The sequence below is a fragment of the Cibotium barometz genome, chromosome 19, assembly GCF_041138505.1.
Source record: "Cibotium barometz isolate CiBa-2024 chromosome 19, ASM4113850v1, whole genome shotgun sequence".
Classification (NCBI taxonomy): Eukaryota; Viridiplantae; Streptophyta; class Polypodiopsida; order Cyatheales; family Cibotiaceae; genus Cibotium; species Cibotium barometz.
This window is the reverse complement of record NC_141064.1, coordinates 1,947,456-2,019,544: the sequence shown is the minus strand read 5'-3', so window position 1 is coordinate 2,019,544 and position 72,089 is coordinate 1,947,456. Positions and strand designations below refer to the sequence as shown.

At 40.8% G+C, this 72,089-nt stretch overlaps 2 protein-coding genes across 4 annotated transcripts in view; both read right to left on the bottom strand.

The window, feature by feature from the left end:
• The window catches only part of LOC147628099 (amino acid transporter AVT1I-like), a 16,209-nt gene extending 15,048 nt beyond the window's left edge, over nucleotides 1-1,161 (bottom strand). For both annotated transcript variants that reach the window (XM_086813117.1, XM_086813118.1), the window contains exons 1-2: nucleotides 893-1,161; nucleotides 374-699 (exon numbers count right to left, since the gene is read on the bottom strand). In XM_086813117.1, the coding sequence (XP_086669243.1) occupies nucleotides 374-699; nucleotides 893-1,050 (484 nt within the window). In that variant the 5' untranslated portion in view covers nucleotides 1,051-1,161. The remainder of the gene's footprint in view (nucleotides 1-373; nucleotides 700-892) is intronic.
• A 33,012-nt stretch (nucleotides 1,162-34,173) lies between these two features.
• ATE1 (ATPase E1) lies at nucleotides 34,174-50,107 on the bottom strand. Of its 2 annotated transcripts, XM_086813116.1 has the most exons (4): nucleotides 50,017-50,107; nucleotides 49,771-49,833; nucleotides 34,839-35,102; nucleotides 34,174-34,744 (listed from the first exon to the last, which is right to left on the bottom strand). In XM_086813116.1, exons 2-4 carry the CDS (start codon nucleotides 49,802-49,804, stop codon nucleotides 34,527-34,529), a joined length of 516 nt encoding a protein of 171 aa, XP_086669242.1. In that variant the 5' UTR covers nucleotides 49,805-49,833; nucleotides 50,017-50,107; the 3' UTR covers nucleotides 34,174-34,526. The 2 variants fall into 2 exon arrangements, with proteins under 2 accessions (XP_086669242.1, XP_086669241.1); XM_086813115.1 differs by having other exon boundaries at nucleotides 49,771-50,090.
• Nucleotides 50,108-72,089: the final 21,982 nt, after the last annotated feature.

Below are 72,089 nucleotides of genomic sequence, written 5' to 3'. Positions count from 1 at the left end.
CCACGATGGAGCTCTCCGCTCCATGCGCTCTGCACTCCTGTGCTCCATCCATCGGTGTGTGTCCAACTGGTACCCCTCCCCCGAATAAATAGGGAAGGAATGCCTAAAAAGCACACGCTATCAATAGCGGACCAAAAAGCACATGTCCGTCCACAACATATCACACTCTAGCTCGCCAATCTGCCTGCCCCTAGCGTGCACATGACACATTCCCCACACATTCTCCGCATTAAATGGCTCCTTTATTTTATTCATCGAGATATATATTGAACGGTCCATCAGACATCTGTATATATATATGGATTGAAAGCATTCTAATTTTCTTAGTTAGAATCATAATAACATAGGACTAGAATGATTTGAGTTGTTTTACCATTGAACACCGCTTGCATTAGCGTTGAGTCTCCGGCGCCGGAGGCTGTTGTTGTTGCCGCTAATGTTGCTCCTCCTCCCCGATCTTGTTCATCTTCTTTTATGGATGGAAGGCGAGGGGACAGCGGCTCATGATTGCTGTCGACGAGCAAGGGAGTGGACAAGGATTGCCTACCATCATCCTTAAAATTAGACGCACGCTCTAAATCTAATGATGCACACGGCCTTCTCCTCTTCTTTAAGGTGCTGCCCCATGAAGAAGTAGAGGGTGGGCTAAAAAAACCTGCTTTTGGTGACGCCCCCAGGCTGTAAGCATCCATCGATTGCCTGCAAACCCACCAAATCGATCACATTTAAGCCTTAATACAGCAACCAGATATTGCACCTACCATGAACATGCATGCATGAACACACTAATAAGTCTTGGGAAAGCCAGCATCATAGGAAGCCACCTAACATCGTGAAAAAAAAAAACCATTAATAATAAGTAATTAGAAAGGCTGACAAAATACGTGCATGCCTGTAGCTCCGAGGCCAGAGTTGAGGGGACGAGCGATGGCGGGATGGGCGGCTGCGGGGGGTGGTGTCCAAGCCAGGCAGGGCTCTCTCAATGTCCTCATCGCTGTCATCAGATGAAGAAGACGACGATGCAGACAACAAAGCCTTCTCCTGCTCCATCTCCACCTCTCTTGCACTCTCTCTCACTCGCTTCTCCTCCTCTCTTGTTTGTTTTGCGGTAGAAGAAGCGAGGGTGTCGCCACCTCTTCGTGGGTGATAAATATAGGTAGTATAACCTTCGTGGGTGATAAATACGGATAGTATAACCTTAGGCAAAATAAAAAACTTAGCTAAGGGGATAGTTTTGTGAAGCAAACCTATTTTTTTCAAAAAACCGGCTGCTTATATTAAGAGGTTAGAAAGAGACAGGTTACAACATGTTGAGAACTCTAATGAGACCAATGTACATACAGTTTCGCAGGCCCTGAGCTTTTGCCTTTGACTTTATTGAGAAGTTTCTCTAGCTGTGAAACCAGCTTTTCCCTCTTTTCGTAGTGACTTTCAAAAGGCATAGAGTGCTTTGATGAACACATCCTTGGAGATGACGGCCTCTCTCATCTTCCACAGTTCCTGAATTTGCTGTGTTATCTGATCCACTTGCTTTCTTTTAGCTTTTTCCTACAGCCGATGAAGCTTGGTGTCCAGGTCTTTCAACCGTCTTTGTATGCATCTTTCACCTACATGAATCAAGTTCTCTTTCGGCCTGAAACTGTTAGTATGCATACTATTAAAAATGAAATCAAGTCTATTTAACCACAAGCGCCATAACATTTCAAGACAACCCATAGTTCCAAGGTGCACCCGATGCCTTCTCCAAGTAACAAGTTTTTCCATCCAAGGGTGTAGCCATTCCATAGCTAAATGCACTTGGCCAATGACTCGAAACATTTCTTTGCAATAGGGCAGTGCATGAAAATGTGCAGGTCATCCTCCACCTCCTTGCATCTGTGGCACTTCCCATCCCCTATGTTGAAGGCTTTAAGCTGGGTCCAAATAGCTTTGAACATGACCAACCAAGCTTAAAGTTTGAAGGCTTTAAGCTTGGTCCAAATAGCTTTGAACATGACCAACCAAGCTTGGTCCAAATAGCTTTGAACATGACCAACCAAGCTAGGCACACTTTTTTTGGTTCCACATACTTATGCCATAGCTTATCAAACAGAAAATACCATTGTGCTCTGTCCAGAAGGATTCCCCATCTCTTGTTTAGTGTGCAATGGATAGGATCAGTCCTCTGTTTGGGGGGAATAGGGAGAAGTCCTTTTTGATTCTTCCATTGGAAAGCTTTGTGCACTTGCATATCTTTAATCGAAAGCAGCCAAGTGTCCGATTGGTGCCATAATCTGATTCTTACCCCAATAAGGTCTAATTCTGCATATGAGACATTATAATCTCTGATCAGATCAGCTCTGGACATCCAAGGCACGCTTTTTTTGGTTCCACATACTTATTCCATAGCTTATCAAATAGAAAATACCATTACGCTCTGTCCCAGAAGGATTCCCTCCCATATCTTGTTTAGTGTGCAATGGATAGGATCAGTCCTCTGTTTGGGGGGAATAGAGAGAAGTCCTTTTTGATTCTTCCATTGGAAAACTTTGTGCGCTGGCATATCTTTAATCGAAAGCAGCCAAGTGTCCGATTGGTGCCATAATCTAATTCTTACCCCAATAAGGTCTAATTATTTACTAGCCATAATAATAATTGTGTGAGTGGGGGGAGCTTCTTCCACTTGGGGAATTGTTTGAGCTGGAATTGTTCCAGATTTCTAGTGATCAACCAGGCCCAGTCTTCAAAGGGGTAGAGAAAGCTTCTCAGCACCCACTTGGCAGAGCCATTCTATTAGCTAGATTGGACATGTCTTTGATTCCAAGGCCCCCTTTACCTGTTTCCAAACAACACCATTCCCACCTGCCTTTAGGGATTTTCCTAATCCAGGGGTCCCCTCCCCATAGATAGTTCCTGCATAGCCTTATGAACTGCAATAGATCAGAGTCTGGCGGTCTCCAGCAGCTAAGAAAGTAGATGATAGAAGGGATAATGAAGTGGTTAATTATCATCTTTCTACCCCCCAGGTTTAGATGCATTTTTTGCCATCTGGTAAGTTTCTCTTCCACCTTGTTTAGCACCCACATCCATCTGTGCTTAAGGGTGACCTTGAATCCCATGGGAATGCCCAATAATCTGAAAATTACTCCCTCTTCCAGGACTTTGCAGCCAGTCAGGAGGCTTGTCAATAAGGGTGTCCTGATACCTATTTTTTTATGGTTAATGACTGAGCCAGAAGCCCTGCAGTAAATGTCCAAGCACTCCCAAAAGCACTTAATGCTTAGCTCAGTATTGGCAACCATGGCATTAGTATCATCAGCAAACATTTGGGTGCATAGCTGTTTATTGTTGGGAAGAGAGATACCATTCATTTCCCCTTTGTCCATCCTATCTTTAATCAGCCAGTTCAGACCATCTATAGCAATAGCATAGAGGAGGGGTGCTAGAGGGTAGCCTTGTCTGATAGATTTGGTCAGGGAGAAAGCGTCAGAGAGCACACCATTGACGTTCACCCTAGCCATCGCATTCCTAAAAAGAGTACTCACCATCTGGATGAAGTGTTGACCTGCACCCATGTTTTTAAGGGATTCTAGAACATAATGCCAACCGAGCCTATCATAGGCTTTATCAAAGTCAATTTTGAAGAAGATGTAGTCCTGTTCAGATTCTTCTGCATACTCCATACCCTCCCACAATGTGATAATGGCATCCAAAATGTACCTTCCTTTGATGAATCCCTTCTGCTCTCCTGTCTGATCCAATTCGTTAGATGACTGGACAGTCTCAGCACAAGGGCCTTGGCAAATATTTTGTAGGCATAGTTTAACATGGTAATCGGTCTCCAATTGCTCAAGTCATTCTTCTCCCCTTTCTTATGGATAAGTTTTATCCACCCTTCATTGATCGGGCGAGGCAACGCCCCAAAAGAGATAGCCTCCTGCCACACCGCCAGTAAGGGAGACAGCAAGAGATCCTTGAACGTCTTGTAGAATTCAACGGGCATGCCATCAATCCCTGGGCTTTTCCTCACCTTTAGGCAGTCGATGGCCTTGCCAATCTCTTCTTTGGAGATATTGTTTTCTAGCTCTTTAGCAAGTGTGTCAGGTATGGTTGGCTTCCTGGCCTGCCCTATAAGAGCAATGCATTTGAGTTGGTCATTGGTCACCCCTCCCCCTTTACTAAATATGTTGTTAAAGTACTGTGGAAGACTCTTGATCTTTTCCCTTCCTCAGAGGCATTATCCAGATAGTTAGGATCATGCAATGTAGGGATTGCATCCTTACATTGTTTGACTTTTAGCATTTTGCACATCTCAGGAGTGGGAAGGTCAGCTTTCCCAGCCCACCAATCTCTAAAGAAAGAAGGGCCAACTTCTGGGTTACCTCCTCTTCTCTCCTAATTTCAGCCCTAGTACCAAGAACAGCTTCTTGAACGCCGCATCTTCCTTATTGGCTGCGATTTCCAATTCTTTTAGTTTTTGATATAGCAGATCTCTTCTGTTTTTCCTGATTCTAGTTACCTCTTTCCTAATGCAAATCAAAAGAGCTTGGGTAGATTTGATGGCCAGACTCCAAGCCCTCGCCGGGGTAATGCCACAGCTGAAGAATTCAGTCCAGATTCTTTTGACTTCCTCTTGAATAATAGGCCTTTTGAACATGGCAGGATCCGTGTGGAACCATTGATTAGAGACCTTTTTGTCATGGTTGTCCAACACTAATATCACGGGGTAATGATCAGAGAGGCAAGTAGAGATGTAAGTTCTGCATTCACATCTGATGTAGGAGTTACCAAGGGTTTTGCTAATGTATCCTCTGTCCAATCTTGCCTTTCCTGGTCAATTCCCCATGGGCATAGTTCTGCCACGTGAAGTCTCCCATATTCCCCACGTCACATAGCTCAAAGTGATCAGCAGTGCACTGCCATGCTAGGAGCTCTGCCCCTTTAATGACTTGTCCCAGCCCTCTTAATCTGTCATTTTTGGATTCCACCATATTGAAGTCTCCCATTAGAATGATAGGATCAGGGACGCTTCTCAGGGTACCGCCCTAGGTTCTGATTCTGATCGCCTGAGGACCTCCAGCATAAATCCCAATGAAGGAGAAGGTTGTCATTTCAAATGCAGCCCATTGATCAAACGTATCAATGGGACGCTTCTTAGGGAACCCCCCTAGAATGATAGGATCAGGGATGCTTCTCAGGGTACCCCCCTAGGTTCTGATTCTGATCGCCTGAGGACCTCCAGTATAAATCCCAATGAAGGAGAAGGTTGTCATTTCAAATGCAGCCCATTGATCAAACGTATCGATCCTCACGTCTTTGAGTTCATTCTGATGGTCCACATGCATACCCACAGCCACTCCTCCAGATCCCTGACAGTGGGCTATGTAGATCCAGATGTGCTCTTTAGAGATGTTGAGCAACCTTTTTTCAAGCTCATCCCGCTAACTTTGACTTCCGTTAGAGCTATAAAGTCAAATCTTCCTTATTTCCTTAGCCATTGTTTCACTAGTTAGAGTTTTGAAAGGTCAGTCAACCCCTTGACATTCAAAGTGGTGCATCTCATTTGCCCTTTTTCTGGGAGTTGACCTTTTTAGGTCCCACTTTGGATGCAGCTTGAGGTGTGGTGGATCCAACCTGAGCATGCATTCTTTTCAATTCCTTGACTATCTCCATTTCTTTGGGCAAGCAATTTTCTGTATTAGACAGAGACTGCTCAACCCTGTCTTGCTCATCTCCCAACAACGGGCCAGCCGTCATTGCGTGGGGCAAGAGCACTTGGTCATCGTCCATTTGATTAGTTTCGGCCAGAATTCTAGATCTATCCAACGGCGTGGATTGACTAATCTCTTGGGAGTCAATCGAATCATCAGGGTTAGAGATGCTGTCTAATAAGGTGAAGGAGTTAGCAAATGCCCTCTGGTTTCTCGCCCTATTCTATCTAAAGGTCTTCTTCCTATTGGGTACTGTAAACTTTTCTCCCTTTTCTTTTGAGGTAGAGGGAACAAGGGGAGAAGGCACATCATATTCTTATTCACTCCAGTAGGCTGAGCTTGGTTGATGGTGGCTAGGGGAAGATTAGGGGCACTAGTGGCACTCAAATTGGGGTATTTTGAAGGACTCTCTGATAACATGCCCTTGCTTTCCACAATGGAAGCATGCTTTGGGGGTAGGTGTTTAGAATGCTTTGTTGGATGTTATACTCACCGCAATTGATTTCAATCTCATCAATAAGGGGCCTATCTAGATCCACTTCCACAAGGACCTGAGGATGCCAAGCCGGGTTGTAGTCATTCTTGGGTCTCATGCCTAACACTTTCCCTATAGGGAAGACAATTTTTTTTAGCCAGTAGATAGAAGGGCAGGTTAGGAAGCTCAACCCACACCGGGCAAGCTGTGAGGGTTTTGGACCTTGAGGGTGAAAGTTCTTGGACCAACTGAAGAAACAGAATGGGATGTTCCTGTACATCCATTGCCCTGAACCTAGGACCTTAAGGGCCATATTTGGGTCCTTGAATAGAAAGAGGTAGTACCCATTTGGGAGGGCTTGGATGATCTCTACCTCGATACCTATGGAAATCCAGTTGTCTTTGACCCATGTCTTTGACCCACCCCCTTAGGAAATCTACTGGTGGTCTTGGCCCAAACATTAACCCAACTAAACAACGGGCTGTGTAATCAGTTTCCAACGAATGAACCAGCTCAGGTGGAAGACAAACCACAAGATTAATGGAAGAGGGTTTACCTGATGTGTCCATTACCTTAGCTGGAGCTTGCTTGTTGATTTGATCCTCTTCTTCGACTTGTTTTTGCAGCAACATCAGATTTAGCTCTTCCACTCGGGCTCTGGAATCTTCCAACTGTTTTTTGGTGTCCATGAAGTCTTCTAACACTTGCTCATACTTCAGCATGGTTTCTCTGTTGCCATCTATGGCCGGGGGCCATTGTAGGAACTGCTGAAAGGCAGCTTGTGTGTTCTTAGTAGGCTGAGATGACTTATTCCCAGAGTAGGTTCCCTGTTCTGTGAGCAGGTTCCTTGTTCTTTGAGCAGAGTAGGAGTTCCCCTCCACTCGGTGCTTTGAGCAGAGTAGGGGTTCCCCTCCACTTGGTGCCCATGCACCTGAGGGGGGGGGTGCTGTGGAAAGTAAGGAAGTACACAGAGGGCTTCAAGCCTCTGGGCAGGGCAACAGTTGTAGAGGGGAGAGAGCGAGAGAGAAGGTGTCGTAGGCACTCAGGCGCAGCACTCATGCGCAGCACTCTCAATCGCACTCCTTTACTGTCTTGTTTGAGGTTCAAGCACACGACAATAAGCAATTAATTAAAAAATTGACTGAAGCAAACCTATTATTATTCACCTTTTGTGTTGCATTAATTAATTCTCGCTACTCGCTACTCACGGGCATTAATTAATGCTAATCCTAAGGTGAAAAGGTACATGTCAACACATCTGCCAGGTCTCTTTCCACTAGCCGCATCTCTCTCCACCTATGAAAGCACCCCCCACCACCGTCTCTGTATCACTCTCCCTCTTCTTCCTCCCTGCCCACGTCCATGCACTCCTTCAGACTTCTTCTCTCCCCTACTCCTCCTCCACATCCTGTAACCCTCAATTGACAAAGAGAGAGAGAGGGAGCACTGCCTTCGTATCACTCTCCCTTGTGTCCTTCCCTGCCCACCTCCACGCCCTTCTCCCTTGCTCCTCCTCCACAGCCTGTAACCCTCAATCGAGAGAGAGAGAGAGAGAGAGAGAGAGAGAGAGAGAGAGAGAGAGGCAGAGGTGTTACGTGTTTAGCTTCATGATTAGGGATTGTCGTGGTACTGCTAGCCAGAGAGGGATCAACACACACGCTCAAGGCAAGATTGCAAGGCCTCCTTGTGCGAGAGAGAGAGAGAGAGAGAGAGAGAGAGAGAGAGAGAGAGAGAGAGAGAGAGAGAGGAAATTTTCCACATCAAAATCTTGCATACTCATTCAGTATGTCCTCAAATCCCAAATTGAGAATCAAAGAGAAAGGCATTCCTAGTCATCCAAATATGCCAAAGACCTGACCATCTGAAAATATGAAAACAGTAAAACAAAACCCTAAAATAGAAAAAATAAAATAAAACAAAACCCTAATTTAGCACAAAACAATAAAATAAAACCCTAATTCAGTAGAAAATAACAAAATGAAACAACTCTCTCTCTCTCTCTCTCTCTCTCTCACACACACACACACACACCCACACACACACACACACAACACACACACACACACACACACACACACAACACACACACACACACACACACACACCCAAGGTATGCTCTCTCTCCCTTTCTCTCTCGCATGACACAAAGGGCTCTCTCACATATTAAATTGAAGCCAAGCACACACAATGGGATCTCTCTATTGAATCGAATTGAAGCTAAGCACATAAGTAGATGAAAATCACACAAACATGTAGGATTATGCATCTGCGTAAGTAGTACTAAATATATTATATTTCAACACATTATATTTCATTGTTGCGACCACATATTCCACTATGGTCTTGAGCAAATAGGCACCATGTTTCCCTAGTTTCGTCCACAATTCATTGTGCTTGGTCAAGGTCGAGCCCTCCTCTCATTGTTGCGACCACATATTCCACTATGGTCTTGAGCAAATAGGCACCATGTTTCCCTAGTTTCGTCCACAATTCATTGTGCTTGGTCAAGGTCGAGCCCTCCTCTCATTGGTGAGCTCATGTATCCCTAGAGGAGCCAGCTTGGCTAAGGCCCACAAGTCTCACCATTTCCTGATGCCTTTAGCAATTAGACTTGCACTCATTCTTTATTTCCTAGGCCCCTCCACCTTGATAGGTCATACTGAGCTATGCCACACAGAGGTTCGTCAAGCGAGGTGTCCCCCCACGACCTCGTAAGTCCTAGCTTCCACTCCAACTGGTCAATCCCTTCGCGCCATTTTCTAACACATGCTGCCATGAGCACCGATTTGTGTAATTCAAACTTCAAAATCAAAAACCATTTGTGCACGATGTTGAAAAAAAATAAATGCTCGCGAATATATATGTAAGTGTACAGTACAAAAGTAGACGTGATCATGAGTATATACTATAAATAGTACAATGTGAGTGACAGCAACCAAAAGGTATACAATGTAGCTAGGGCTATACAAAAGCTGTGGGTAATATAAACCGATACAAAACCCACATAAACATATACAAAATGGGGCTAAAACAAAATGGCAAGGAGAATAAGGCTCTAGAGAAACTTAGGACAAGGATCTAGTCGTGATCATCCTCGTTGTATCATGATCCTACTCCTGATCAATGTGCTCTGATCCCCTCTAATCTCTAGCCCAACCCAGCAGTAGCAATCTATCAAGCTACCTCCTCGATGTCCTCCTCGTCATGTAATTCTTATGTTTTACACAAATTAGTCAATGTTTGAATAATGTAATTAGAACTAAAAAGTTGCTTAATTGAGACTAATAAAAGTAGCCGCTGGAGGTAGCTAGCTCTTCAGATGCCTATAGCCATGGTATGTGGTCGTCTCTATCTAGGTGATTAGAGTTGTAGGGATTTAGAGTGTAACCACATTTGGCATTGTTGAACACCATTACTGTTACAATGATTCTATGAGATAATGGATTGGAAAAGTGTCAACAAAGCATTGCTAACTCAACACCAACCACCCTATTAGCAAGCCATCACAAGAAAAGTGGCTAAGAGAAGCTCCACAAGGGCCAAAAGGTTTGTAAACATATATGCCAAAGGCATGCTGCAACCACATGATGTTCCACCATGCATCACCTTTTATATGGCAAGGTTAGTAAAAACATCATGTAGTTGCTGAGGAACAATGAGGTTCCACAACTCCAAGGTTTCAATGGTAAAGTCTTCAGAGCATGAGGAAATTTGCATCCAACATGCTACTTGGGATCAATTATGCTAACTCCAATGAGATCCTTGAAGTTTATATTTTAAAGCTCTTTTAGAGGATGAGAAGGCTCATTTACTTGGGATCAGTTATGCTAACTCCAATGAGATCCTTGAAGTTTATATTTTATCCGTGGCCGCTGTTAATCTATCATTAGTTGTTAACGCAATGCTAATCCTCTTCTAGATTAATGTACTAAGATGCCAATTAATCTTTAACCAAAATGTTGTTCCAACCGATCTTAATTACCAATAATTATAAAGTGTCAATTAACTACCTTGATTGAGTCGATAATTCCACTCAAAAGGTTTTTGATCAGATTGTTGTTGCCTCATTATTGTAAATCACTTTTCTTGATCAATAAATTGTCCAACTCTTTTTTATTTGTCAAGTTTCATCAAGATTACTTACTAATCATAAGATTAGTACTAATCTTTGTTATTAAGCATGTTCTTGATCAAAAAATTAGTTAATAGCATTTAATAAATAAATTGTTAGTAAAAACTTGCATTGTTCTCATTAAGATTCAATAATCTTGGTTTCTTGCATAAACTTTCAGCAATATCCATTGTTTTCTTGAAGTTTGTAAGAATTTTCTCTTAAAGGAAACCAGAATCTTGCAAGAAATAACCAAGATTAATGAATGGTTGATTAAGAATCACTCATTGTCACCACCAAGATTTGATTCTACACAATAATCTTCGTAAACTTTAAAAATTTTACACCAAGATTCATGAATTTTGGCTCTGCACAGTAAGCTTTGTGTATAAATCTACAATTAAACTGTAAATTGCACAGTAATCTCAAACGTTGCACAGCTCTATTTGCAAACTCTTCTTGAATCTGTAAACTGTAATACTCTGCACCAGTAATTCTACACAGAATTGTATTTTGCACACTTTCTTGAAAACTGTACCAAGATTTTGCACAATAACCAACAAGTTTTTCCGAATTGCCAAGATTCCCTTGATCTAAGCGAGTGATAAAGAAAACTAGGATTTATGTGTAGGTTGATTGAAGAAAGGCTCTTTAAATCAAGACTATTTGGCAAAAGATTTCAAGGAAATTCATGCTAAAAATGACTATAAATTTGAACTCAAAAATTGAACTCAAAAATTAAGAAAATCAAGATTCTCTCAAATCTGTGCAAGAATTAGGGTCTTTGAAATCTATGATTAGAAAATATTTTTAAATGATCATTACTAATTCCATTGCTAATCCACTAAAAATAGAAAATCTAAAAACTGTATAATAGCACTAATTCAAAAATAGATTAAGTAGCACTAATCACTCCCTAATCAAAACATCAAGATCTATGCCAGGAGCTCTGATACTAATGTAATGAAGGGGACTTAGGGGTTGCACTCATTAGCATGGAGTGGGCATAGAGTAAGTGCACATGTCCCACTCATCTTAGGGAGTAACACCTAAACATGGAAAGACTACCATGAATCAGCCATGAAATCTTGGGCATAGGCTCCAAGAAGATGTAATAGATATATGTCAAAAGATGATTAAAGGGCACAATATTCATAAGCCCTATGCCTAGTATAGCCCAAGGCCCCCAAAAGTACACATGTGAATGACCCTAAGCCCCAAGTGCCTAAGCCTCATCCCTATGTGCATGTGCATGTGCATACAAAATCTACTTCATTACACCATGTGATTAGTCTTAATCCTTTTTTGCTTAGCTTAATGTTACCTCCTTTATCATGAGCTTCATCATCATGTTTGATCTACCATGAAAGTCAACATGGTATTAGAGCTTGGAGTACTCTCTTTTAGCTTGATTAGTTTCATCTTGTCATTCACACTAATTATGATTAGTGGTTAATACTTTTTCTTCCATTTTTCATATTTAGGTCATCTTCTCCACTATCGATAGCCATTGGAGCCTTGATTCCTCCTCATAGAACCAACCATTTATCAAGCGAATCATTGGAGGCTCTTCCCAACTCATAGACGAAGGCTCTCAATATCTCAATGCTTCTCTTTAGTGTGCACAACAGCCACCATTGTGGGATTGACAAAACGCTGCATTTTTGGGGAAAATATCTCTACCGCATCAACGAAGCGAAATCAGACGTAGTACATCATCCTCCGGGGGTTTTGGGGCATTACAAGTCTACCTGCAGCGTCAGATTTGGAAATAAACAACTATACAAGCCACCTTCAGCGTATGTATGCCTTAGAGACCTACTTTGGTAAACCTATGATTAATCCATGCTTAAAAAGGTTAATAACTTGATTAATAGATTTATACCATTCTTTATAGTGCAAACATTTAATTACCTCTTCTAATCAAGTGATTAATGCTCATCATTGAGGTGATTTTGGACCTTTGAGAGTTCAATCCTACCATTAGGGACTTGCCATAGCCTCCCAAAGATTCATCTTGAGAAAGTCCCTTAATTTGCCCCTGCGATGTGCTCTATAAATCAAGGTATTTTTATTTTTTGCATGCTTAACAAAAAATTTCTTTCACTATTATCTTGATTAGTGCTAATGATCTAAGGTTTCTTGGACATTTTATCTTGATTAGTGCTAATGATCTAAGGTTTCTTTGACATTTTATTCTACATATTTAAATGTTGCTAAATCTCTGTAAAGCATCAAATCAGATTTGCCCCTTAATTTGAGTGGTCAATTTGTTAATCCAAGACAGGGTATAAATCTACATAAGCATTGTTTAGAACAATGGGATTTATGAGCTTGTATGCATCATGTAAATGATTGATCATGCTCATTAATTAGTTATACAAGGGCAAGACACTGGTCATGGATAAGACTATGACCCCCTTATGTATATTTGTTACATTATCTTTGAAAGGGATGGGTGTCATCATCATGTAAGGCTTTATGTGAACACATTGAGAAAATGTTTTATCTTTTCCTACATGGATTACATAACACAACACAATCAAGGATGAATACCAAGAGCTACATCTACACCAAGATCTACATCTACATGAAGAAGATCAAGAGCTACTTCAACAAGAGCTACATCGACATGAAGAAGATCAAGAGCTACATCAACAAGATCAAGAAGGAAGCATCTTGGAGCAAGGAAGAAAAAGCCTCATCAACAAGATCAAGAAGGAAGCATCTTGGAGCAAGGAAGAAAAAGCCTCATCTAGAGCTATCTACATTAAGGACAAATAGGCTTCTTAGACTACCTAGGGGACCAGCCTACCTATAGTCACACTTCCTAATTAAAATGTAATCATAACTAGATGTCTAGCATCTGTCATCATAACTCGCATTGTAAACCACCATGAGTAAGACCTACGAACACTTGGATGGTCATCATAACTAACATTGTAAATAGTAACTAAAGCTAGCATTGACATCATAGTAGCCATGGATATTTTGTTGAGGGAGGAAATATTATGCATGTGGCATTGGGGATATAGGCATATGGTTCATAGGTCTTATAGCCATCATACATTTTGGTAAACTATGGTCAAAGGAGGATCCTAAATGAGCATATTCTAGTCATCTACTACAAGTGGAGGAGGATCCTAAATGAGCATATTCTAGTCATCTACTACAAGTGGAGGATCTCAGTTTCTCTCAAAACTAGGCAATGGGTGCTCACTTCAAGAGTTTCTTAGGGTTTTTCTTAAGGGTTAATCATGCCCTAATCACTTGTACTCTAGCCTATATAAGAGGCTCACATCTAATGGAAGAGCACAATACTCTCATTCTCTTTCTCATCATTATGCATTATGTTTTCATTAATCCTAATCCCATATGATTAGTCTTAACCCTTTTTTTTCTTAGCTTAATGTTGCCTTCATCATCATGTTTGATCTACCATGAAAGCCAATAAGCCATCCACCTAGATGAGGATATTAAAAAGAAAGAAATAGAAGGAGGAAATAGACTCGACGAGAGAAGCCAAAGCTAAATTGAGGACAGGTATTCTACATGTTTGCATGGCCAAGGCAAACATTGGCAATGGTAAAGAAGATGTGAAGCCCACAATGCTCTGTGTGCAGACTTCCCTACCACTACAAAGATTATAGCCAAGTTGGCTTTGTCAAATTGAAGGAGTGGCAGAGTGGTCACCATTCACAAAAGGAGCATAAAAGAAAAACCTTGACTCTGAAAGCCACTCAGGTACATCTTTAGATGGGGGACTATACTACCAAGTCGCTAAGGGGGAAACCTCAAAGTGTCTTGGCCTAGTGAAGGACCCATAGCTTGAGGATCCTTCATGTTCCTTTTTACATCTTATATCTATTTGAATCAAACTTGTGATGCATCTTAAAGTGTGATATGAAAAGGCACGTGCATTAGGCACACTTTAATTGTAAAACCAGTGTACTTACATGATTGCATATCATTTGTGCACCAAGCATATCAGTTGTGCACCAAGCACACCCAAGATAGAATACTCATGCCAAAGGATCCCCACCAAGCTCTCTTACACAATATGCCATGAATGCATCTAGGGCACTATGTACATTACAAGGTGTATCAATAGGTACAAGAAGTTGTTGAGGCCCAAGCACTAAAAATCCATACACAATTTCTTAGATCATGGCGATCCTGACTATTGGATGATCCCATTTTCCTAACGATTCAAAATCTTCAATCTCATTAACCTCACTTCTAAAATCAGCAATCCAATGCCATGTTATCTTGAATCGATGATCCAAGTGCCACATCATCCTAAATTGAAGATCTAGGTGCCATATGATCCTAAATCAGTGATGATCCATGTGTCACATTAGCATGAATCAACAATTCAAGATATTCAGGTCAAGTCTAATCGACGATCAAGGTGCCATATCATCGTAAATCACGATTTCGTTTTCTTCAATCACATGATTCAACAAGTGAATCACTATCCAACAAATCCCAATCGTGCTATTCAGATCACCATCTTTCGAACCTAGATCCGATCGGCCTATTCCAATCGTCCCATTCAGATCGCTCATGTTCCGATCGTTGTCTTTCAGGTCGTTAGGTTTCCAATCGTCTCGGATTTGATTATCGATCGCACACATCACAATCTTCCAATTGTGATCGTCCAGATTCGATCGTCGATTTGAACATTTGCCACATGGCTGATCAGACGACTATAATATAAAGAAGCCTGCATACGCTGCCCAGAGTATTTAAGGTGACGACCTCAACAGCAAAACTCTGTCAAATCGCTCTAGGTTGATTTGTCGGCTCACACACGACCCTAACACACTGAGCAGGTGAAAGATAGTAGGCAAGGCAACCGTTAATTTGGGGCGGAGGTAATTAGCCATAGCTCTGCACTAAGCAGTGAGGGGCACGCTAATTAGCAAGAAGAAAGGGGGCAGCACCATGAGCTGTCATGGACAATCAGCCAAGCAGAAGGAGCGAGGGGGGTGTTGTAGTAGCAAGGCAAAGGCTGTATCATCGATGGAAGTGAGCAGCACAACTGAAGCAAGAGGGGGCCATGGTTATGGCAATGCTGTATGCCGTTGAACTGCTGTGCAACAACCAAAGAAAGTTGAAATGAATATAGCAAGGAGTCCGGTCTGTCTATATCATGGAAACAGAGTGCAGAGAGGGGCGCAATATTTGAGGTGGTGGCATAGAGCAAGAGCAAGGCAGACAGCTAATTGAGTCGGCTCAGCAAGAGTGAGGAGGTTTCCGTCACTCAATAGGTCGATTCGCTACTCTTCTTGCTTCTTTTTGCTCTCTCTCTCTCTCTCTCTCTCTCTCTCTCTCTCTCTCTCTCTCTCTGCTTGAAAAGTTCCTCTTGAAAAATCAACCTCAGGCATGGAATCTGATGAGGCCCTAACTCAAATGGCCATGCAGGAATACTGATGCGTAACCCTTACTGTTGCTGTATAATTTGCAAAGTTGATTGCGGGAGGAGGTGCTGCCAAAATTGTTCACGAGGAGCCCTACAGGCTAGGCCTAGAAGCCCTTTTTGCAATTCTTACCAGGCCAAGCTCTTCTTTTTGCCTTGCTGTGTGCCGAAAAAGGGTTGCCAAGATGATAGCCACAAAGGGGTACAGCAAGGTCACCACACCAAAAAAAGGCATTTCCCCTTACATTCCCTACCAAATCACCACAGATAGACTGGGCTATTTTCAAGCCTGAAGAATTAGAACAGGTAAATGGGTACATGTTGAAGTGTCATGTTAAAGATGGCCATAGGGACATGGCTTATTATGCAATGATGTCATTTCCAAAGGCTAGTCCAATTCCAGCATGCTCCTACAAAAAGTAGGATTATTAAATTTCTTTCGATTATTGCCATGGGGAATGGATTTCCTCTGATGCTTTCAAGCCATGGCAACTTATGGCCAAACCACCAAGGCATTCCATGTGGACCCAATTCAAGGTCTGGGTGGGTAAAGGGTCGTATTAAGGCTGACAATGGAGGCCATACAGAGAATACACTCAAATTGCCTAGGGTTGGCCATGCATGGATCAAACAGAATGCCATCGAAGTAGAAAGAGCTGCTAGAAAGAGTTGCCCTATTTGGCTGCATCAAGCAAGCAAAGCCACGTTGGATGGATGTGAAGACCCCTTACTTGATCACCCCTGCCAAAGCCATTTGCACTTACTTCTCATTTTATAAACTAAACTGCTTCACAAAAGTAGACATTGGCATCCTACTCAAACTCTATAAGGTTTATAAAGAACATGACGTAGAAGCAGCAACCCAAAATTTTGTTTTGATCTCATATACAAAGAGCTAGAGAAACTGTTGACTCTAGAGGCCAGTATCTAGGGACAGGCCTACTTTTAACAAGGACTATCTACTTAGGGCTAGAGGCATTATAACAATTTCCCTCTCCAATGTAAAAGCCCTCTGAAGGATAAACCTCCACACACAAGGAAGAAAAGAAAAGAAACCATGCTTCCCATCAGCAAAGAAGGCCCGAGTAGAAGGAGAAGAGCAAAGCATCACTAAAAAGAGCAAAACATCACTAAAAAGACTTTAGGCTCCAGAATTAAGAAGCAGCAGCTCAAGCAATACAATTTTGATAAAATGAAATTTGAATGAGAGGTAGACATGGAGAGAACCCGGTCCCCACCACCACGGCCACTAGATACGTGCAAGGGAAAGGCCTTGCTGCTGGCTGATAGTGTTACATATGCTGAAACTCCTATACAAGAGCAGCCAACAAGCATAACGCAAGGACATGGAGCATCATAAAGTGTGCAATACATGCCACAACCCATGGGACTACTGTCACCCAATGATAAATCATGCTACATGTAGATTTTGTTATCAAAGATGTAAATGTAAGCAATATGATAGCTACTACAAGCTAGGTTTTATTTACCACTGGTGGATACCAAGCCAAATGTATTGAGTTGATCTAGCATTTTGTGGCCCATCTAGCCCAGCTTCACCATGCCCAGGCACAAAAGGTGGTAGAGGTAGAAGGGCAAATCTCACTTTTGCAAGTGCAAGTTAAAGTGCAATGAGAAAGAAGGGTGAACTTAAAAGAATCTCTTAAGGCCACCATCATGGATATGGAAAGAATGCACTCATAGGAAAGCTTATAGTCTGTTTGCTGAGGTAGATAAAGTGATGACACAACTTATGGTGGCCGATCACACTACGACACAACACAGCGACACTTGTTTGTATCGCTATGGTGCATCACTTATGCGACCCCACTAGAGCGACGCTCAGACATCGCATAAACCATAAAACATTGCTTAAGCGATGAAAAAAGCATCGTATAAGCAACGTCTGTGGTGGTCGAGCGTCTCTTTAAAAACGCTAATCTTAGAGCATCGCTTAAACAATGATGGGCATCGCATAAGCGACGTTCAACGAATATTTTAAATGATTAAAAATTTACAATTCTCTATGTTGGCTCTAGTATGTATGTGCTTTCGAACGACAGTTCTCTCTATCTCTCTGTCTCTTTCATTACAATACTTCTCCCTCACACACACACATACATACAATATCAAAGTACTCATTTTCTCTCTCTCTCTCTCTCTCCCTCTCCCTCTCTCGACTCGTATTGGATTGAGCTTACACGTTAAATTAGAACACACACATACACACACACACACTCTCTCTCTCTCTCTCTCTCTCTCTCCTCGAATTGGATTGAGCACACATTAAAGAACTTTCTCTCTCTCAAAGGTCGATCACACAAGTGAGCAAAGATCAATTCAACATGGCAGATTATAATAGCGGTAAGAAAGTTACATTTGTGCATAAAGTTGAACAAAAATAAAAGCTCATGTAAATATATGTAAGCGTACAAGAGTACAAAGTATGTAATGTTATCAAATGTCTGTAAATGGTAAAATATGATGAGTACAAATGGTAGAATGTGAGGCCGACATAGTCCACCTAATCCTATACTCATGTCTATGGGTAATAGTACGTATAACTATGTACAACACCTTCAAATACAAAATGGGACTCGAAACAAGCTAGGGATCAAGATCAAGGAGAAGGAGGATCCTCTAGTCTCCATGATCTGTACCCTCATGATGACCCTCCCCCAACATAGGCTGCTCCATCGACACAGATTTGCACCCAATTGCACTCTGTTGATATACCTATGTCATGTCCTCATTGCCATGCAACTCCTACGGTTTAGAAAACGTAATTAGTTGATGTTTGAATACTTTAATTAGTCTTCAAGATACAAGAGACTCTTTTGGTGCTAGTTTGTATCAGCAAGCTGTTGGATCCCTTCTTTATGTATGCGACACGAGGATAGATATACAATATACGGTCTTACAGTTGAGCAGATTTATGCATAGCCCACGTACGAAGCATTGGCAAGCTGTCAAGCGGGTTTTTTGCTATTTGCAGGGCACTCAGTATTTTGGATTGTTTTATCCAAAGGGGGGTGAGTCACAGCTACATGCTTTTAGTGATTCAGATTGGGTTGAATGTTATGACACACGAGTGTCCACTAGTGGGTTTTGCTTTCACCTTGGTGATTCATGTATATCATGGCTCAGCAAAGAAGCAACCTCCTACAGTGGCCACTTCTAGCTGTGAAGCTGTGTACGGGCAGCTTTTACAACTACAGCTGAGTGTGTGTGACAGACATATTATGGCTAATTTGGGTGTTGGACAATCATCTCGCACAACCATTTTCACTCACAGCTAGAGCGCATTAAAAGTTGTGAGGAACCTAGTGTTTCATGCTCGCACTAAGCACATTGAGGTGCATTACCACTATGTCAGGCAAAGACTCTCTGCAGCAGCAGCAGAGATCAGCTCTTGATCTATGTGCCTACACATGACAACATGGCAGATTTATTCGGCTCTTCCTCGTGAAAAGTTTGAAGCTTTTCGTAAAGCTTTGGGCTTACTACCTTTTCAGGATTGATCGGCCATACCCTGTATATGTTCATATCATCACTCCAGGCGGGATTTGTAGCATTATATGGTAGTGATGTGTGTGAACACACGTAGGACCGCCGGGGCATTTTTTCCCTCACTAAGAGGTTCTTTTCCCCATGCATATGTACACCCTCTTATGTACTCATTTTGGGGTGTATAGTTATCTTTTGTATCTAGCACATATTTGTTGATTTTATTCTAGTGAGTTTCTGTGCTCTCTAGCTTCTCTATCTTGTGTGTGTGCATTGTTCAAACCCTAACCCTAATTCCAACATAAATGAGGCTTATAAGATGATTAACACCTTGCTATTCAAGCTTATAAGGATACCTTTAAAAATGACTATGTGACCCTCTTCCATATAATATCTATGTTTTTTCTCTAACATTTACACACCCCTTCTCCTTAGATTAAAGTATGTTATTTTGAACCTTATTGAGAAAACATAAGTACTTCATGCATGCTACCAAGAAATAGATGTTAAGTACTAGAAAATCATCAATATAAATCACCACAACCTACTTGAATCATTATTGAAGCATATTGTGATAATTTCTTGATATCAAAAATACTTATGACATATCCTTAATTTTGATATACACCTCCCCATCCCCCCCCCCTCCTCTTAACTTCAATTTAAGATTTAGCATTCACCTAAATACATGGTCTTACCCCTACCTTATAAGCTTATTCCTTATTTCAAAAAAAACCCATGTTGTACACTCACGTGACATCATAAGTTTTCTAAGAGTGAATCCCCCGGGCTTTACAAATGGACCCCCTTGTGCCATTCCATTTCTAGTATTGCCATTCCTAGAGGGGTCACATCTCGTGTGCTACCAACTCTTGTTGCGAGACCGACTCCACTTAATGCCCCCATGACTAAAGCACCTATTGGGGAGCCCGTAGGACACATACCTTATGTAGCACATCCACCCCCACCAAGGTTTAGACAAATGCATCCTCATGGAGTGCCATGTGTTGCACCTCCACCTCCTCCTATCATTGCTCCTATTATGCCGACCAGTTCTACCTATAGGCCCTATTGCTTTGGCACAGGCCCTAAGAAGAGTAGTAGCAGAGAGCATAGCACCTATTGTGAGAGATGGTGATCAACATAGCACTAGAAAGGTTACCCAGATAGCCACGTTACCTCATAAATTCAATTAGACAGTAAGCATAGGGATTGGTATATAACTCTCAAGGTTAAGGAATGCTTGAAGTTCACCGCTCTTAGGAGATTGTTCTTGAAGCAATTTGTGTGTTAAGGTGTCTTATGGGGTGTAGCTTCACAGCTACACCCCATAAGGTGTCTTATGGGGTGTAGCTTCACAGCTACACAAAACCAAGAGAGAAGAAGAGGATTCGGTTAGAGATTTTATTATCCGTCTCAAGCATTTGAATTCTCCTTGCCTTTCACGCATGATTGCTATTCGAATAATCAACTACTATTCTAATAATCAATTGCTTTATAGATTCATCCATGGGCTTAAACATGAAGTGATCTATAGTGCCTTAGTCATTAGAGGGATCACTACGTGGGATACACTCACAAAAACAAATGTCATCCAACTAGAAGATAATCTGATGTTAAGGGAGCGAAAGCACCAAATTATAAATTTGTTGCTTCCAGAGTCACGGGACACAATAGTTCTATAGTTAAACCCCTTGCTAAGGGTAACACTTTAGCGGAGATGAATTTCACAGAAACCATTCCAAGAGGAGATGAAGGCCAATAGAGCTCCAGAAAATCTACATATGTATCCAAGGAGAGAACTTCAATGGTACGACAAGGGTATTCGACTAGTGAGTGTCCAGTCTGAAGGGCATCATATTAATGAAAATTGTACTTTTTGTGGACATTTTTGTCATGAGGCTTCACAATGCCACACAGGTTTGCAAACCCTTATAAATGCTTCTAGACCTTAGTAGTTGGTTTTATCAACTCCATCACAGCCACAAGCCATAATGTCTACTACAAGACCTCAACCCAATGCCGATCAAATGGCACAACCACCTATTGTAAGGGGGATTTACAATGCACAAGATGTGTCGTTATCTCCACCAGTCTTAGGACCTCAACCTCCACCCACGTGGATCATACCATTGAATCAAATAGGTTTCAAGGAATCGTTTAAGTATCCAGAATGCAAGGTTAACTTGGATAATGCCTCACATGTCATTGAGGACTTCAGAGACCTTTATCCGGACTACTATGTAGTCAATGCAAGAGGCGAAGTCAAACCAGTATACCAACTAGCCGCAATAGGAAGAGGTCGAGACATCAACAAGTCTATTGTACAGAGAATGCCTCTTTAATGCTATCATTGTAAGGGACCACACCGAGTTTTTGAGTGTCCATCAGAAACCAACCATCACACCCAAGCTGCATCTTCTAGCATGCCACCTACAACCTATAAAATCGTTGTGGCATAGATCATTGGATCAAAGATTGCCTAATGAAAGTGGTGGCTGCAAATTAGCATAATGGTCCTACCATCGCACCTCTCAACATGATTGGAGTGGGTGGTCAAACTCAAAGGTAAATTCTGACAAATCCTAACCCACCTATGATTGCAATAACAAGAGTCATGGCTCAAAACACACATGTTGTGGGAAAGAAAGCAGAAAACTAGGTTACTTCACTAGCGGGATCCAAAAAGAAGAGGGGACATAGAAGAAAGAAATCCATAAAAAGGGGCACAAAACGGAGAAAACGGAATGAGTAAACTTGGGAACACGTGACAAACCAATCTACATGAATGATATTAATGAGGATTCTGATTCAGTGGGTGGACACACATGCTGGTTCTAAGCAAACTGGAGACAAACAAAAACTAAGGAGACCAAAAAGGACAAAATGCAGGTCCTCAAGAAACCAAACAAAGAAAAACTTGGTGTAAATTGCAAGAGCAATATCCCATTCAATCATATTGATTGGAATATGCTCGTCGAAGCAGGTAGGAATGGAGGTAGTGAGAGGAGGTTTGGGGAGACATGTGCTAGGCTCTCTTGATGATAACTTAATAAAATGATACCTCAATGTAATCCATTGGATTAAACATGTCAAAATTAATAATTTTACAATCATAAACTAAATTGACAAGAGACTGAACTTGATTATTACCTTTTTGCGAGAATCCCAAGCCGTCTCCAAACCTAAAAATATAAAGGTTCAAAACCTGCAAAGAGCAAAGAAGAAAGACTACCTTGAAGAACTCCAGCAATATCTCAAAGAGATTATGTCCAAATGAGATAAAATTTTATCATTAGATAGACATACTAGAGAGGATTCTTATTATAATTTTTTATGAGAAACAAAGCAAGGAAGCGTGAAATATGATAAAATAATATTGCGTGAGAAAAAAAGGAGGGAAAGTGAAAAGGGGAAAAATCAAAGCATGAAAAATGAAAGCGGGAAAGAAATTTGTCGATTGAGAAGGAACATTCACTACTGTGACACTATAATATTTTATTGTGAGGACCACAAGGCACATATGACATTTCTTTAGTTTTTTAATATTTGGTCCCAATATTATATTCCACTATCTTGATTTTGTAAGATTTGGTGGCAAAAGATTCAAAAAGATCCATGTTACATGGATGTGGAATCCCACATCTCTCATTAGCTTACCCATTCTTTTTTAAATATTTTCTTAGAGGGCCCTTTTATGAGTCCATATTTTTCCTAATGTAATCTAGTGCTATAGCACCACAATCTTACATGATACCTCCGGTTGACTTTACAGGCTATGTCCCTAATTATCTATTAGGGATATTCCCTCGAATAGCCTTTAAATCTGCTGATGTTTACGAAACTTTATAGGAAAGTGCCAACATACTACATGTGGTTTGTAAATATAATGATATTCAAGGAAGATATGACATCTATAATTTGTGCATCCATCCCATGCTATCAAAATATCATGTATGGTGTGCAATTCTGAGATCTTGTTAGTCCATGTGCATGGAGTCCTATGTTTAGCATATGAACCTACCCTAAGTAACCTTAGGCATTTACTAATACACTTGAAGGGTAGTAGCCATACCCCTCACATCCCCACGTCATACCTTTTCATTTTCACCCTCATGGGCATGGAAGCATAACTATCACATTTTCTTGTATTCAGTACACAACAGCAATACAACAATGCAATAAAACATTGATCTTCTTTCTCTCTGTGTCCTTTTTCTAATGTGTGCTTTAATGCAACATCTCTTAGTATGTTGAAGGAGTTTTCTTTAATAATCTCCTTCCAAAGGCTTCCATAGTCCGTTTGTTGCACAGTGCAGCCTCTCCTTCCATGGTGCACTAGGTGCCGCCCGTGGCTCACCTACTAACATCTATGGCCAGGTTAGCCCATGGCTGACCTATTGCGGCCTGTCATTTTTTCATGGTCCACACCCATGGCCTGGCCCGCATGCTGCTAGCTGGCTTGCATGCTGCTAGCTGGCCCGCATGCTGCTAGCTGGCTTGCCATTGTGAATTGTGAATCTTGATTGGAACTAGGTATGGGGGGGTTGAGATGGTCCTTTCTCATGAGGAAACCGTGGCTCCAACCTTTAAAAAAATTACTCTGGCATGTAGCTTTCGATGGTGTCCATTTTCATTGTTTTAGGCGGTTGAGGACCTTGCCATGAATGCTCTAGCTTATTGTGTGAAGGCTGATTATGGGATTTTCTTTGTTATTGTTATTTTTCTTTACAAGTTTACTTTTTTTTTTGGGGTGTAGGATGATGCTCACCCTTGAGCAAACACGATCCCTGTTTATGAGGCATTGATGATGTCTTCTATTTTCATGGCTGTGTCTAGTTGCATGAATGTTGTAATGTGTGCTTTTAGGACATTGCATGAAGGTTGTGCCATTGTAGCTTATTGCATGAAGGTTATTATGGGCTATGGTCTCACCCATGAGCGAACACGGTACCTTGATGGCATCTTGTACTTTTAGCGTTCTTGATGTATCGACTTACAAGGTGCATGAAAGCTATTGTGTGTGTATGTAGGACTTCGCGTGAATGATGTCTAAGGCTTAAGCTTGCTGCATGAAGGTATTACAAGCTTTATTTTGTTTGTTTTTATTCTTCACTATTATATTGTGACTTATGGTGTAGGGCTATGATTTCAAAGGGCCGTGAGTAAACACAGTCCCTATTTATGAGGGGATTCGTAGCTCACATCCTTATTAGTTACTTACATGCGTTCATTATCATTCAGGGGTCAAATCTTGCCCAAGAACATACATGCATTTTGTTGTTTCCCAGGGGGTATGGGCTAATACGATCCTTGCTCATCAAGGAACCATTGCTCAAAAACCCTAGATAAATGTTTGTTTTAACTTCCATTTGGGGGTCAAGAGTCCGAATCGAAGAGTTAAATTGGAATCTGTATGATTAGATATTTGTAGAGTAAACAATACTTTTATTTTTCCATTATTTACATCATAATAGAAGGTTATTGGTTTTTTTAAAGCTTTATCAATGTGTAAACCAAACTAGGGTTTTGAATCTTTGATATGTTGGTCAAATTTTTGTTTTCATAGCTTTTTTCTCTTTTCTTTCCTAAATGCTAAAGTGTTAAACCTTGTTAGTTGAATTATTTCATCATAGCAAATGAGAGAGAGAGAGAGAGAGAGAGAGAGAGAGAGAGAGAGAGAGAGAGAGAGAGAGAGAGAGATCATGTATATTTACATATTTAATGATTAATTAAACATGGTAGTTTGGCATTGAGTTTCGAGTTTTGATTTTGTTTTATAATTAAAATTTTAAATTTAAGTTCAAATCATGTGGAATGTTGAATGTGGAAATATAAAAGTTTTATTATTTTTATCATAGTTAATGTAGTGAAGTCAGCACGCTTAATTTTTACTATTAATATATGAAATAAATAGTCTCACTCTCATGTCTTTAATTTATATGTGTAAAATTATTAATCATAATGCATGTAATTATTTCTCATGCTAGTTGACTTGCATAGCTTGTTTTTTTTAAACAATTGTTTGTAGATAAATATGCCGCGTAGGCAATCAACTCTTTTTGGTTTTTTCATGTGTCGTTGAACCAATGAAGAAAAGGCCAAATCAGTTTGTAATCTATCGACATCAATGTAAATATTCAGGGACATGTATTCAGGGACATGATGGATTTAGATTTCCATCTATACTAGAGTTTGGTGGACAACATGGTTGGTTATGGACATTGTGAAAGGCAATGAAGGGAGATATGTATTATGGTGTTCAGATAGAAAGGTATGCAATTGATAGTAATTTAGCACAAGCTCTTGATTTTAAAAAATAATTATGCTTGGAAGTGAAATCACAGTTACAAATCAGGTTTGCTAATTTATCCATTTTGAAGAATTTTAGTGTCCTCGCTTCTCTAAGGTTTCCTTCTTTCCAAAGAGTTGAAGAGCTATGGGACACTTGAATTAAATGCAATGCTTAAATATTATGGGAATACTAGCACTTTACAAGATGGCACTCAAAGAGCACTCAGATTGATTTAATGATAGATGAAAGATCTTTAAGAAAGGAGTTCCTTCTCTTTAAGGTACAAGGTGTATCTAATTGGAAAGGGAAATCTCTTAAAGACACACAGAATTTGATTGGTAGAAATAAAGTACGACGTTTGAGGTACCCTTTCTTACTTGCTTTGGTACAAGTTGTAACGTTATAATGCTATAGCACTGCAATATGTGAAAGAGGTTTTAGTGTGCAAAACATCATAAAAAACAAGTTGAGAAATCATTTAGAGAGTAAAAGTGTGGATGTTCTCATGTGAATATCTATTGAAGGTTCTTTGGGTGGTTGCAAGATCAGGGTGCCCAGTTTTGTCCACTCAGGCACCCTGTAAACAGTAAAAAAACAGGCATTTGTTTACCTTTAGTGGCTAATCTCTCCTAGTAAATGAAGGAATTTCGTTTCAAGTTCTTTTGTTAGAACATCATATTCAAAGTTGGAAATATAGTTGCATAATTTGATTAAGCATTAGATAGTGAAAAGTCCTCATTTTCTTAGGTACAAAGTCAATGTATACACCCTGTCCCAAATTTGAGCTGATTCCATAAAATGCTAATATCTTTTACATATAAACTCATATGAGATTCCCACTTTGTACCTTAGATCTTCACATAATATGGAGCTTAACTTGATTTTTCGAGAAAATTTTAAGATATTTGTCTATTTTCTTTAAATATTTCAAGGTCTTTAAAAGTGTTATAATATACGCCACTTTTTGTACCCACAATAGCTACCACTTAAAATCCTCAATCTTGTAGATCAAAAGAGTGAGTAGATACTAAGACATTAGTAGAATGTGGTGGTTAGTGAAAATTACAAATCCAATGGTTGGATTTTTAATGATCTCTTTTTTAAAATTCTTCCAGACTATCAGAAGGCCTACAAATATTAATAATCTAATTAGTAAAATTATATTTTTGATGTGAATCATCTAAAACCTATAGGGACTAGTGTACTTGTAATGGTGCGTCTACGAAAAAATAAATTGGATCACTCTAAGTATGGAAAGATCATTTGTTTATCATTTTATCATATTTTTAATTAATTTTAATTAATTAGACTAATTTATATTAATTTAAGTTATATTGGGTTAATTTAAGGGCAAGCATATTTTCTATTATTTGCTTGATCTCATTTTAATTACCTTGCCCCCTAAAATTTGCTCTCCAAGCATTGTCCCAGTCCAGCAGAAACTGGATAAAACTGGACACCCTGATCTTGCAACAACCCCTCTGCTCATGTCTTTTGATTTCACAAATGCCATGTGGAGAGCTGGAGCAAAGACATCAAGACATGTTTATACACATATAGGTTGAATAAAGGCTTTCATTTTGATATTTTAGACTTGGAAGTATTGAAGTATGCTACTTTTATTTTTTTGTAACTCAAGTTTTGGATATATATCATTGAAAGTACTCAAGATATTTATACTTGTATCTTTGAAAGTTTTATATTTAGTAAATTTAAGTTTTGTAACATCTTATGACTTTTTTAATTTCAAAATTGACTTATTGTTGTATCAAATCTCAAAAGAAAAAATTAATCTCACTTTTGTTTACACATGTTGTATTTGAAAAATTGTAATTTATTTCTTTAAGCTTGGAATATTAAAAGTTTTTTCTTTGTTACAAGCAACTTTCAAGTTAGCAATTTTTATATAACTTGTTTTATTTTAGATTTTTCTAGAACAGTGCATGCTCAAGTTTTTAATATCGACCCAAAACCAACTAGTATAGTTACTTGCTGAATTAGATCAGTACATCCACCTTGCATTTCCTCATTTTCGTAATTCTACTTATAAGTCCAGAGTTTCACGTTCACCACCGTCTTGGACTTTTCTCTCTCTCTCTCTCTCTCTTTTATTGTAATAGACATTGGCTCAAATTTCATTATATTAGTTTCATCTCAAGAGATGGGGCAGTGTCCATCTCAATACAAGAAAGCTTCGTAAGAATATTAAGAAGATTATCACTCTCCGAATTAATAGAATGGGATACGGTTAATATTAATCATATTTTAGTTTATTTTCACCCAAGATACACACGACGACGAGACTAATTAGATAGTGATGTCGATCTTAATTTTATTTGAACCAGCTAGCTGCTCACCGTCTAGTCGATGGACTAATCATGTTCAAGGCAGCCATGGGATCAATTATTTGTTAAAGATGACTTGAACGAGCTAGTTGGCCATTTAGGTGGAGCTCAGTTGGCTGACCAACTAATCATATGTTTGAGATGCTGGTTACGAATTATTATTCTCTTACGAGAATATATATTATAATTGTGTCATTTTTTTAAACGCCGGTGATCATGTTAAGATGGTCAACAACGTGCATTTTGAATCAATTTGCATGTGAAATGCATAATCATAAATGTGAGAGGGATAACATTTGAATTTTGGCGTGATTTATTCTTAAATCGCATGACAAACGCATGAGAGGGATTGTCATATTTCTCGGAAATGCAAGGATGAAAGCTTCTTAATCTACGCATTAGACATGATCAATCAATTTATGTTTAAGACATATCGGTTCTTCTTGGCAGTTTCCTTATGTTTTGATACCTGTAAATGTGTTTTGTTCATAGATCCTAAGAAATCGTTGACGCTCCAACCAGGAGTGAGTTGATTGACGAAAAGAGAGAGAGAGAGAGAGAGAGAGAGAGAGAGAGAGCAAGGCTCTCTCTTGGGGAAGAAGGTATGAGAGAGAGAAAAACTCGCCCCTTGGTCCTGAAGAAAGAAAGAGAGAGAGAGAGAGAAAAGGGGTGAAGTGGGCAGGGGGGGGGGGAATGCAACATCCATGTTTGTATCCTTGGTTAAAGAGAGAGAGAGAGAGAGAGAGAGAGAGAGAGAGCCACGTGAGCGAGCAACCAATGCCACACGTTCTCGACTCTCCACGTCTTGCGGGATAAGTTTACTTTCTATAGAATCGAAAGATTTTATGAAGACTATAAACAACTCAGAAATCGAATATCTAGGTTCGCTCCCTAATTAATGATAAAATAATTAACGAATATCTAGGTCTCACACAGTGACACTCTTTGACAAACAAGTACTACTTGATAAAATGATTGTTGTCGACTCCGTACAAGATCTGATCAAAACAACTCGTTAATTTGTGCACAAATAGACACTGTTTCCAAACAAGATCCGATCAACTACAAGAAAGATGAGTGAGAAATTTGTGCACTAATAGACTCATGCCAAGACTTCATTCTAATTTTGAGGATTCAACAAATAGATGTCCACCTAACTTGATTGCAAGAATATGCACGTGCACACACAATGGAAAACCTTAAGAGAGCACACAATGAGATGATAGATATATAATGAATATGTATTGTATAAAGATGATAAGTATACTCCAAGATGGGTGTATACTAGTATGAGAAAAAAATCTTCTAAAAACGAAAAAAATACCCTTACTGGTCCTAGTGTGTTTACACATATTGCTACTAAATATGGCTACAAATCTCCCCTAGGAGTGATGATGTGAATGAGAGGTGAGCTAGCATTAGAAGTACAGAGATGTGTCATACATTGATGACATGCTACTCACAAGTCTTAATGATGATTATATTTCAGCTTTTATAGCTGATTTAGAGAATTCTTTTGAGATGTCAGATCTTGGACCATTGCACTATTATTTGAGAATTGAGTTCTGGCAATGTAATGATGGCATTGTTATGGTCCAGAGGAAATACATAGATACATTGTTGAAGAGGTTTAATCTTAAAGACTGTAAAGCTATGGCTACACCTCTGGAGCTAGGTTTACGACAGCGTAAAGATGCAGGTGACCCTTTTGATACTGGCTTGTATCAAGAAGCTATTGGATGCCTTATCTTTTTGTGTAACACCAAGCTTGATATTCAATATGGAATCTCAATATTAAGCAGATTTATGCATAGCTTAGGCATAAATCATTGCTAGTCTGTCAAATGAGTATTCTATTACTTTAAGAACACTAAGCACTTTGGGATATTTTATCCTAAGGGAGGTAAATCATAGCTGCATGCATTTACAGACTTAGACTCGGTTGGATGTTATGATGCACAAGTGTCTACGAGTGGTTTTTGCTTTCGCCTTGGTGATTCATGTATATCATGGCTCAATAAGAAGCAACCCATTGTGGCCACTTCTAGCTATGAAGCAGAGTACATGGCAGTGTTTTTACAACTACAGTTGAGTGTGTTTGACTCAAGCGCCTTATTGTTGCTGATTTGGGTATTAGTGACTCCTTAGCTACTACCATCTTCACTGACAGTCAGATCACTATGACAATTGCGTAGAATCTAGTTTTTCATGCTCGCACAAAGCACATTAAGGTGCACTATCATTATATGAGTGAGAGATGCTCTGCAAAACGGAAAAATCTTATGTGCCAACACAGGACAACTTGGCAAATTTTTTCACGAAGGCTCTCTCATGAGAGAAGTCTGAAGCTTTTCGCAAAGCTTTAAACTTACTACCCTTTGGAGACTAGTCTAGACTGCCTATCAATCCAAAGAGCATAACACGATGACTAATAAAACATTAGTCCTCTTAATATAGAGGGTACTGTCAGTTGGACTATTGCAAAAATCTTGTGTAACTAAGTGTGCATATATCTTTTTGGAGTATATAAAGCTTTTTTCAATCTACATACTTTTGATTCTTGACTTTTCTGAACAAAACCACGAGGTTGAGATACATAGGCCTCCTCATACAAATCTCCATTTGAAAAGGCAGTTTTGATATCCAAATGACGTACATTCCAACCTTTATGTACTGCTAATACAATGATACTCCGCATGTAGTCATACGACATGTGGATGACAAAGGTTTGATTCTTGACTTTTCTGAACAAAACCACAAGGCTGAGATACAGATGACCTCATACAAATCTCCATTTGAGAAGGCAGTTTTGATTCTTGACTTTTCTGAACAAAACCACAAGGCTGAGATACAGATGACCTCATACAAATCTCCATTTGAGAAGGCAGTTTTGATATCCAAATGACGTACATTCCAACCTTTATGTACTGCTAATACAATGATACTCCGCATGTAGTCATACAGCATGTGGGTATAAAGGTTTTACTATAGTCAATGCCTTTTTTCTGTGCGTAACTCTTTGCAACAAGCCTTGCTTTGTATTCCTCGACACTACCATTAGATTTACGTTTAAGCTTGTAAATCCATTTTGTGCCAATGACCTTCTTCCCATAAGGCAAGTCTACCAAATCACATGTATCATTTTAGAGTATCGAAACATACTCAGATGGTATCGTACTCATCCAAATTTCAGATTCCTTTGCTTCACTAATTTCTATTTCAATGAATATACCCAAGTATGTCTGAAATAATCATCAATGAATGTGACAAAATAGAGGTAGCCCTCAATAGATAGTATCCTCATAGGACCACATACATCATTGTGTATAAACTACAATTTTTGGACAACTCTAACTGAACCATCTTTGGAAAATGATGCCTACTGCATTTTCCAAGAATACAGCCCTCACAAATATGTTTAATAGGAGCTTCAAGATGTGGCAGCTCAGACATCATGTTATGCTTATGCAAACATAGCAAACTGCCAAAGTTTAGTGACCAAAGCGTACATGCCACGATTTAGCATCACATTGTCTTTGTGACAAAAACTGTACATAAAGTATGCTTTTTTCTTTCATATGCATCTAGCCTTAAAGGCTATGAGACAAAGTACTAGAAGCAACAATTATCTTGTCATCACTGCGATTATGAACAATATATCTGTCATCAAAAAATTGAACCACTAAGTCAATCTTAGTAATGGCGGTGACAGATAACAAGTTTTCTTGATCCCTGGTACATATAATACATCTGAAAGTGTGATTGTTTCACCATTTACAACATTGAGAACAATTTTATTATTAATATGAGATGTTTGCACATGTTACAGTGTTTCTCTGTGGAGTTGATTCAAGTGATGAGAACAAACTACGATGAGAAGTAATATGCTTACTAGTACCACTGTCAAAATACTAGACATGTACATATGTAATAGCCATGCATACATTCTTATATACGAAGGATCTGCATTGCATAATGAAAGCCCAATCATCATGTGCTTGGTTTGTAGATTCTTTGTTTTATGCATTGGTTGCTAACGCATCTGCTACAGCCATACTTGAGTTTTTCTTTTTCTCCTCCTCCAACTGTTTTCTGCACTCATTAATGTAATGACCAGGTTTCCTACAATAGTTGCATTTGCTCTTTTTCTTTGGCTTGTCGCCTTCCTTGTCTGTAGGTTTACTCGATGACTCTAATTTCGACTTGTGACTACCCTGAAAAAAGGATTTATCTTTCCCTCTTTGTTGACTAATAGCAAAAGTCTAATATCATGTACGCATGACAGATCTTCTTTGCCTGGATTACTCTTCTTGCAAGAGCACAGAAACCAACTTCTCAAACTTCAAGACATTTGGATTACCTTTCATCATGAGTCTGATAATAGAAGCAAAACCTTGATAGGAGTCCGCGAACACATTCAAGCCAGTAAGGACCAATGAACTGTCAAGATATCTTTCATCAACACTCATCAGCTGCTCCTTAAAATCCTTGATTTTTGTAAGAAAATTATCCATGGAGACTTCCTTATCCATATGCTCTGACTCTAATTGCTTGCGTATATAAGCAACATGTGCTTCATTGCGTACTTAGTACAATGACGCAAGTATATCCCAAGTATGTTTAGTAGTCTAATATGATCAAATGTGAGAAATGATACTCCTCTTAACTGACAAAGCAAGCAACGCATGTACCTACGCATCTCTTCCATCCCACTTTGTTTGTTCTTACATAGAAGGTATGCTATGCTGTGGTAATGCACCATGTGAAACTAAGTCCGTGTTTGTAGATATGTCTTCTGCATCATGTTCATCAGAGGAGCCAGAACATTTCTCAGTACCAACCACAACCTTCCAGAGCCCTTTGGCTACCAATACATGCCGCATCATATAGAACCATAATGGTTAGTTGGTCCGTAAAGCTTATCCTCAATGGATAAAATTCAAAATATATTATTATCTACCATTTTTTATAATATCCAAGTAAGTAATCACGCAACTTGTTGTAAGTGCTCCTTTGATACAACCAACGTGGTTGCTAATAAGACCGCTAACAATGAAGACCTGCAAGGTGTATGAAAGAAATGCACAGCAAAGTGCGTAAATTTTTTACTCGTAAGATGTAGAGATCGATATCGCTGAAGTGTAGCTCGTAGACAAGATCTGGCATGGTGTCTACTGATCAGTAGTAGAACTAATAATACTACAAAATCCAATAATGAATAATGCAAATCTGGTCCATGAAAATGTCTTCAAAAAATTGAAAACCGTGCAAACGGCTCCCAAAACGCATCCGAAACAAAAAAAAATTAACCGAAAAACTATAATATAAATTACTACACACCTCACGGCTCTCTTTCTTCTCCCAGAAAGACTCCTTGATCCGATTCAAGAACACAAGCAAGTTAAGATGAAGGGTAGGCAACATCATAGAGATGAAGAGCGTATGCTCTGATACCAAATGTTGGAAATAGGATTGCGAGAATGCGCATGCACACACACAGTGGAGAAGCTCAAGGAAACACACAATGAGATCATAGATAAATAATGAATGTGTGTTGTACAAAGAAGATAAGTATACCCCAAGATGAGTGTATACTAGCACAAGAGAAAAGACCTCCTAAAGAAGAAAAAAGTATCCCGACTGGTCCTAGTGTGTTCACACATCACTACTAGCATTATTGACATTGCTGACACTTATGAACATATTGTTCGATAAGAGCTCTCAACTTTGTCTAATTGCTAGTGAGAGGTGTCATATCTAGTGGATGGATTTTCACCTACCTAAGTGTGAAAGAAACAAATCTTTCTCTACCTCAAGTGTCAATAGCACTCGGCCTCTTCATCGATAGCAGAGACCAAAGGGAGCATCTTCTCCCTAAAGCTAGCAGCTAGAGGACCCAAAACATCAAATAGAATGAATCCAAGGATCCATTACCAATGGTGTAAGCATTTTCTGTTGCTCTATGCCAACAGGCAGTTTGCATTTTAGAGCTCCCATGAGAGCTTTATCAAGGAGAGCCATGGAGCCAATTGAATAAACCAAGCTTAGCTCCCAATGCACCCAAAGCCGTTAAATAGCCTACTGGGATATAATCCTTTAGATTGGAAATTTTCACCCAACCCTCTGGACAAGCGCTTGGAAATTTTCTGCACCTAGGTTGACCTGGATACAATCCTTTGAATTGGACGTGCTCCTCTTCACCCAACCTTGTGGACAAGCGTGGGTTTATGTTGGATATTTAGATTCTTAGATGTCGCTATTGCTTAAGGCCTTAATCGCTGGAAAACTACCCAGACAACATCTCAGTGCTGTTAGTCATGTAGAATAAGCAGCCTCCATGTGCAGGAATATCTACACAGAATCACCATTGCACGATGAAGAAGCGCCTCCATTAACTTATGATCTGAGATCAATTTATAATCTCAGTCCTAGGGGCAGGTTCTTGTTGACAAATACACAATGCACAAAGTTTACAAATTCCTAAAGCAAGGTACATAAGATCAAAACAAAAGTGAAATTTGGAGGAAATTCGAAGCAGAGGGGTAAAACAGAGTTAATATCAAACAAGGCACTCATGCATGCACTGAGGAAACAGTCGCACACAGTCACAAACCCTAGGAGCTCCAACATCTCCTTGCACAATCATTTCTTTTAAACTCAATCTTGCACTTCTTTAAGCAATCAAGCAGTCCCAGCAACTGCGTCTGCTTCTGCCTTCGCCATAGGATCCTCTGAGGCCTTTATTTCTACCTCTTCTGTTTCCTCCACATTCTCATTCACTGCTTTTCTCCTTCCTTCCTCTTCTGCAGCTCGTACAGTTGCTATGTGCTCAGCCTGCAGCCGCTGCAGCTCTGCTTCTTGTTGTTGACGTTCAAACCACGTGTCCGCATCCGCCCAGACTAATAAATGAAGAGCCCACAAAAAGCTGACAGTCAATATAATTGTTCACACACAACATTGGTTTTTTAAATTGAATTCTCGCACAAAACTTACGTGGTTGAGAAGCCCATCCTTGTTCTCCCCCCTTGATCCTGATGGGCTGAGCGTAGTTGACAGTCAACACTCTGCCATACAGTTCTGCATTGTGCATGTTGTCCATAGCTGCTGCTGCATCTTCTTTCTCAAGGTATGTCACAAAACCAAAGCCCCTATGCTTCTGTGTAGCTTGATCTAGTGGTGTGGTTACATCCTTGATGTCTCCAAAGGGAATGAATGCAGCATGTAGTACAGGTTCAGTGACATTTTCTTCTAGACCACCTGCAAATAGTAAAAGTCTTGTTAAAGGTTAAATCATATTGCAAGCTGATTCAAACATCAATTAGAGGTTTCTTATTTCAGACACGGGCTTACACCAGTCACTTCCATCGTATTTTATCGAGATGATGCAGTTATCCTATCACGCTCTTCAACAAGGACCACGATCCAAGAGTTAATACTAGTAAGTCAGGCACTCTACTAGGATGGCGGACTTTATCAGGAGCTCCCTCACCTGGAGTGGAAACAATATTAGGATGTACCTTGTCATTCACACAAGTTGCATAAAGAGAGGCAGATGTGGGAGCACACAAAAGCTCCATGTACACCTGGTATCCCCTACAAAGGAGAGAAGAGCCACACATGTACTGATCGCCATGCTCTTAGATCTGAGGGAGCCATTTACTTGCACTGTGCCAAGCCCCCCCTAATATGCTTTATTACCAAGGAGTATTTGCAGTGCAAGCTTGTGGGGGATCAATAGACCACCAGATTTCACATCATGAAAACAAGATCAAACAGGTATATTCATGTCACAAGTTCACTGGATCCTCGCCAACTAGCTACCGACAAGAAAATCCTCATTACAGGCGAATCCAAACCAGAGGGACTCCCTCCTTGGAATACCCTGGTTCTCCTCAAGATCTATCTCACTTAATCCCAAAATAGAGATGTCCCTCCACGGAATGCTCTGATTCTCCAAAGCTTTGTTTTGATGGATCCACTTGGGGACCTCTAGGCACTCCCAAAGCCAAACGTGTTGTTACATGCAGCGCAGCAGGAATCTTCTTAATCGAGCTCATCACAAGCGAATCCAAAACTGGAGGGATTGCCTCCTTGAAATACCCTGGTTCTCCTCAAGATCTATCTCACACTTAATCCTAAGATAGAGATGTCCCTCCACAGAATGCTCTGATTCTCCAAAGCTTTGTTTGCTGGGTTCATTTGGGGACCTCTAGGCACTCTCAACAAACCCATAGCCAAATGTGTTACATGCAGTGCAGCGGAAGTCTTCTTAATCACGCTGGTAAGAGAGAGAGAGAGAGAGAGAGAGAGAGTCTATCAAGGGTTTGTCACAACCAAACCCTCTCCAAGATCCCCTAAACACAACATAAACACATGGTTAATCCAGATTAATAACCGCACGTTCAAGCTCACCACCCAACCATAGATCCAAGAACGTCGCATCAACCCCCAAGCATAGGGGTCAAGGCTCTCATCCATACAGACCCAACCAAGAGGCCATGGTGTCCCATGCCACCATGACCCGTCCCGAAGGACCGTTGGGCCTTGGCAGATTATCTGAATCACTATGGACTCGCAAGTGTGGGTTAGCACTAGGTACTCACCATCATAGCACAAGGCTACAACAATACAATGACCCACTCCACCCATACAATGACCCACTCCACCCATAACCCTCACTACAACAATACAATGACCCACTCCACCCATAACCCTCACTTAAACAACTTTTTCCAATAAAAGCTATACTATGGGATTATTCACTTATAGCTATTATAAAACTTGACCCTTATAATCAGCCTGCTTTACTAATCCCAAGGATCCCTAGCCCCTGGATTAGGTCGACTAACCCTATCGTTAGCATCAGGTATGTAACATACTTCCCCTCCTCACACATTTATGTCCTCAGAAATGAAGTCGCGGAATCTATGCTTCAAACTAGCAATTATATCCCAAGTTGGGAGTCCTCCTCCACCCTCTTAAATTCAAGAATCAACTTATTTCTAAGCTTCCTCTCCCTGAAATCAACAATGAGCTCCAGCTCATGTGGAACAAAGGACAAATCCTAAACATCATCAAGTTCTTGACGAGACACAATGTTATCCTCGCCACCAAGTGTAAGCCCGACAGAGCATGCAGTGAGAGATTCAACCACGTATACAAGAAATATAGATAGAGAGAGAGAAGGGGGAGAGAGAGATGGGAATAAGGGTTTCACAAGTACACCACGCTAAGTGGGGAACAGGCCCTGCCCCCTTTTCAGGATATTATTTCAAGAACAATCCATGGGCTCTTCCAAGCTAGGACCAATACAATGAATGAATACAATATCAAACAAGAGTGCCGATGTCGAGGTCGGGCTGAAGTCGATGTTGAGGCACAAGATATCTGATGCCGGGTTCACCACGAGGATGACCCACAAGAGTCTTACACCAGGCTAGTACCAAGATATGAATCAATTCTTTGTTGCTCACAAAAATCTCACAAGGAACTCGGGGACAAGATCTTGAGAAAGATGCACGCTGTCCAAGTTTCTTTCACCAAAAGAGAGGAGGTGGTGCTTCTTCAAATGGTGGCAGCCCTCCAAACACAGTGGCTGAAAAGGTGGTGCTACTGGAGGTGGCGGGCGGCAACCAGTAAGTGGCGGTGGAGGAGCAAACAAGGCAGCAAACATGCAGCTCTGGGCGGCGGAAAACACCGCTGAGCCACCAGCGGAAGGCGGCTCTGGGCGGCTAAGCCACCGACAAAAGCGGCTCTAGGGTGGCAGCAGCGGCGGCAATTCAGCCACGGCATAGGTGGCGTTCTAGAGGAGGAGCTCGACGGAATTAGCTCTGCAAAGGCAGCAGTGGTGGAGCTGTAGGCGAGGCAGAGGCTAAGGGTGGAGCAGATGATAATAAGGATGATGTACCGGGGAGGAGAAGATGATGACAAGGTTCTTGCTCTCCCCAAGGTGGTTCTCCACGAGTTCTTCTATACCTCTTCAAGAGGGTACAAGCTTCTTATATACTTGATAAGGGTGCCTGCTTTTGCCAAGTTTTGCTTTTGTTTTATTTTCTTGCTTTTGCTTTTTCTTTATTAAATATCATTAATAATAGCCAAAGTTCTTGATTTGTGCTTTTACAACTTCAAGGCCTTGCTTTTTACACTTGAGCTGCTTTTTGAAAAAGCGGCTTTTAGCTTTTTGATCCAGTTCGATGTCCTCTTTCCAATGGTGCCCTCAGCTTTTGGTCAACATAGTTTGACTTTTTGTTTTTTCCTCTTTTTGACCAAGAATGGTGCTTTGTCCAATGCCAGCTTTAGAAACCCTAGTCCCATGTATCCATCAACCTGTCCATGTGTCCAAGCATGAGTTCCATCATGTGAAAAGAGCTTGGACGACCAAATAGTTACATTCCCTCCCTCTTATATCACAGTTGTCCTCAACTATGGGATACAAATATTCCATATGATCGTGGTACTAGCCCCATCTGGTGCTCTTGTGCATCTAGTCTTTCCTCATATATGTGGTGCCTTCTGCTCATCTGGCAATATCTTTATGCCTTTCGTTGACCGATGTCCTTGTTTTTGATGGTACATGTTCTTCATAGCCTGTCACATGTGTTAGATATAATAAATGCATACTCACCTTCTCCAAAAACTAGATACAAGCTAGTCAACAAACAAGTATGCATCACTCGCGTCTATTGGATATTCCAAGTACTAGCTAGGTAGTCTGGAGCCTAGTGGACTATCACATGCCATAAATCCAAGCACTATCCATACATCAAAAACAGCACACAAAGTCAAAGAAGTTCAATCATACATCAGTATGCAATGCACAAGTAATGATCCACTTGTTCATGGATTGTCTCAGCATGTATACATGCTTGATAGAGATTGCCTCCCATGACTAGCACTAGAGTCCTCTATGCAATTATATTGCGAGAGGGAGAGGGAGCGATTGAGATGCGCTGGACTGCCCTCCTCAGCAACACGGCCACCACCAATACGGACACATGCATAGTACTATGAGGTGGTTGAGTAGTTTCAGGCAGATGGCATACAAATGGCCTCTCCCCCCCCATTTCAGTATAGCCTGGATTCCCCTACCTTGATCTCTCACGACAGGAGATCAACCGGATCATCCGGTTGGATCTACTTAGGCTACACATACACCAGACATGGGTGTCTCCGTCAGAGATTGGTAAGAAGTGTGAGTTCTACAGTGATCACTTCTTGAGACTCTCCGAGGATGGATTCTTTGAGACTCCGGGATACATTCAGATACACGTGTCACATGCTATGCGTATCACCATCGGCCAGCTCAAGGTATCCTCCCACCACCTCAGAGTAGAGACTGGCAGAGCTGAGCATATCCCACATGAGGAGAGGACATGCACAATATGCACCACAGGAGCAGTATAGGATGAGGCCCATTATATGTTCAGTTGCCCGGCTTACTACGAGATACGAGGGAGATTCTATTGCTTCTTCTGAGCGATTCGGACCACTCACACGGGTGATACAGTTTGGGGATCAGGGGTGCTTGGGCATGTGCTTATGGAGCTCAGACGACACAAGGAACTAGTGTTGAGGCAACATGCTAAGAGAGCGCCCAAGCTCCGACAGGACACATCACAGAGAGCTATCATAGATTTCTTTATGGTACACACATCCACATTGGAATTCACTGCCCACAACAGTTCCTCTACTACGAGACCAGAGCCTACCATCCGTACCCACGCTCCAGCTCCACGCCCCAAAGGAGTTCTTAGCGAGAGAGCTCAATCCGTTCTGCAAGCCAAACATCCCCGACCCTGAGCATCAAGCCCCTCCACCACACAGAGACAAATTCGTGAGGTTCTCCACCGACATGACATGCGAGGCCTGATATTCACTCCACCATCAGATCGGTTCTGGCCGAGGCGGGTATTGTCATTAGCTGATCACAACATATCTCACTCTACACAAGATCATCTATTGATCACATGTACTATCATATGTTTTCATTTTACTTTTTCTTTTAGTTTTCCATGGCTCGGTATATCCATGGTACCATTGTATTACTTTTGGTCTCATAGGCCCTTGGGGCCTTCCGTAGACGTTAATATAACTATCTTTCTTTCTTTCTCTCTATTCTCCAAATTGGATGCTCAGGGTGGTAACCCAACTCGGCTACCTAAAGAAGTGAGAGCATCCGGTGGATGGTTAAACTGCAGTCCAGAAAAAACACACAGGCCTCCACCATGTCAAGAGAGACATCACATCGAGAAGAAAGCCAACAAGAAGAGATGGAGGCACAAAGCTTCCAAACAAAAAAAAACGCTTCCGCCAGGCACAGAAGAGCTCCTGAGAATAATGGAGCAAATAAATTCTCTGAAGATGCAGCTTGCCACCAAAAAAGAGAAGCCCAAAGAAGGCATCTCAGATCTCGCATAGGTCCTTCTCCATATGGAGGAACAAAAAAGAAAAGACGAAGATCGACGTGAAGAACAAAGCAGAAAAGATGATGAAGCAAAAAGAAAAGCAAAAGAAGAGAAAGAACTGAGACGTGCGGAGGAACAAAGGGATAGGGAAGCCACGTGCAAATATGAGGAAGACCAACGGTGCAAAGAGAAAGCAGACCGAGAGTTCCAACAAAGACTCAACTAGGAGGTTGTGCAAATCCAGCATCAACAAATGATGGCACAAATTCTGGCAGCCCTCCCTCAACAGGCTCCAAATTCCTCGTCCTCCACCGCCCCTACCACCACCGTCATACGAATCTCGCCAAATTTTAGTAAGTATGATGGTAAGTGTGGTCATGCTGGTGTTACTCAATTTATTCATCAATTTGAAGCACATTTTCCATTAGCTAAAATTACAGATCCACAAGACAAAGTCTATGTAACAACACCCCAACTCCCTCGCATTGGTCACAACTTCACAAAGACCCCATCACAAGCCAATTTCGTTTTCATTGGAACACCTTCGTGGCTGACCTCAAAACTCGTTTCCTTCCACCGTAGTACATGACCAATCTTGAGAATGAGTTTTACAAACTCAATCAAGGTGGTTCTCCTGTTCTGACCTATTCCAACACGGTCATTACAATGGCCCAACAGTTGGGCATATTGGAAGAAGATAAGCTCAAGCAATTCATTCGAGGTTTAGAAACTACCATTAGGTACCTAGTGAGAAATTTTGAGCCTCATACTTATGCACGGGCACTGACCCTCGCTTAGAATCAAGAGTTGATGCTAAACGAAGGTAAGCCCCAACAGGTACAATCTTTCCCAAAGCCCCAACAGTAGTCATCTACCTAGGTTAAGGGGGCTCAGAATAGCAAAGACCAAAAGAACCAAAAGAAAAATTATCCGAGTCAATCGGGTAATAAAAAAGATTCTACGTCCAAGAAGACTCCCGAGGAAAAAGCTAAGGAGGGCATCACTGGAGGTAATGTCCAACCGGATGAACAGACACGGTATTGGACGGAGAACCGTTGTTTCTTCTGTCACACTATGGGAAACAGGAAGAAAGATTGCACGAAGTTCCAGGCTGAAAAGTCTGCTAAGGCATCCACTTCCACACTAGCAACTGTAGCATCCTTATCCACACCTCTGCCATCAACCTCAAATGCTATTCAGCTTTTACCCTCTTTGAATTCAGTGTCACCAATAGCATTTGATGATAAGCAGGAGGGTGAGACTGAGGGAAAGACAAAGGCTCTCATCCGTGCCTATGACACTACAAAGGGATAGTAGTTCATTGTTCTCTTTGACATGGGCAGTTCTAAGGATGCCATCTCTCCATAGTTGCCACCAAGATGAGCTATGCCTTGGTTCCTTATCATCTAGATGTGGACGGGTTTACCCCTAGTCTACATACACACATCACTCATAAAGCTCGACAATTTGAGTTTCAAGTTCAGCGGGCCACACTGCATCGGGATTTCATTGTCTCCCTTCTTTTAGGGTGTGACATGATCCTCGGGATCCAATGGTTTTGACAGTATGCACCCATTCTTGATTGGAGACAAGACACTTTCACTATCGTTGAAGGTTTTCCTAATCCTCTCATGATTCGCGAGGATCGGAGCATTCCTAGAACTCCACTCATTTCCCACATTCAGGCCCAACGAGCTATCAGAAAAGGAGCAGAGTGTGCGTTACTATATGTCCGCTTCGTCTAATGCAGTTCAAATAGCATCTACGCAGGGGAGCAACGGATGGCTGGTCTTTTGTCTCAATACAACAACATCATGTTGCGGGATGACTTCCCACCCAGTAGACCTGAGGACCATCACATAGAGTTGGTTCCTGGTTCAGAACCTCTAAGCAAGTTCGCCTACCGCCTTTCTAAGGCATTGGAGAGCAAGCTGGAGCAGCAATTAGCCCAGCTTCTCTGGTCCGAATTTATCCGACCATCTTCCTCACCTTTTGCCGCTCCCATTCTATTTGTCCAAAAGAAGGCTAAGTCTACCCATCGAGAATTGGCCGGACGCCGTATGAGGTAGCATTTGGTCGTTGGTTCTCATCTCTTTTAAAGAGACAAGTGTCACCATCTCTTGAGGCCAATAGAACCATTGAGACATTCTCAGAAATCATGGAGTCAATTAAGGAGCGCCTTGCCAAAGCTCAGAAAGCATATACCCGGCAAGCCAACAAATCCAGGCGAGATGTCAACTTTAAGCTAGGGGATTGGGTATATCTCCGCATCATGAAACAACGGCTAAAGCAAGTGAACAAGCACTGTCCCAAACTATCATTCCGAAGTTTCGGCCCATTTTTTCCAATCATTCAAAAGTTAAGTGATGTCTCTTTAAAGTTAAAGTTGCCGGAAAGTTGGACTATGTACGATGTCTTTCATGTTTCTTGGTTGAAGCCATATGTAGGTCTAGCATTGCAGGATATATCAGAAGAGCAACCCACATATGATAGACGAAGTTGAAGTCATAGAGCCAGAGCAAATTCTCCTCCACAGATGGAATCATGGATCCGGTCGAAGAATACGACAGTTCTACACGAAGTTTAAAGTCCGTGGAACCCATGAAGCAGTTTGGCTAGATGAAGAGTTCTTTCAAGGGTATCCCTAGTTGTTGGTGGACTACTTGGAAGCCTTGAACCTGCCACCAAGTTAAGCAGGTGGGAATGTCACGTGCACTCTACACTGGGGTACCAAGTGACACACTGGCATGATCATCAGTGCAACATTTGTACAAAAGTAGCACCTTTTTTAGGAATATTTGTCGTACACCGTGACCCCATTGTGAGACATCAGTCCAGGGACAGTCAGGCACGAGCTACGCAGGTCAGTCTCTCTAACCCTTAGAGGTCAGTCAAGTGTTAGTCCTCTTAACCCACTTAAAGAATTCATCATACAGGAGTATGTAGGTGTCTGCCATAGCCTTAGTTGCATGAGTAGGCATTGTTAGATCATTTCACATAGAAGGTGGAATGGATCTAGAGTTAAAGATGAAATCAAACTAATGAAAGATGAATTCTAGCATTGTTAGATCATTTCACATAGAGGGTGGAATGGATCTAGAGTTAAAGATGAAATCAAACTAATGAAAGATGAATTCTAGCATCCATTACACATGAAATTAGCATTTCCAAGCATCATAGCCAAAGATGAACAAGAGAGAGAATCCATATGTGTACGTAGCAAAGAGAAAGATACACAATGGCCTAAGTGTGTTAACCTCTCACCAAGAGGATGGCTTGAAAGCTAGCCATGAGCCTTGACCATAGATGGCCATCTCCATAGTAGGAGCCAAAGGTACAATGGAATATCCAAGATTAGTAAAATGACAAAAGGTTCTATCCATGTGTCCAAGGCCCTATTTATAGTGTTTTACCCATGGGCCCATTTACATGTATGCTATAGGTTCATGACAAACCATCCCTTCCCAAAGATTTTGTCCTCAAAATCATACAAGATATTAACACTTCCAGTGTGGCCACAATTGGAATCTTTTAGAAGTAAAGAGGTTCCCAAAAATGCTCTTGAAGTACATTTGGAAGAAGAAATCAAAATGTAATGAAGCCCACAAACTCTTTCTCCAATGCAATCATGTGAGACTGTTATGGCAGCCTTGTTGTCGGTGAAGATCCTTGAAAATACTTCATGAAATCTCCATAAAAATGGGTTGCAATTGATGCATAACCTCAACCAAATGAGTCCCACATCTTTGCCTTATATCATGATGATCTTCCAAGTGTGTTGGAGTAGAATGATGGCCCCAACAATGGATCCAACCAAAGCTGTCCAAAAATTACAGCAAATTTGTCCAAAGATTACAGCATATGTAGTCCTCATGTAATGCCCATTCTCCACATGCTAAACATGCCACTTGGTCAAGGAATACTTCCATCAAGCAAACCATGTTGTTGTACATACTCCATTGATTGCCAAGTAGCCTCATCCATGGGCAAATGCTTCCATTTAACAAGAAATTCTTCAATATTCCTGTTCCTCATTCAATGCTCTTGTCCTCTTGTCTACAATCCTCTCCGGCTCATATATTATCTCTCCTTCATCCATTGGTAGTAGTTCTTCAAGCTCTTGAGGAAGAGAACCCACAAACCTCTTGAAGTTAGATACATGGAACACATTATGGATTCTTGTGGAAGGAGGTAAGTCAAGTTTGTAAGCCAATTCAACTACTCTCTTGACTATCAAATATGGTCCATAATACCGATGAGCCAACTTTTGGGTTGGAAGACCCTTCGAGGATATTGTGATGGCTCTTAGGAAGCTTGAGTAACACATAATCACCTTTCTTGAACTCCACTTCACGTCTATGCTCATCCGCATTTGCCTTCATGACTTCTTGAGCCTTCTTCATGTTGTCCTTGCATAATTGAAGAAGCTGTCTCATCCTTTCCAACTCATCCTTGGCTAAAGGATTAACCATTTTATCCTCATGAAAGCCAATGGATGGCACATGTACTTGATAACCATAAAGAGCTTCAAAAAGTGACATCCCAATACTCAAATGCTTGCTGGAATTATGGCAAAATTCAGCAAGATAGAGCCATTCATCCCATGATGCTTCCATGTCATGACAATAGTGCCTCAAGTACACTTCAAGCCATTTGTTTGTGCACTCCGTTTGCCCATCAGTTTGAGGGTGATAGGCTGTAGAGGGAGTGATTTGAGTACCTAAGTTCTCATACAATGTCCTCCAAAAAGTGCCCATAAACTTGGTATCTCGATCACAAACTATATTGAGTGGCAATCCATGTATCTTGAATACATGCTCCATAAATTGCTTGGCAATGTGAGAGGATCCATATGTAGTCTTGGAAGCAATGAAATGGGCTGATTTGGTGAGTCTATCCACCACCACAAAGACTTGATCCCATCTATGCTTCGTCTTTGGTAGACCCGTGATGAAGTCCATAGAAATGTGAGTCCATTTCCCATCCGGAATAGGCAAAGGATGGAGTAAACCACTTCGCAATTGGGGTCCTTTTGGGACTTTCTCTTGGGACAATTAAATGACATATGTCCCTCTTCAGTACAGTAAAAACATTTCCGAGCATCTCTCAAAGCCTATCTTTCCTCAGAAGTTCTCTTGGGCATTGGCAACTTCTTATACCGCGTCTCTGAAGACCCTTTAGCATCACGTGAAGCATGCCCAATTTTTACTTCCTTTAAACCCAGATGAACCTCCAGTGAGTAACGCATTAGCTGTCATAGCATTCTCTATCATCTGTGACATGTTCGTTACTCGAGTCTTGATACAATAATCATGCACCTCTTTGGGCAGCCCACAACAATACTTCTCTACCTGCTCAGACAAAGGCACTGCACGGTAAGAAGTCACTGGGAGTAACGCTTCCCAAAACTTCTTGTTATAATCTTTTAAATTGTCACATTTTGAAGCATCCAACTTGTGCCATGCAGTCATAACATCCACCTCAAATGTAGATGTGAGCCTACGGAAGAGAAGACCTGTTTAAATTGTACCCAAGTAGTGGGTGCTATGCCCTGCAAAAGAAGAGTAGACCACCACTGCAAAGCATTGCCTTTGAGAAAAGTGGCAGCTTTCCTCACCTTAGAGGACTCTGTGTAATTCCCACCAGAAAAAGCAGCATCAAACTGCTGTAAAAAGGTAAGTGCTTTTAATTTATCTTTGGCTCCACTGAATGTATCAAACTTCACAGTAGCTCCCCCTTCCTTATAATCTTTCTCCTTACCCATAGGCGTTAGATTATCATATGGAAGTGGCTTCGCAAGATTGCTGTCCCCAACATTCATGCCCATCATAGGGTCAACATTATCCATTCCCACACCTGGCATGCCATACATTCCAGCCATGTTTCCAAACATACCATTATGCATACCTGGCTGCATACCACCATACATATTTGCTTGCATTTGGATAGAACCTTTTGTCATTTTACTAATCTTGGACATTCCATTGTACCTTTGGCTCTTACTATGGAGATGGCCATCTATGGTCAAGTCTCATGGCTAGCTTTCAAGCCATCTTCTTGGTGAGAGGTTAACACACTTAGGCCATTGTGTATCTTTCTCTTTGCTACATACACATATGGATTCTCTCTCTTGTTCATCTTTGGCTATGATGCTTGGAAATGCTAATTTCATGTGTCGTTCATCGAGAAGCAAAGAGAAGCTCATGATAGGTGGATGGAAATGCCACACTTTCTCAAGAGGGAGTACAAGGATTTTGCACAATTCTTTGGGTCATATGTGCAAATGCAAAAGTACAAGCCTTCACACTATCATGAGAATGCATCATCTACCGCATCTAAGGATGTGAAAGACAAGATCTCTCTCTCCAAGTTCAAGGGTGATGGATCAACCCCAAATGAGTTGGAGGAGTGGATGAACAAGTTGGATACATACTTTCAGCTCTACCCAAAGAGTGAAAGGGATAAAGTGCAGTTTGCATCCTTACATTTGGAAGATTATGCACATCAATGGCGGAGACATATGATTAAGGAAGGTACTATGCCACACACTTGGGAAGAATTGAAGCAGGAAATGAATGTCATTTGTTTCGCCTTTGGTTCTTGATTGATACCATGAGCAATTGGATCCCGAGCAACACTCATGTCCGCTATCTCGGATGCCAGGTGGGCATCGATATCTCTCCAAAGCAACAGCTCGCCCCTCTTCTTCTAAGCATTCGGAAGAAGCTTTTGTACTGGAGCTCTAGGAGGCTCTCCTTAGCTAGTTGAGTGGTGGTGGCAAACCAGGTCCTTCTTGCCACTATGTGGTACATTACTTCTTGTTGGGCCTTCTCCTATGCATGCATGGGTTAGGTATAGCGGTTGATCCGGAACTTCTTGTGGGCCAACAATGACGGGAGGCTTGCCCTGGCCAAGGTGGCCTGGAGAGTGATCATTCCGCCACGATGCAAAGGGGGCCTAGGCATCATTGACCCCGCCATTCAGAGTTGCACCCTGCTGGGCAAGCTGATTGTTAGAGGACTCCTTCCCGACGGTGAGCCTTGGAAGGACTTCCTCATGGCCCGGATTTCACTCCGTACCTCGAGCCTAGGAGACCCTTGGCCGCAAAGTACTAGATGGATCTTCACTGAGATGCGGGCCCATAGATTTAGCCTAGCTTTTGAGGATAGATTCCGAGGGAGTGGACTTGGCGTGATGATGCTAATCACGAGGAGACTCTAGATACTCCCTTTTTCACATACACAGCGCAACTAGGCTGCAGGATTCAAATGCCAGAGGTTGATGGCACTACGGCAGCAACAGTTTATTGGCAGTCATAGGGCCTCTCACAGTGTTTTGGCAGTCATAGGGCTTGTAGGAGCTTGGCGGTTGGCACATGGTTGGCCATTGGTGGTCGACCAACAGCTTATCCAAGGTGCGGCCACCCTCACTGTCTTTGGGATTGCCCGAAGACTCAGCAGGTTTGGCAGCAGATTCTCCGTCTTCACGACGGACACAGGACCTCGACCCATATCATTACATGGGGCACTGTCGCCTGGGCCACAGAGGCTGAGGTTGTCACGGCTTATGAGGAGGAAGGTGGGGGGCTAGCCCTTCAGGTAGAGCTCTCACCTTCGCATTTCGGCAATACCAGTCCCAATCCCATCTACTCACCACTGGAGACCGGGCTCATGCCAGAGATGGGAGATTTGGAGATTTGCAATAGCATTGCAACCTAGCACATATGGAGAGCTACATGTAGCGAAGCCATCGTGGGTACCCACACTAGTCCATTAGGAGCATTTGGCTCGACATCATCCATACCCTCCACGGTCAGTGTACGCGGTCAATGGTGGAGGTTGCAAGGTGGCTCTAACCGCATGCGGAAGCGGCGGGAAGCTTTCTTGAGGCTTTAGCGGCCTGGCCCTTTTCTCACCGATAGAGGTGGTGCTCCCACTTGGCATTACAGACCACCAGTGTGGTTATCCCCCTGCCCCTATATGAGATAGCCTTCTCTTTACTACAGAGCAACCAGCAGAAGGAGAAGTGCATCTTTCTCCACCTTTGATTATTTGATCCCCGCCCTATACATGGAGGCGAGGTTGTATCTAGCCCTTCGTGGTTGTATTTAGCCCTTTGTGGCTGTTTTCTTATTAACTAATAGAAGGATCTTTTTCCCAGGAAAAAAGAAATTCTGCACAAGTTTGGCATCAACGAAGTTGTGAGTACTACAGGGTCAAAAAGGATGTGCACAGTCTTCCCCAATACCAATCCATACATCCATATAAGATACGGATCTATGGATTGGGACCGAAGACCGATATGTTTACATACCATGCATGCACTATGATCTAGAATTGTAGTATCAACGAAAGAAATTTTAGGGTTACCTCACGTGAGCTGCCTTGGGCACTCTCTTCGCTTGCGGACAACTTGCTCTCATATCGCCCTTCTAGCCACAAATGAAACACCCACCATCTCAGAAAGTCTGGAGACCTTGGTAGGTTTTCTTCTCTTTCTTTGGATTGGAATCACATGAAGCCTGGGTTTGATTTTTTTTTTGTGAAGCCTTCCCAAACCTAAAAATTGTGTTTTACATTGTCGGAACTGCCTAGAGTGTGCGGTTTTTGACAGACGTGTTTCTTCCTCTCTCTCAACTCAAGTCTATCACAAATGTACTTGATCAACTCATGGTCAATCAAGACAACAAATTTGGATCCATACAAATAATGTCTCCAAATTTTCAATGCATGTATTACCGCATACAATTCTTTCTCCAGAGCATGCCACGCCATAGGTCGCCCTCCCTGGAACAAGGCAGCCCCTATCGCGTAATCACTGGCATCAATCTCTTTGTGGTTGGCCAAGATCTGGTAAGGCCAAACTAGATCCTTCCTTCACCTTGAACTTGAGAGTACAAATAGCCTCGTCAAGCCTCTCATTCCAAGCAATAGATTATAGGACTATTGGAATTTGGACTTTCGTCCCCATCCTTTGAGAAGGTTCGTGAACTATAGGCACAGTGGTGGGTAGAGCTTCTGCAGGACTTTGATATGGAGATTTAGTATAGGAAGGGCAATTTGAAGTGGGTTGCAGATGCTTTGAGTTGGATTACACCAAGTGTCTTACACTACTCTATCCGTCTACTATCCATTTGAGGTCTGAGTTTGTTATGTTTACAACACCAAAAAATGCATGTATGCATAAGCATGTACAAAACTTGCCTACAAAGCTTTGAAGGTTACCAAAAACAACTAAGGAAAGCCATACGAAGTCCGAGGACTGTGAATCTCATTAAAGCCACCTTGGACTAACTACAGCTTTTGAGCAAAGAGATTAACCTTGAATCCGTTCGACAGGCCTTTCATAAGCAAAGCAAGTTAAGTATTGGAAGTCCAGCAAGAGTCACCACTCACAAACTATGTCTTTTCACAAATGCCACCACAAAAAGATTTTCTTCATAACGCATAGACGTCCATGAGTAAACAACTTTAAGGCAGTAATATCAATACAACAGAAAGATCAACGAGAATAGTATTTACCAACATAAAGAGTAGTCTTTGGGTTTGTTCCCATGTTCTTTCTACAGCGTTGACAAGATGTATCTGCACACAGCTTTCATTCATTTAGTCCCTCTAAAACGACGAGGAAATTCATGTGCACCTGTTGTCATGCCAAAGACCTAGGTATCTATCTATGGGTGCATCCAAAATTTGCGCGCATGCTACGACGATGGCATGATAGTAAGAAGATTATCATGCAGCCATAGGGTTTCTGAGGAGACTCACAATTTAGAACTACTACCCTACCTACTCAGAGAACAAATTTTAATTAGTGCTTGCCCACGAAAAAAGTGGGCATTCATAATTAATGCCTTAGCCTTACGTTATAGCCTTACGTTAGGCTAAGGTATTATTTAAAATACCATCTATACATCCTAAAGGTTAAAGTGGCCCTCCAACCAACAGCCTCTTCCTCCTTCTTCTTCTTTTTGGAACATGACTATAATTATATTTATAAGCTGTTCAAAGACAAATACAGAAGTCTACTTTTTACAACTGTCACTCTCATCCGATCATAATTCACTATTAAGTAAGCTACAAATTTGTCTCCTCCTCCCAAACAAAAGATGAGTGCTCCCAAGAGATATGTTATCTCAGCTGCATGCCAGCCCACAAGCAAGGACTCAGTAGTGCATCCTTTGGGAGTCTGTTCCTCCATGAACTCTTTCTTGGTCCAAATCTTCACATCCGATCTCATGCCAATCTCTACCAAAGCCAAGTGGTTGCTTCTCCTTTAAATACCATCTTCAAGTTTTAGGTCCAAACTTTAGAAAGCTTTCCTTCAAGTCTTTCCCTGAATAACCCTACCACATGCCGAAAATTGTTAGGTTGCCCTAGTATATACAAACATCTCAGCATCTTAAAAGTGGCTCGTCCTATCTGACACGGCTCTAAATTTCTAGGGAGATAAAAATCAAATAAATTGCAAGAATTGATTTAAATTCAAACAATTCATCAAACATCACATGACCATGATCAAAATATTCAAAAACAAATGAAAATACTTAGCTCACAAAGATTCGGCTCCAAGATTGGGTGCAATCATCCCCCCTCATGTGTGTATGGCCTATTTTCCCCCATACATGTGTGTATGGCCTATTTTCCCCCATACATGAGTATTTACGAGATACTTTATTCCAATTTAGGCCATAGCCTCCAAAAATACAAAAAGGATGCTTTTCTTGCACGACACTCTCTTATCTTCAAAAATAGAGTGCCCATAAATTGAGGCTTGGGTTTAAAACATATCACGCTTTACCAAATATTAAAGATCAAGTCTATGCTTGATAAACTATGGCTTTTACAAAATAAATTAAAATGTGCACAAGCTAGCACATGTATATACAAAGCTTGTTTACAAAAATGGTGTGCCAAGTAATAAATTTGTGCGACTTCTCTTCAATCCTCATAATCCTCTTCACCTATAAAATAACCAACAATAAATTGGTGAAATAAATATTCCATAAGCATACAAACCATCATTACACACATGTTTGCCAGGCGTAAGTAACCCAGTCACCCTTACATATACAAACCAACTGAAACAAACATTAGAGACCCGAAGCATATGTCAATATCCACCAAACTTATTAATATTTATAATGGTATCACCCATGATATTAACATAATTTGGCATGACGCAAAGATAATCCAAGCATCCCCGAATTATCTAAGAGGGTAGAATAATATTTTTAAGAGGGCTTAAAATATATTCCCATAGCACTATCCTAGCCAGTAAAGCCTGTACTACCTCTACAAATGAATTGTCATTCATCTTATTTACATAATATACATACCAACATTGATGCACACATCTATACATCAGCTCTACCACATCAAGCCCATGCCCTAATCCCTTAAGAAATACCACAGCCAGTTTTTAGAGTTCCAAATATCCCAAAGACAACAATATCTAACAAGACTAAATTAATAGCCCCCTCTGTTTCTGTCAATCTCCCCAACAGCCAATCCCCCCAAGTTCCCTTTACCCCTATGCAAGAGAACAACCTCCAGCCATCTAGGGCATACTCTAGAGGTAAAGTTCCTCTGTAATAATTTATATCCAAGGGGAACAACCCACATACAAACCCTCCACAAAAAAAGTATGTGCCTTCATATAAATATCCATCCCCCACAATAGTCTCCACCTCTTCATCCAAGTATTTGGACTCCACCTTACTCTCCAAATTTTGCTACAATACATCACATTTATTTCACTCTTGCTCATCTCCTCATACAAACAACTACCTTTTCCTTCTCCAATGGAACCTGTAACCCATGCCACTTCTAATTTTGACATTCCTCCTCCTATAACTCCTTGAACTCCTTCGAGACAGAGAATTTGTATCTCAAAACCTACATGCATGCTAGAGACACCACAGCCCCACTAACAAGTCACCTTCAAATTCAAAAAATATATCTTAATCGAATCAAGGTTCCCTTCCTAAGGTTTATCATGTGAATTCGAATCTTGTTGGATCAACTTTAGGTTATTTTTTAGGAGGTCGTGAGTTTGAATCTTGCTAGACCCACTTTAGGTTGTGTCCGCTTGTGAGACCGGCATTGGTATGCTAGACCCACTTTAGGTTGTGTCCGCTTGTGAGACCGGCATTGGTATGCTAGACAAACTTGAAGTTGGCACTATGACTATGTAAAAATGGCAGGGTACCCTCAATCACACTCGTCTATGGACTATGTGAAACCAAAAAGTGACAGCTAACTACTCTCCATTTTTACCATGCAAAACAAGAGAACATGGGCACAAACATTTATAAAGCCAACCTAACTTCTCCTTTGACTATAAAGCTTATGCACAAAACTCACTCAATGCATGAAAGGCTAAAAATAAATTTTCTAGCTACTTACCTTTTTTGCATATATAGGGTTAAAAGAATCTCAAATACATTATGAGTTGGTAACCTTACAATTTTGATGTTAACAGAGAAAATGTTTTAGGTGTTGATATTTTTTAGTATATATTCATTTAAACAATAAAAAAACATATGCTATTTGTGAATATATTATCATATATTTAAATGTTATAAAAATGAGAATATATATATATTATAATGTGATGTTGATTTTTGCATTATTATTACAATATGTTTTCATGATGGTCTAAATTAATATATACATGTACATATATACATATATGCATACATACACACATAAGTGTATAAATACACACATATGTACATAAGCATATATGCTTACATAAACACACATGCACATATGTACATAAGCATATATACATACATAAACACACATCCATATATACATACATGCATGCATATATACATACATGCATGCACACAAATGCACACGCACACATATGCATGCACACGACACACATGCACACACGAGATAGATACACACACACACATGGGTGTGTCACATGTGCGCATGTGTGTGCCACACACATATACATGCATGTATGCATGACTTGCACACACATGTGTGTGTCACGTGTGTGTGTGTCACGTGTGCATTTGCATGTGTGTGTGTGTCACATGTGTACGTATGCATGTGTGCATGCACGTATGCAATGAAAATTCTTAAATAATAAATATAAGTCTTTTTACTTTATATTTATAATATATGTCTATTAATAAAAATTAAATAATTATATTTACTAAATTCTAATATACACATACACTTTTTTAAGAGAATAATTATGATTATGTAGGTGCTAGGGTTTGAACAATGTGTGTAGACTCTATAGGCATGGGCTTTACTACTTGGACTAGAACCTGATAGCTATGTTCTATTAAATATATTATAATGTAAAAGCATTATTATGATGATACTACAGTATCAAACATATGCATGCATTTTCATAAAAAATAAATTTTTATTTATGTTTTTATACGTTTGCAATTCATTAAAATAAATAAATTGAGAAACCTTTTTCGCCCAAAGCGAGGGGTACACTAAAACTCTTGTTTGGTGGAAATTCAACACAGTGTGTGTTGCCTCAAACTAGTGGCCAACACCACGTGGAGGTGTAGGTTGCAATGTCCTACAAGAGAGACTCCATTAGTAAGTGGTCCCCTCCTTTGCCCAACCAACTCTCCCTACCATAAGTTCAGGCCCAAGGGGAATATCTAAAGCTAGCCAAAAATGTGTCCCATGTGATCTCCCCCCATCACCAAATCATAAATGTGGGGAATTGCATGCTTTCCAACCCCCTTCTTAACCTTTCAAGATTTATAACTTTGAGGAAGGAAAAGAGTATTACAATTGCATGGGCTTTGATATCATCTTTGAGAGGATGCATTGATGGCCATGTTCACTCCTAAGAACAATCTAATCTTGCAAGGAGAGAAAAACAAGAAATGTAATGGCCATAGAGTGATTTATCATATACTCTCTTGTTGACAGATAGCTATAATCCTCAATTGCACTCTTTGATATTGTCAATCCACTAAAGTCTAGATCCCGAAAGGTCCAGCAAAGGAATAGAGCTATGGAGATCTCCACTCTACCTTGCTACCATGTTTACCTTGCTCTTGAGCAAGAATGGAGAAAAAGGAGTAGAGGAGAAGAAGAAGAAGCATAACACTCTTAAAATGCATGCAAATCCCACTCACATGCAAATATAAGAGTAAGCCAACATGAAGCAAGTAGAAAACTCAAGACTTGATTAGAATTATGCGTCTTGTCATTATTCTACACATCTTCTATCCATGGGCCTTATATTTTACATTTGGCTACCCCAAAGAATGTCCATGAAGCCTTATTTTCAAGCTATCTCATATTTTATATTTGGCTAACCAAAGAACGTCCATGTAGTCTTTTTTTCAAAGCTATCTTTATTATAGGCTTTGTACATTTACATGCTATTTCTTGATTTAGCTTTGTATATTACATGCTATTGTCATTTTTTCTATTACATATGCTTTATTAGCTTAGAATTTTATAGATAAATTTATCTTAAAATTCATTGTGTGGGTACAAAGTAAAAGCTTTGTATCATTACAAAAAGTAATGTTAACATGAGATCTTGAAATACTTTTTGAAGAATAATACAAAAACTCACAAATACAACAAAGACTAAACCATAGAATTGAATTTAAATTGACAAGATGAGCATAAATCAAAATAAAAACAAGAAATAGACTATACATCACCTCGAACACAATATTGGGTCCAATCTCCCTGCCTAACAAGTGTTGGCATCCTCCCACTTCATAGGTATTTATGCCTTTAAAAATAGCCCACATGCCAAAAAAGAGTTGCACGCTTATGCATGGGCTTGCCCTTTACAAAAATAGGAGTTGCTTTAACCAAAAGCTAAGATAAATACTTCCTATCTAAACCACTAAAGGAAAAATACATAAAGAACCCCAAGGGCTAATTCATGTGCAACAAAATCAATAAGTCCATGCCCAAATATAACAAAAGTGGGCGGCCAACAATAATACAAAATATTATGTAGTAAATACTACCACCAAAATACCAAAAATGAGAAATCTCGGTAATTACTGATGTCAAATCATCGCCATCATGTCCTAGGCATACCAGCTTTACGAGCACAAAGCCCATCAATCTCACCAACCTACAGGTTATCCATTTAAACACATTACACATTAGCAACGTATGCTAAAGTTACACGACATCACATAAGTATTAAATCCAACACCTAGTTCCAGCCATCCCTAATTTCATATGTCCTACATATGGAATATTCGAAATCACCCAAGTGCCATGCTACGAACATAGTGGTAATTACACATCCCCAATCAACCATAGAAAGACGCACGGACAAATCATAACATCCCTTTTACCTGGGATAGCAAATGTCCTCAGTTGCATCATATCAATTGGCTTGTGTTTGAAAGTAAGATTGGATGAGGTCGGGATAGACACGAAAAAACCACTAAGGTATCCATTTAAGATTTAGTAAATAGAGTCAATTTGTTCTTGAAGAGAATGTTTATCTTATTGTAAAAGTAAAGGGAAATTTAAATGACTTTGCAAAAAATGTGAGTCATTGGTAAAATGAAGTCAACACATACCTCCATCATTGTAGTGTGGTTGAAATTATCTATCAAAAACAATTTTAAGATTCCAAAGATATGTGAAGGAGAGAAATAACAATTAAAGTTAGAATTTAAGAGTTGTTATTGGAATAGTACTTCAACACAGAGTTGTTATTGGAATAGTACTTCAACACAATTGATGAGAAACTTGACATCATAGAAATAGAATATAAATTGATTATTTGATATAAAGATAAGAGAAACTTACCTTGAGTTGAGAATTAACTTTCAATACATCCAAAATTTAAGCACAATATAAACATGAATATAATGAATGACTAGTAGTAATTTTAACAATCTTGATTGATAAAAATGAAAACATGAATATAACTATTTCAAAATAACAAAGTTCAAGTCATAAATGAGTTAATGTCAAAAGACATTACTGGTGGGGATAAATCATATGTGATCACTTAAGGTCATAAAGAAGGTATCTAAACTAAATAGGAATTAAGGTTTGAACAATCTTTTGAGGAAATAATTATGATCACGCACTTGTGTTAATGGAGTTCCATGTGAACTCACATGTTCATAAAGAGAACAAGATAAAATTTCTAACACATCTTCTAGAGTCTCTAATTCAAACTAGGTTAAATGAAATAAATGTAAACATATTTTTCCTCCAAGCAATGGATAAAATTTAGGGCATAAATTTCTTTGAGGCTCGTATAAGTACCTTTATAAGGTATTTATAGCAAGTGTCTCTCAAATTTGAGAGCTCAAATTTGAGAGAAGCAACCTCTTGTTCAAATTTTCCCAATTATCATATAAGTTGTAAAAAGAAGTCTCCAATAAGTTTTACTCTTAAGGTCTCATGATGGAAAAATTTTCTAATGGTTCCACCATTTGTTGATTTTAGAAGGTGGCTCATGCTTTCTCAAAGGAAATAAGGGTGTACGTAGACATAAAAATTATGGGTAAGATTTTGGGAGCTTCTAAAATTTTTATAAATTTGTACTCAAGATTAAGGTTTTCTAATCAAGATTATTAAGTAATGTTAATCAAGAAAATTAACATAAACTCAAAAATTTGATTGTTGTAAATTTTTATAAACCCTAATCTGAAAACGATTAACCTAATCAACTCTAATCAGAGATCAAAGATCAAGAACACTTAAAAAAATGATTGTTTAAAATTTACAAAAATCCCAATTTGAGAATGATTAAGTGCTCTAATCACTCCCTAATCAAAATACCAACACGAATAGCTCTAATACCAATTGAAATGAAACTGAGATATGGGAAATCACCATGAAAGCTTGCATGTAATTAAGATGATCATATACAAATCCATAGTGCCTAAGTGATTTGGCCTCTCACTAAGAGGATGGAAATAGCTTTCCATAAGCCCGGATTTATGTAAGCCAAAAGGCTCTAAGATTGTCCAAAGGACCAAAAGGTCAAAAGATATCAAAAGGTATCAAAAGGTACACAATACATAGGCCATGTGCCTTTTATAGTCCCAAGGTCACACCTGCTCTAACCCCACTTGTATAAATATGTCCTACGTCCATGTGCCTAGACCCATGCCCATGTGTATGTGCACCTTAAGTTGTTACTTCATTATAATCTTCCAAGAACAAAAAATCAACATTGTTTAGCCTGGTTTTTCCTCTATGGGTTACCTACTGTTCAAGTTCTTGAGACATTAATGCAGTCTCTCAGTCGTCTCATGCTTAAGCTTCTTGAATTGGTATAGCTAGGTTACTAAGCTATGCTTGACACCTGTCTTAGAGAATCATGCTATGACCACAAGCTCTAAGCCTTCCATGATCTCTCTCTAGGAATCTTCTAACTGAAGCTTTCCATGGTCTCCCTTTTTGTAGTACAAACTTGTTTGAAGGAAGCTAGGTGGTTGTAGGGATCTCCCATTATATCAAACGTCAAAATTAGCTTGGCTCTACAAGAGAGGGTCTTATCTTAGGATGATTATATTCCATTTTCTCTTTCAGTGCCTTGGTAGGTCTCATCAATGTTTCCTCTTATTTTTGGGATTACGTGAGTTCTGAACCCAATTTCCCTCGGTTCCAAAGTTGGCTCAAGAGCCATCATGGTGGTTTGTCTGGGTTCCATTTTAGGAGGTCCCTATGTATAGGATGGTCCCATAAATCCATAGGCTAGAAACCCCTATGATACTTCTCTTGGTTGTTTCGAAGGTGCAAAGCCTAACTATGTCATAGGGTTTCCATGTGTTGCTTGATCCATTTGTATGCTTAAGGCCCTATTGTCTCAACAGTCAACTCTCACAGTTCCCCATCCCTCTTGTATTGGTACTATTAGTTCAATCATCATCAGGGTTCTCGGCTTGGTTCTTTTGGAAGGCTCTCTCCTCACAGTTCTACTCCTAGTGGACGCTGAATACTCCTCTTGTATGGGGTCAAATGAGGAAAGAAGCCTCATCTTGGCTTTTGGTCCTACGGTTAGAGTAAAATGAAAATTCTTGTCTCATTCCGTACGCTTCCTAGTCTTAAAGTGATCTTTTAGGAGAGGTTTTTATTTACTTGCCCTTGATGTTCTATGTTTTAAGTCTATGCTAGATGGAATACTCGCCCTGCCTAAAACTTTCTTTCCTTCTTTCTTCCTCGGACAATCTCAGGATGTATGTGTTACCATCCTCATCTGCATGTCATTTGGTTTTTTTTACATAAGAGTTATTTACAATAGGGTATATGCATAGTCTTATGCATAGAGTCTATGCGTAGTCTTATGCAGAGACTCTATGCATAGAGACTTATGCATAAGAGTCTATGCATAAAACTCTATGCATGGTCTTATGCATAAGACTCTTTGCATAGTCTTTTGCATAGGAGTCTTATGCATATTAGAGTCTATGCGTAGAGTCTATGCAAAGTCTTATCGTTAGAGTCTATGCATAAGACTCTATGCATAGTTTTGAGTGTGATTTTTTAGGAAGCTTGGTGAAGGGAGATTTTGCTGGCAACTCTTCTCTCTTAAAAACATAGACATTCTATCACCGGTCCCTCCACCACTACCTCCTCCCATATCCTCAAACTACCTCCACCACCTCTCAGCCCAACCCACTTTCTCCCCTCTAGCCCAACTTAGCTCCTCTCTCTCTCTCTCTCTCTCTCTCTCTCCCCCCCTCTTCCACCCTCTCCTCTCTCTCTCTCCCCCTCTCCCACCCTCTTTCTTCTCTCCTTCCTTGCCCTCTCCCTCTCCCACTCTCCCTATGCATAATCTCTCCTTCCCTTTCTCTCACTCTCTCTCTCTCTCTCTCTCTCTCTCCTTCCCTATCTCTCCCTCTTCCCCCCTCTTCCCTCTCTCTCTCCCCGCCTCCCCCCCTCTCCCACCCTCTTGCCTTTCTCTCTCCCTCTCCCACCCTCTCTCTCTCTCTCTCTCTCTCTCCCCTTCCTCTCCCTCTCCCACCCTCTTCCATGTCTCCTTCTTTGCTCCCTCTCCCACCCTCCCTATACATAATCTCTCCTTCCCTCTCTCACACTCTTTCTCCCTTTCCCACCTCCCTCTCACTCTCTCTCCTTCCCTCTCTCGAGCCCCTCTCTCTCTCTCCCCCTCTCTTCCCTTTTGGTCTCCGTCTCCCTCTTTGTACCCATTGTAAATATACCACATTAAGCACAATATGGCATATAGATTAGGCAATTCATTTTGGTTACGTTTAGTTATTATTTTTTATCCCTAAGAAGTTGCTATTTTGAGGCAATTATAAATTAATTACTTTCTACTCATGAAATGAGAAAATTGAATTCAAATTTGAAATCCTAAGCACGAAATACACCCCAAGTAGGACTTTTTCTGGGATTGAAATGAGTAATAAAAGTAGCCTAAATCGACCTACAAAGTTTTGAAATCTGGTGGCTTCAGACCGAAATTAGCATCATTCCGAACTTCGGCACGACGAACAAAAAGTCCCCACAGGATCCTCTGGGGGGTAGTCTCAAATATTTTTTCTAAAAAAATCCCGACGGCTTGAAGGATGTCCTCCCCAGTGCCCGCATGGTGGGCCCTACCACCATGACCCTTGCCTAGGGTGACATACGATGCCTATGAATGCCTTCCTCGAACAACACCCAAGAGCTCATTTCTCACCAAATTACATACGCAGGTATCCACGGGCATCACCCACCAACACCCTGGATCCACGGGCATCACCCACCAATCCCCTAGATAATGCCCACCATCCTCCCCCCAAGGGCAGCACGCCTCCCTACACTTACCCCTTGCCAACCTTCACCGCCCTCTTCTAGACCCTTCATATGGTGCACAAACCCCCCTTCTCATGCCACCTCTTCCCCCTATGTACACCGCTTCCAGACCCCTCCTAGACAGGTGGTGCTCTCTTCCCAACACACCTACCATCCATGCAACTAGTCTAGATGGCACCCCACCCAAACACACTTGCCTCTCTGCTACCATTCCTCCCTTAGTGCACAAACACCCCCTCCCCTCACCTATATAAACCCCCTCCCCTCCCCCTTTAGGAGGTAGCACTCACATAGAGGCTAGGCTCTAGCTCTAGAACATGTCCTACAACTCTTCGTGAATAAATTTAAAGTCACTCTCTTAGCCTCTCTCTCCCAGCTAAGGCTAGACATACCCCCAAGCCTTACTCTCACTTCCCCTTGAGAGACCTCTGGCTAAGGACACCCTCTCCAAAAGCCCCCATGTGAAGAGACTTAAAGGTGACCTTAAGCCTTGTTCTCATAAGGATTTCAGGCCAACTTTTTGAAGCCCAAACAGTGTCTATTCCCAAATTTGTTTGATCCGTTAGAACCCTCTCTCTCTCTCTCTCTCTCTCTCTCTCTCTCTCTCTCTCTCTCTCTCTCTCTCTCTCTCTCTCTCTCTCCCCCTAGGCGATCTCTAGCATTTCACATCCACCTATCTCTTTTTATTCTTCGCAAATAAGGGCCTAACTATGGCACCAAAATGCCATTGAATTGAAGAACCACACAACATTCAAGGCAGAAATGAGGAAGCACACATCCATGCAAACAAACTTTCACCTTCTATAACAAATCATCATGTAACGAAAATCACGTTGGCCATATTTTTAATTCTCTTAAATATGAGCAACTTCTTTTTTTGGGTTATAAAGTTAAGATTTTTAGGCTTAGCAAGATTATGTTTATTGGTTAAACCTATATTATGTGATGACTAGCATTGTAGAATCATCACACCTCTCTTTTATGTTAAGTAGCCCAAAAGATTAAGACTTCAATATGGAGAATTGCCACTTTTGTCACCATATATGCCCTTAAGGCTAGAAAGCAAAATTTTGAGTGAGTAATCTTACTCCAAAATACTTCATGATTCTTTTTTCTTGTTTACAAGAATTGTAGCTAAGAAGTAATCATTATCTGACGTTGTTTCCTTATTGCTCAATGAATTTGAAAAGAAGAGAATGTTTTTCCTTGTTTCAATGGATATGTTTACTAGTTTCATTGCTAATCTACAGGTACATCTTCTCCCCTACTTAGTTGATTCTACTCTTGCTTGCGTAATAGGTGGGTGGAGGTAGTAACAAGCTTGAGAGTCGACTCAGGAGGTAATCCCCCCCTATGCCACTGGGAATCAAATTTTCACCCCACAAGGGTGGACATGGGACTTATGGATGCTATCTAGTTCTACCTACACACCCAAGCTAAAGTGGTGCATTAGCCCACCTCATGAGTAGACGTCCCCTCTGAGGAGCGAGAGGGCCGACGATGAAGAGGGAGTATGGTTCATGGGATATGCCAGCTAGTTGAGGTGGTTGGAAGATCAAATTCTAGATCATTGGTGGTTCAGTTTGGTTTTGGATATGCTTATTAGACATGGAAGCCTGAATATGTGGCTGCTAACCCGGTTTTAGAGTTTTGGATATGCTTATTGGACATGGAAGCTTGAATATGGTTACTAAAACAAGGTTTCAGAGTTTCAGTATTGTTTTTATGTAAATATTTTGTTTGTAAGTATTGTTTTCATGTAAATATTTTGTTTGTAAGTATTGTTTTCATGTAAATATTATTGCTTCCAAATTATGCACTATGTAAAGGCTTCTTCAAAGAACATTGTGGAACTATTTAATTAAAGAACCTATTTTTATGTGTTTTATAGTATGGTAGGACCTAATGAGATTTAAAAAATGAATTGAGTGAGTGGGTGAAAAGTGGGTGGGGATAAATGCCCCGACATAACCATCCTATGGATGGGTGTACCCGATGAGTCTAATAACTTTCCAGCATATTTATTTATTATGATCCGTAGTAAAAATAGGGCCCCAAACAAGTTTCGATTTAGGGAACCGATCCAGCAGCCATCCTTGTTAAAAAAAGGAGAAAAGGACGTTTGATTCTATAAACCAAGTGCGGACTTGTTCCATCCTTGATCACACACGTGAGTGCCACCACTCGATCAAAGGAATAGATTCCTGTTAGAATGACTATGATAGAGTTAGGTCCCTCTGTTTGCTCGTATCCTCATATTTTTGAGAAATCGAGGTGCCATCAATTGGAGACGAAGGAATTTAGCCACCTATCAAAAGGATCCCCTTTTCCCAGATAGGGCAGGACCTTACATGTGGTACTAGAGCACGGTTCAGGTTTAGGAAATTGTATGTTATTGTATTCTTTGATTGTTAGCCTTTCTTGTTAGACTAATCTAGTTACGGTTGGATGTAGGACGAGATGGATCCCTATTCTCAATTCTTGGTGCTCCAATACATGTACATGGCCTCTTGTCGCTCCCCGAACTTTGAGTTTTGTGACGCCATGATGTACATCATAGACAAGCTAACCCTTCCTCAGTACACTCACATTGAAAGGGGATGGAACAGAGAGAAGCATTTGTAGCAATGATCATTGTATTTCATTATCCGAGCCAAACATATCGGCAACCTTTCCATTGACTTGAGGCGAATTCGTTATATCAAAATGTTATGGATGGTTTGCTTATTCTAGTTTATTGGCACTTCTCACGATACACCTATGTGACCATCGTCGATGGAACTCGCATGCTGGAGAATTGATGGGTTTATGATCGTATGATTTAGGTTTCAACCCCTCACAAGGTAGTTGTTACCCATAGTGCCAGACATGGCTTACCTCCCTTACCAGAGTGTTTTTGAAAGCCTTGACAGAAACCCCTTACTTTTTTAGTGCTAATATCTTAGATCTTTGCTAGGTTTCCTAGAAAAGCTTACCATGTAAATAAATAAGATTTGGATTGTATAGCCCAACCCTTGTAATCAGGCTTTTTTACTTGTAAATAAGTCAGATTTGGATTGTATAGCCCAACCCTTGTTACTTGTAAATTTTTAAAGTTTGGAATAAAAGATTTCGAATTCTTGCATTTAGTGCTCTTGTGGTTATTATAAGATCAAGAATCCAAGTGTTATTATTCTAAATTTAATCTCGTATTGACAACAACCAAGATCATCATCTTCTTTCTCCCAATGCATTATACATGGATACACAGGAGAAGAAGCCCCTCCTTAAAATAAATGCAGCCTCCTCATTCAATGGGGTAGGCTCAAAGATTGAAAGAAAAGCGAAAGTTTGGATTGAGGCTATGGACGACTATTTTTTAACTATCGATATAGGAGTTGGAAATAAATCCATGCTTGCCAAGTTTTGACTTATTAGAGATGCTAAACTCTGGTGGTGGAAACAATGGTGTCAAGATAAGGGGGTCACTAAAGGTTCCCAGACCTGGAGTGACATTGAGCAAGCTGTGAAGGACTACTACCTTCCCCCATCTCATAAATCCATTATGATAAATGAGTTCTTTGGCCTGAAGCAGCTTAGCTTAACGCTGGAGAAATACTACTCAAAATTTATCACACTTTGCAAGTATGCTCCACTTTATGAGTGACAACCACCCAAAAGGTGGCCCGTTTTTGCCAAGGGTTGAATGAGCCCCTAGACTCTTGTCTTGAAGTAATGAGACCAACCACTTTGCAAGATGCTCTTACCTGAGCCAAGCCATTGGTAAAAAAAGTAAAGAGTGATCAAGGAAAGAAGAGATCCCATCTTGAGTCTAATCTAAGGGGATACCTCCAAAGGAAATTCTAGCCAAATCCTTCCAAATAAAATTGTTGGTCAGTGTACCAATAGTAGCTTTGTCCCCTACACTTGTGCTATTTCTACCATGGAGCCCTATGGATACCAAAGGTGTTTTTATTGTAATGAAGTTGGCCACTTTAGAGCTGAATGCCCCAAACTTGCAAGACCCTCTTCTAATCTTGGTACTATTCCACAAGGTGGCCGAGCAAACCAGGACTGTGAAGCCCCCAATGGCCAAGCTGGATGAGGTGGTGGGCAGAGGCCGTGGACCGCCGAGACTGCTCACACTTGTGCCATGATTGGTGAACCAAATTTAGAAATGGAAGAGGAAGATCAAGCCACCATCCATGTAGCTATTATGGAACATCTCAAGGGGCCAACCAAGATAGACCTTTTCAACTCTTTATTGTGATACAGTACTTACACATTCATTTCTTTCTCTCCAGAATGCTTTTTTGTTATCAAGATAGACCTTTTCAACTCTTTATTGTGATACAGTACTTACACATTCATTTCTTTCTCTCCAGAATGCTTGTAGAAATTACAGTTAAGTCAAAAACTAGCCCAGAAAATGATGGCAGAGTTAGCCAGTGGAAAAGAGGAAGTATCCCATCATTGTGTGGGAGATCTTAAGTTTGAATTGGGTGGTGATTTAACCTATGTGACCACTTCAAAGTCTTGCCACTAGAAATTTATGATGGAATCCTTGGGATGGATTGGTTAGTTTCAAATAGTGCTAACGTTCATTATGCAAAGAGAAACATCACTTTTAAGAGTAGCCCCAAGGCCATGTAGTGTTAACCCGTAGTGTTAACCCAGGGAAACACAAGTAAACCTAATTCTCAGTTAGCCAAAGCTAATCACCTTCTTAAGGGAGTGCACAAGGGCCAAAAGGTCTTTCTTATCAAACTCAATAAGGTGGAGGAATCTAGTTTGAATCAGGACCTTTTGTAAGAACTATTTAGTAAGTTGCTATATAGGTAATCATGTCTAATAGTCTATTGCTAGGTTGTGAGTGAGAAACTATAGTAATTCTCCATGGGGAGCACCTGTCCTTTTTTCAAAAAAGAAGGATGGTATGCTTCGTCTTTGTATCTTGACCGAGGGCTAAACCAATTCACTATAAAAACAAGTATCCCATTCCTCGGCATTAATGAACTTATTGATAGGATTTATGGTGGGTCCAAGATTTTTTCCAAGGTAGATTTAAGATCTAGCTACTATCAGATTAGGATCAAAGAAGCCGATATTTTCAAAACCGCTTTCAATACCCGCTATGGCCACTATGAATTTATAGTAATTCCACTCGGGTTAACCAATGCCCCAACTACCTTTAACTACTTCATGCAAGACATATTCTGTCCCTGCTTGAATAAATTTTTTCTCATCTTCTTTGATGACATTTTGATCTATTTCAAGTTAGTGGAGGAACATGAGGAGCATGTACACGTAGTGCTACAAACATTGCACAAACATAAACTCTATGCCAACAAGGAGAGTAAGTGTACCTTCTTCATGCCTCAATTTAAATATCTAGGGTTCATTGTCACCCTAGATGTCATCTCAATAGACCCTGCCAAAGTCAAGGATATATTGGAATGGCCAGCTCCTACCCGAATCTGAGAAATTCATGGATTTTTAAGTGTATCACATGATGGTACAAAATATTCATTAAGGATTATGGCATGATAACCGCACCCTTGACGACTGACCTCCTCAAAAAGGAGTGTAGAATAGTGTGGTTATGAGTCCACCAAGCCAATTTTGACCAGCTTAAAGCTATCCTTACTTTTCAGTGCCAGTTCTCTAAAGCTCCTTGATTTCACCAAGGAGTTTGAAGTAGTCACACTGATGCTAGTAGCCTTGCACTTGGTGGCATCTTAATCCAAGAAGGAAGACTCGTGGCTTACACCTCTCGAAAACTGAAACCCTATGAGTCAATTATGCCACCCATGATTTGGAACTCTTGGCAGTTTGTTCATTGTCTCACGTTATGGAAACTGTTTAACCAAAACTTATTATGGGTCGTAATCCTCTTGCAATCGTTGTCATACTAAGGTGGTTCCTAATCCTAGAATGAATGGTGCAATCATTGTTAGACAAAGATCATGTGGGATATATATGGAAGTCGATCCCGGTAATAGCCTAATCACTCAAGCAAGAGGGGGAGAAGAAGTAAGAGGGAAGCATGAGAGAATGAGCGATTAGCGCTAATCACATCTAAACCCTAACCCTAAGTATACCACACATGCTAGATTAGAATTGCAAGAGAGAGGGAGAGAGAACACTCCAATTATATTGCATAAATGGGTTACAAAAAAGAGAAATTAGCTCTTATAGTTTTAAGCCTTTTCTCACTTGGTCGCTCGGGATTAAGTGACCCAAGGTGCCCGGAACATAGTTACAAGGCTTTTCTTTATGGTTTCGCCAATTAGCCGCCAAGATCCTCTTGTTTGACCTTTCAAGATCAAGACTTGGGAGCGCCTTTAGGGCATTTTCCTCATTAAATGATGGGATTTACAATATAGTACAGGTGCTCGTTACATAAGTGTGTAGACATAGTTGTCATAGAAACATGTTAGCTACATACAGTTAACATACTCCCTTTCCTAAAGTCGATCGTATCATCCTCGTGTGATCAGTGAAGAAGTTGTCAAGGCACACTGGGAAGTATTGCACTTGGTTGGTTCTCTTGTCTCTTCGAAAATGAGAGGAGGTGCCGGGGGGGTTAGTAAGATGGAAAGAAGTTAGTGGAGTATTCATGATTAATTATCCATGTAGTCGTATGGGCTCTTATGAATTTTGCCCAGTAGTACTCATTATTTTATTTTTGTTATTTTCTTTTTTATCACCTTTACGGCTTTAACATCTTCATGGGAGGAATCAGAGTACTTGAATGAGTAGACTAGCACAGAATACTTAATGACCAGTATCCAAGTGGTAGGTGGTGGTGTTGATGATGAGGGGTTAGGAAAACAATGGTGTTTGTAAGCAAGTGGCAATGGTGTTTGTAAGCAAGTGGCAAGGTGGGGGTTTCGGAGGTCAAGGAGATAACTCACATGGAAATTTCTTGCACAGTGAGATGTTGTATTCCGATGGTGATGTACATGTAGCTTTAGCATCTTTATTAAGACACCTTAATGGGTATCCATGTCTTAGCAAGTGGTCGAGGACTAGCCAATATTGAAGGTTTAGCTTAGGGTTGGTTTTTGTCTACTTAGTTTGATTTTTGCTCGTGTTACCGAGATAGTTGTTTTGCGATCCAAAGTTCTGTGTAGCCATTGTAGAATCCTTGAGCTGCAAGAAGATTCTTGGGCACCCACCATTGATTATCATGATAGAGATTGGGGTGCTTGTTGCGAGGTGGATGGTTGAGGATGTAGAGTTAAGGGTAATTGTCGAGACAACAAGGCTTGATTGTTTGTGTTAGATGGTGTCATAGTGCCCCTTCGACCAAATTTGGTGAGGCACAGGGTGTGGTAACAAGGGAGACTACCGGTGATGAGGATGTGACTAGAATGTAGAGGGCAGTTGAGGGTGAGGTTGTGTGTATGATTTCCTCTTCTAGACACAAGAGGACTGTGACTTCGTGGTGGTCGTTTCTTCTCGCCAATTCATTCGGCAGTGAGTGGCATCAATCCATTCTTTCCTAATTATAATCTAGCCTTGGAGTGCTCCTGTATCAATGACATGAAATCTACACTCCAACCTGGTTATTTCCAATGGATATTTTAGGAATGAAATACCCCACACTCTTTAGATGCATTTCATGTGAGATTTCAATGTAAGTGCTTTCATGTGTAAGTGTGGGTTTTCCATGCCTCCAAGAATATGAGATTGGTGTGGACCATAGGATATATGTGGGCTTTCCCCCTTTGTAGACCATTCTTAGTTGAGAATCCAATCCAAATTCTTGGTGGGTTTGGTTCTTGTGTGGCAGTTTGGGGCAGTGGAATTACCATATTTTGGGTGAAAGAGTACCCTTTGTGGAAGCGGTTGGTGCTAGCATAGGATTGGATATAGTGGAATCCCCTTCCTAGAGGATCATCATTACCTTTCCTATGGGAAGCTCAAGGGTAGCTGTTGTCAGTTGAGTTGATTGTACATGAGGCGTTATTGACCCAACTCCCTCCAAGGATGAATGCTTCTTTTTGGTCTCACCTGTGGGAACCACATAAAACTTACAAGCCGTTGGGTGTTAGAGACAATATGTATGGTTTGTAAAAGACACAAGGCTTCATATCCATTTTCCACTAGGCATCTGGATTTCAGCATGAGCACTGTAAAGAGATGGTTTGCTCAAGGAGATCCATGTTTTCCATGGTAGAAGATTGTGGCTAGCTATTATTGGAGACAACAAGGCACACTTTCTTTGCATATTTTTGCTAAAGGGAAAATCTAACCATGCCCGAAGGGTTACAGTTTCCTATTGGGGAGGTGTGCTAACGCTAATGGTGTTAAGCAATCATAGAATCCTTGAGCTACAAGAAGATTCTTGGGAACCCATCATTGATTATAATTATAGTGGTAAGAGACCAGGGTGCTTGCAAGGTGGATGGTCGAGGATGTAGAGTTAAGGGTGCTTGTCGACAACAAGGCTTGATTTTTTGTGTTGGATGGTGTCGATAGTTCCCCTTCGACTAGCGTTGGTGAGACACGAGGTGTGGTAACAAGGGAGACTACCCTAGTGAGATGAGGATGGGACTTGAATGTGGAGGGCAGTCAAGGGTGAGGTTATGTGTATAATTTACTCTTCTAAACACAATAGGACTCTGACTTCATGGTGGCTTTTTCTTCTGGCCAATTCATTTGGCAGTGAGAGTGGCATCAATCCATTATTTCCAAATTATAATCTAGCCTTGAGTGACATGAAATCTACACTCCAACTAGTTATTTCCAATGGATATTTTAGGAATGAAATGCCCCACACTCTTTAGACGCATTTCATGTGAGATTTGAATGTAAGTGCTTTCAAGTGTAAGTGTGGATTTTCCATGAGTTTTTTTACACCTCCAAGAATATGAGATTGGTGTGGACCATAAAATATATGTGGGCTTGCCACCTTTGTAGACCATTCTTATTCGAGAATCCAATCCATAAAATATATGTGGGCTTGCCACCTTTGTAGACCATTCTTATTCGAGAATCCAATCCATATTCTTGGTGGGTTTGGTTCTTGTGGCAGTTTGGGGGTGGTGGAAGACTTACCAGATTTTGGGTGAAAGAGTACCCTTTGTGGAAGCGGTTGGTGGTGCGTGCTGGCATAGGAACGGATACGGTGGCCTCCTCTTCCTAGAGGATCATCATTACCTTTCTCATAGTAAGTTCAAGGGTAGCTATGTTTTAGTTGAGTTGATTGTAAATGGGGTGTTATTGACCCAACTCCCTCCAAGGATGAATGCTTCTTTGGTCTCACCTATGGGAACCACATAAAACTTACAAGCCGATGGGTTAGAGACAATATGTACAATTTGTGTAAAAGACGCAAGGTTTCGTATCCATTTTCCACTAAGCATCTGAATTTTGGCATGAGCACTGTGAAGAGATGGTTTGCCTAAGGAGACCCATGTTTTACATGGCAAAAGATTGTGGCTAGCTATTGGATACAGTAAAGCACACTTTCTTTACCAAAGGGGAAATATAACCATGCCCGAAGTGTTATGGTTTCCTGTTGGGGAGGTGCACTCACACTCATGGTGTTAAGCAAGGAGGAGGGATGTAGGGTTCATGAAGGCACTGGTAGGATGGGACCACAAATTTTGTTCCTTGTTTATGATTTGGGAGTGTATTGATTATAGCTGGGATTTGCATCCAGTCTTGGTAAGCTTGGTCATCCATGACAAAAGCAATTGTGTCTGGCTCTCACTCTTCATTAAGGATTTGGTGACAAGCTTGGCAAAAAAGGAGATCATTAGTCCTAGATGTGGTTATGGAATCTTATGTAAAGGGACCTTTCATCATGGAATGTGGCTTCCATGTATGTAGGTTCACTTTGAGAGTTTGATCTTTTGCAGAGGTAGACATGATCTACATCCCAGTGATGGACCATTCATGCCAGTCTTATGAAGAGCCTTCCCATGATGCTATGACACAGCCACATGTTGAGTAAAGTCCATGACTACAAATATGTGTTTGAAGCTCATGTCAAGGACTTTGATCTTGAGGTCCTTCAATAGTCCAAAAAGGGTTTTGCACTTGTTCCATCTACTAGCCTTATCACCAATTTGGTGTCATCTAGGGGTGGTTCTCCCCATTTTTCCTAGCACTTCCTTGTGATGATGCTTATGCCAGCACCCCCATCCAAGATGGCTGTGACCTCATGTCCTTTGTAGGAAATGGGCAGGGCTACATTTGTGTCATCACTTTCAAAGTAGTAACCCAATGCATTTACTCGAATTATCAGTATGCCTTTGGGTAGTGGGCTTTTCTCATGAAGTAGTTCATGACTATGTGGCTCAAATTCATCTAAGGAATCTCAGTTATCCACATCCTCTATGGGAGTTTGTAGTTTTCCTTCCATCCAATCCCTGAAGTCATTCCATATATTTGGATTCCCTTGTAACAAGGTTCCAATGGGCATTTGGATTTGGGAGAAAAGAATGGCTAATAGGCCGGCAACATCTCGTTGATGAGGAACTCCATTTTCAAGGCTTGGTTCATAGGTTAGACTAGCAATGGTGTATGGAATTTCGATTTGGTCCTTGAAAGATGGGGTTTTGGTTGTTGAGACTTGGGTGCAGTAGGAGGGTAAAATATTTCAGCAAATTGTGTGGGCACCTTGTGAGTCTTCGTCACATTCTGTGGCATGGTCTGCATCAAGTTCCTTGATGTGAACGTGGGATTTGGTCTTGGCCTATTGTGGAATAGGAAATGGATGGTTAGGGGACACAGGTGGGGCAAGATCTTTTATTGTCAATGTGGTTAGGGGACACAGGTGGGGCAAGATCTTTTATTGTCAATGTGGTTAGTTTGGCAAATGGATCCTTCTCGTGTCCTTGATGAGCTCGGCTCCCTCCTTACCTAATGCAAAAATTCAGGTTCTGTTCCCAGACATCAAGAAATAGATCAATGGGGTATCGTGTGTCTTGGGGTGTTCTTGCATAGGGAAGTGGTAACCGCCCTTCTGTGAGTTAGGCCTGGCCATCCCGTACGAGTACTTGGGCTTGTTTAAAGATAGTACTTCTCTGTAATGGGGCTGGGATATTTGATCGATTGCTTTTGTAGTTTGTCTTGATTCCTCGAGGTTGCTTGGTGGAGTGGCATTTTGGTACTATCATCACTCCCTAAGAAGGAGGATGTGAATTTGTAGGCTTGAAGGTTAAGGGGTCCTTCACTAATAGATGGTCGTGAAGCTTTGGATTGTGCAAATCCAAGAGGAAATGGTCCATTAATTACTTGTCACTTAATCTTTCCCTTTCTTTGCAATGCGAATCGAGGTACTTAAATGTGTGCAATGTAATCGTGTAAGGTTTCCTTTGCCCTTTTTTCCAGGTGGAACAATTGGATAATGGGGCTCCATTTGGTCCTATATGGTGCAAATCCAAGTGTGAAGGCCTCTCTCACTACTTTGAAAGTGTCTTTGTGCTGACGGTCCAAGGATTGTAACCATTGCACCACCTTGCCTTCAAGGCTTAGTCCAAAGATATGGACCTTTGTTACATCATCTAAATCTTTAAATGCCTAAGAAATTTGGTTGAAAACCTCGAGGTGGGATACATGAACATGTTGTGGAATTTCGGCATGAGTTTGAAGATTTCCACCCACATTGGTTGTGTATGTGATGTCATGAGTGCAATTGTTGTGCCACTCCCCTTCCTGTAGCTTGTACTAAGATCAAAATGTCAATTTGGGAATCAAGGGGAGGTGGTGTGTGGGTGGGGGATGAGAATAGGCCCAAGTTTATAGGAGGAGACGTGTGTGCTCGGGGCATCTATTCACGTCTTGGTGCATGTATGGAGGTGCACCACTAGACGAGGGCTCTTCATAAATCGTTTCACCCCCCTCATAGCCAAGCGTGCTTGGTATGCTAACCACATGTGAATGTACAATGGTTAAGGTACCTCCCAATCGGAATGGGTGCACTCAAGGCATGCAACCATGACTGAAAGGTGTCCATGGTGTGCGTTGAGGCTTAAAAAAGCTTCCAACGGTGTGTGCTTGGATCAAAAATATAAGTTTATTCTCTCTTTTCCTTAAGTGTGAATGCTTTCTTAAGGTGAAATAAGGTTTTTTTTTGGTGT

Bases quoted from the DNA above. Each gene is read 5' to 3' on its own strand.
- ATE1 (XM_086813116.1), bottom strand. From the start codon at position 49,804: ATGGGAACAAACCCAAAGACTACTCTTTATGTTG. The intron at 35,103-49,770 runs GTAAATACTATT...TACTATTTGCAG, and splicing joins AAAGACTACTCTTTATGTTG to GTGGTCTAGAAGAAAATGTC. The intron at 34,745-34,838 runs GTAAGTTTTGTG...TTCATTTATTAG, and splicing joins AGGATGGGCTTCTCAACCAC to TCTGGGCGGATGCGGACACG.